The sequence below is a fragment of the Drosophila sulfurigaster genome, chromosome 2L, assembly GCF_023558435.1.
Source record: "Drosophila sulfurigaster albostrigata strain 15112-1811.04 chromosome 2L, ASM2355843v2, whole genome shotgun sequence".
NCBI lineage: Eukaryota > Metazoa > Arthropoda > Insecta > Diptera > Drosophilidae > Drosophila > Drosophila sulfurigaster.
The window spans coordinates 7,378,889-7,436,292 of NC_084881.1; the positions used below are offsets into that span (position 1 = coordinate 7,378,889).

Below are 57,404 nucleotides of genomic sequence, written 5' to 3' on the forward strand. Positions count from 1 at the left end.
ACGTAATAATTTATATGAACTTTACAGGGTCATTAATTTAAAGCTTATTCAGTTGTTCAAGATTTATTAAATTAACTCAAGTTGTGGCAGCCAATGGCAGGAGAAATGAAACGAATACAGTCCACGATACTTTCTCGACTCGGTGAGTTCAGGTCGATGGGTCACAAGTCAAACACGTATGTACGTAAAACTAACAGATTGTTGATTTTGTGCTTCACATTGATAACGATGAATTATTAAGAGATTATTTGCCAGGGGCAAGAGAGTCAATGTTAAATTTGTTGAGGTAGTTCCAATTAAATATTATCGGTCAAATTTCACACACAAACATACTTCAAAAATAATTTTATTCGTTAGGTAATTGAGAATACAAAATTGGGAAATATTTAAATATATAGTAAAATTGATTTTTTGAAAATTATTTCTTATTCTTTAGTTGTCCTACACTAACTGCGTCCTACACTCGACTATGAAATAATCGCCACCAATTTTCAATCAAAAACACGGTGATATTATTCTTTAAATATACCAAATAAATTCAAAATATATTAGATATATTAATATACTATTTCATTTAAAATATACCATATAAAATATAGAAGGTAATATGTAATAAATCTATCTTAAACGAAAACCACAAATAAACAACTTAAATATAATTGTGCATTTTTTTTTCATACACGATTTGCTTAAGTGAATAGTCAATGTTGGTTTTCTGCCCATTAAAGATTTTCGATAATATTTTAGCTAGAGTTTGCCTAGTCAATATAAATAAATATTCGATTATTTGCATTCATCTTCAAGAGTCTGGACTGGACTGAAGTTTATGCCAAAACCACTGGCAGTCATGTTGATTCAACGAATCACTGGTTAAACACAATTAAATTAACTGCATTGTAATTGTCTGAAGTCAAAACGAATAATAATAAATTTATTTTCTTGTGGCATGTGATGATGACGGTGGATGTAGGGACGGGAAGGGAGAATAGGGGATGCAGTCCAGAAACCGCAATCCAATTTATTGCTCTTGACCGCGACTAGGATTTGGCTTGTTGATGCTGCTGCTGCTGCTGCTGCTCCTGTGTTTCCTGTGCTGCAGGATGCCGTCTGCCTCAAAATTGCAATTTACGTGCTACGTAAATGTTACAACAATAACACAGGCAACAACAAGAAAACCAACAACAACAACAAGAGCAGTAAATGGGAAAGGTAAGTTCGTGCCAGGCAACATTTGATTGAAACGCTGCAATTTGGCGGGGTGCCGGATGGGGAAGGGGGATGATGGGGATGGGACGAAGCTGAGCTAGGAGAAAAGGATACTTCATAGCGTTGTGAAGGTTTTGTGCAAATGGTCGGGAATTTCAGGAATATTCATAGCATTGCCAACGCTTGACTGGCAACAACCACAAAAATGCATTGAATTGAAAATGTTTGAATTTATATTGCAAGTTTGACTTGATTGAAGCACTTGCTATCGTTTCCTTTTGACAGTGCACCAGCCACTCCAAAAACAACTCCCCTACCTTTCCCCAACAGGAGATGAATACAACAAATAAAGAAAAACCCGAAATCCTAGATGAGAATTTGACTGAATGAAATGGAATTCGGGGACGCCTTCTTCTAACAAGCTGCGTCAGATTGTGGATTTGGCTGACACTGAAAAAAACCTTGTACAAATCGCAAATCATTTGCGTTCGTCAGGATTTCTTAATAAATTAAGGCAACGGTAAGTTAAAAGCTTGTTGAAATGGTTTAGCAAAGGGGACAATTAAAATGGAATAATCATATAACTTTTGAAATGTACTAAAAACAATACATCTCAATATATATTAATTGGATATTTATAAATTATATTAATAATTTCTGTAACAACAAATGAAGGTCCTTGAATTTAATTGAATCAATAAAATAAGTTGGTTTTGGTAAATATGCAACTTGGGACTCACAATTTATTTTAAGCAAATTTTCTTCAGCTACCAAAGTAACAACTTAATATTAAGAGCAATGGCAAGGAATATAAAGAGCAAACTTTCTGATTTAAAATTTTTAATGCAAATTAATGATTATTGTAAAAACAATTATCGAATTTATTCAAATAAAATTAATATTTTTTTATTATATATCAATAAAATTAATTAATTTATTGGTTGCGGCAAAAAACTTTTTTTTGAGCGCTGATTGGATTTTCTGTGCAGTGCAAAAAAAAGTAGATTTTTAGTTTACTTTTGTTTATAGAAAAAGCAGACTTGAGGTTCGGACTCCTTCTTCTATTGATATTATCGGTATTTCATATGCAGAATATTTCTGATGAGCTTAATACCCTATTTAGACCAAGTGCATCTATTTTAAAGATGCGATTCACCATTCATATCAGAACCAGCCTTTAAAGCGAATGTCTCAAAATAAGTAAGAATACTATGTATTCTAAAGGACCAGCCATTTCTCTAACTTCTCAAAGTAGTAACCGGAAAATAAACTCTCTTATTGAGATGGCAGAGAAATTAGATTGGAGAGGTTAGAGTATTGATAAGCAGGAATTTTAGCTTAATTTTTTAAGTACAGTAATCAAAGAAACATATTGTGACAAATTCAATTTTATTTTCCTTAGTTCTAATTATGTTAAAGTTATGTTACAATATTTCTAGCCTTGACATTCTATTATGTGCCCAGGCCTTCCTTTTACAATTCACGTATTCTTTTGACTTTCTTAGGTTTTTTGTTAAGCGTACTACAATTACAATGGCTATGTGCACATAATTTGTCTGACCTTTATAATTGTATATATCAACGCTGATGTCAACGTCAGCGAAATCATTTGAGTGTGACGTCAATGGCAATGTTGAGTTTTATGGTCAGTGGGCCACGCCGCAAATCCTGTGAATAATAAAAGTCGCAATTTAAACATTAATTAGAGCCATTGAAGCGGACTCATGAAATACTTGCATATTGATGGAAGTCGATTCCAATAGCGAAGGACAACACGTCGAGCATATCAAATGCCAAACACGTACCTATAAAGCAAAGACGAGGCGGATGCGGTTGCGAATGCGGTTGCGGATACGCAGAAAACGACAATGAATACTAGAGAGATTTTTGCCTTGGCCAGAACATGGCTCAAACTAACCACAAGACCAAAATCCGTTGAAGAAGTTTACAGCTCAAGAGAGAGAGAGAGAGAGAGAGAGTGAGCGAACTAGAGTCGCACATTTAACGCCATTCTATACAATGCGTTGATTTTTACGACATTTCAGCTGCGATTTCCATGCACACAACTTTTTCTCCGTGGCTCCAACTGTGAACTCCATAAAACTACAAGATACGAGTGTTACCTGCTGCAAAAAGTTCGTTTTTTTTGTTTTGGCCGTTCAATTCCAATAAACTGGCTGGCACAATATTAGTTTTTATGGAAAAAGTAGAAAAAACGAACGATGAAAAGAAAGAAAGTTTGCTAACAAAAGCAAAGCAAATATAAAACTGAAAGAAAAGAACAAAATGCAAAATCATTTAGGTAAACAGTGAGTGACTTTTACAGAGTTTGCCGCGACGCCAACCAGAACGTATCCGCCAGATACAAGCCAACAATCTACCTATAGTACAGTGCAAAAGTGATAGAGAGGGAGAGAGAGGAGAGAGAGAGAGAGAGAGAGAGCGAGAGTATGCCAAACTTTGTGCTATGTGACTTTCAGAATTTTTAGTTTTGATTTCAAGTTTGCCATGGCCTGTTGTCAGCTCTGAGCTTGCAGCTTAGCTGAAAATATTGCAACTTGCGGCAAAGTCACGTGCAACTTTACAGACATTTTTGGTATTACGCGAAGGCAAACGCTGCCTCTGCCACGAGGTGCAAACTGCAGCAAATGTCCTTCAAATTTAAAGTCGAAACTAAACTGAACTGAAGAACTGCTTCTGTCTGCAATTAAATAAATTTCCATTTAACAAGATCAGTTTTTTTTACATTCGCATTCATACTAAAAGTTGAGCTCACATGAAATAATCTCCTTTTTTGTCTGTATAAATCTGCCACGTGCTCACAACAATGTCAGCAATGTGTTTGGATTTCTGTTCGTGACGGGCCTAAGAGCCGATTTCTGACTGCTTTTGTTACCACTAATTGCAATTATTTCGCTTAGGCAAAAGCGCTAAACAAGTGCTAAGCACTCGTGGGCTTCTTTGTTACTATTTGTCCACGTACGTATATAAATTCGAAGAAAACATTAAATGAATTTCCAGAACAAAACTATATATTCATATAAAATATCGCAGATTTTCATGAAAACGTATACGTAATATACTAAAAATATTGCATACATACATACATAGGTAACAGGATCCAATGAAGTATTTATAAAAAAATTGTTAGTGCAATGAGTATTCCCATTGGGGGAAACTTTATTAAATTGATTGCCTCTTCAGTTAGACATTTTTTGTGTGACGCTGCCCATGGAGCATTTTTTAAACTCTTTAATAAAACTCTTTTGGCAGACATCAAGTTGACCAGAGATTGAAACTATTTACGTTTGAGTTCTATGCTATAATAGTTTTATTAGGGAAATAAAATAAAGGATATATTAGAATGAAAAGAAAAACTGTCGTGCAACATTAAATAATTTGTTTGTTTGTTTTGTAATTGAGTGTTACACATAATTATTTTGATTGATTTAAATATTTAATTAAGGTAAACATAAATTAAATGAATAAGTAAAAATAAAATTTTTTATCGAATGTATGTTATAATGAAATTATTTCCAATACTGTTACATTTGTTATCATATCTCATATATAAAATGTTATTTTATAAATCATTGAAGATTTTACCATTTATTCATAAAATTTCATCATTAAAAAAAAAAAACCCTTTTAATGTATAAATTTTCCAACATTTTTTAATATTTATTTTAGTCTTCCTATGACGTGTCAAGCTATCAAAAATTTTTATTAAGATTTACGATTCACGATTAGACTAACGGAACAAAATTGTTAACAATCTGATAACTTATGCAATTCGTGTAGTAATACACGTAAGTAATTCGATTTTAATAATAAGTTAATGGTCGTTTTGTATCTGAATCTGCAGCAAAATATGAATTGATTTTATTGTTTATTCATATTTATTTATTTACAGAAAAAATAAAAGGAATTATTCATTTCTGGGAAACATTTTGGCAATGTGTGTCCAAATATTCAAAAATACTTTCTAACGTATTTCAGTATTTATTTTAGTTTTTAACATATGGAGATTGTTCAGATATCAGAAATTTCTTTTGAGATTTATGTTTCCATTGAGTTACAAAGAAAATCTGAAACTTTGAGTACATTCTAGCAGTAATATAAAATATATATTTCAACTATCACTAAGTAACTTTATTTTAATTATAATTTATAGATTTTGCATATGAATTGCAAAATGAAGATGATCTAAGCCAAATCACTGCACACAACATGCTATTCAAATGACACTCCATAAAACTACCGTTTTGTATCCGCATCCGGAGCAAAGAACATCCGTCAGTATCGCATCCGTATCCGCAACAGCGGCGACTAAACGATGGCAAACTGTTCAACACCTTTCGCAGTGAATGGAGCATAAGGAATCATATCAAGCGCTCCAGCGTACGGATATAATATATATAACAATTTTCACACAATTTTCCTAACACGTTATTTGCGCGTATTTCATATATCCTTACTGTCAAGACGCTTTATGTGTGAGAGTGTGTGTGAATATGTGTGTGAATTAGCGGCAAACGGATGTTGAATTGGTTTGCCTTTGGCTTGGCTTGCCAGTCAAGTGTGAAGCAAATGGGTGGTGGGGGTGGGCAAGGAGAGCATCTTGTGGCAGGTTTTCCTTGTCCCGATGTTGACTGCTTGTTTTTTATTTCCTTTTCACTGCTCCCTCGTACAGCATATGCGAGTATGTGTATGCTTGTGTGTGTGTGTGGACGAGTCCTGGCACGTTGGCACGCTTAAATCAAAGCAATTTGCCGCGTAGCATGGTGTTGTAAATTATCGCTGCAGGATTTTGTTTTATTAAACTCGAGTGTTTCATCTGGGCGCTATTTGGAGCTTGTGCGCGACCTGAGATTCTTTAGCCTTCAACATTCTTATACGTTTGCGTTGGGGTTTCGATTTTGAGGCGAAATTCCAGGCAAGCAGCCAAGAAAAAGCCTTTAAATTGTGAATTTGTGCTCTTCAATAAGAGTAGTATTTTTGTAGCTCTGCAATGTTATGGAAAAATTTGCCATTTAAGTAGTTTACACAATGCGATTAATTGTCAAGCTCGCCCTTGTATCAACTACTTAAGCGTTTCATTTTTCCAACAGATACAATGAAAACAACGAATTTGTGAATCAAACTGATTTGCATTTATTGCACTTGCTGCAAGTAGTAAATTAAAAGGTTGATTTCATATTCAAGACAACCTCTTAATAGTTACTACTTAAAGCATATACAAAACTTGCGACAATAAATAAATATAATTTAATTGCTGACTAGATCTCTGAATGACACAAATTGAACTGACGGCAGCTACTGCCCAACTATGTCAATTTATACACAAATTTTTGCAGGTCTATTTTGAAAATGTTATCTTTTCTTTGTCCGTCTATAATCTCTTCTCTGCTTTCACTTTCAGCAGAAAAAGATTCAAATAGGAAATTTCCACAACTATTTGTATATGATAGGAATGCAAAACATTTCCATGATTCAATGAAGTTAAACCAATTATTCTATGAATTCTTCCAATTAAATATTTATTTTTATTTTATCATTATTTATAGAACTGTTTGAAATTATAGTTAGTATTTTTTTATTAGAACACCTAAATTACCTTGATTTTATTTATTTCTGTAAGTTAATTCTATGATATATAATCTGAAAGAGTACGGATAAAGTCAAAAAACTTAATTTCATTGTTCTTCAATATACTTTCTTGATTGTGCCGTGGAAAGCTTTAACCATTAGTCATTTGAGAGTATTCCTTTTGTTGCTGTTGATTGGTAATATGACTTTTTCGATGATGCCATCGGTGAATCGGAGAAATTTACATACATAAATCAGTGGAGCGATAAGGTTAATAGGTAAGCAAAGCACAAGTGCGTCTGGTTTTTGCCTCTAGGCATAACTTCCCCCTCCTGTTCTCCCCTCCCCACCCCATAACTGTCATTCAGTCTCACACCAGGTCAGCTCCTTTCGTGGCAGTTTCTCTTACTTAACACATCGTTTGTGTTTGGTAAATCGGAGAGAAAAGGCACAGAGAGCAGGCGGGCAGACAGACAGACGATTTTGACGACACACGTAACAATGTTGCCAAAATAGCATGACAACCCCAACAACAACAACGACAACAACATAGCAAAAGTACAAAAATGGCATTAAAGCTGCCATGGCTGCCATTTTTCCACGTGTGCGCGCTTTGACAATGAAAAGTGTGCGTGCCATTTATGTGAATATCTGGCCATGTGAATGGGTGGCAATGTGGGTGTATTTCAGAGTGCGTGTGTGTTTGTGTGTTGGTGTCTTGGTGTTAGAGACAGCGACTGTGTTGCTTATGTGTATGATTTTTCACTTTGCCGAAACATTTTTATACATTTTGACAGCACATTTTTTTGTTCGATTTTGCATGGAATGTGATAAAAATGTTTTGTTAACTGAGAAGACAGCAAGAATCTTTATTGTGTGCGGCATGAACGGAATGTAACAACTTAACCAGCTGAAATATTTGGCAGCCTTTGGCTGATGAGACTTGAGAGCTGACTTATCCAATTGAAATGAGCATTCTATATTGATATATTCTTTAAAAATGTTGTTAGTTATCTGATGTTTTCTTAAGAGTGTAATATAATTTTCTTTTCTCAAATAGAGCTTTGTAATACCATTTTTTTTTTTTTATATATATTTCTGCTTAGATATACTTTATAAGAGAAATCTTAATACAACAATTAAATATCTTTTTCACTACCAAAAATGTTAAGACCTTTAGCTGTCAGTTAATTAAATTAATTAGATATTGGGATCATGTTCATTTAGGTTCATCTACCTTTTCAAAGAACTGACAATCGAACTCGCCAATCAATCAAATAATTCTTTGAACTTATTCTCTGAATTTGTCTATTTAAAGGTGTAATAAAAATACATTTCATTAAATAATATTCTGCTATTCTGATGTAACAAAAAAATGTTATAAACATACGTTTCAAAGTTTCTCATATATGCCGGCATCTTATATCAAGATATTTTTAATCTTCTTTTCAATCTGGATAAAAACATTCGTAAAGCAAAATTATAACCTTAAAAAAAATGTTTTTAATCTTAAACTGCAGTTTAGCATCAAAATCTTGATTTAAGATTCTTTCAACCAAAAAATCATATTTCAAGATTTGCAATCTACTTTTCAATCTGGATTTTTTCACTCCCTGCAGAAACGTTTCTCCTTCGATGCAATAATAAATACTCATAATTAACTGACTTCCTATCTAACCTGATTCGATAAATTGTAAAATAAGAATTGTCTCCCAAACTTTACGATAGCCTAAAAAAATGAACTGTCAACGGATCTGTAAAGTGGTCCCATTAACAATAAGCACAACTGGTGGCGGCATAATAATAAACTAAATAAATATTATAGCTTCATCAAGTGTCAAGAGTCGAACACAGTTCGGTAGTCTTGAAAAATTTGGAGCAAGTGTTGAAGCGCAAAGATTGATGATAAAAATGAAAGCGAAAATAAAAATGAAAATGAAAATGTTGGCCCATAATAACTTTGCTCATTTAGCTGCAGACTGTGTGCTGAAATATTTTGAGCAAGTGAGAACAGCTCCTTTGGTGTCTTTTGCTCCTTGCTGCTTGGTGCTTTCTGTTTGCTGCTTGACATCATCATAATGCGTAGCTAATGTTGACATTTTTCCAACGGTTCAATGGGCATCAGAATTTCAACGTGTTTGGGTTCTTATCTACGCCCTCGGCCACGCCCACCCGCTGGCAACACAACTGAGGAATGTGAGCAGTTGTTTGTGTTGTTGTTGTTGTTTGTGTTGTTGTCGTTTCTGTCCCATTGTTTGATTGACTCGACTTGGCCTTTGTTTCAATGACTCGAAACATCTTCATGATAACTTGTCAAAACAGTCGGAGCAAACAGAGACTGAGATAACGTCGAGATGGCATAAATAGGATGAGCAGCTGTGGAAATGGGAAATCGAAACGGGAGTCTGGGCTTTTCTTTCTCTCCTGCTCTCTCCCTCTCTCTTTTTGGGACGTGCTGTTTGATTTGTTGGGTCTTTTTCATTTGCTGGTTCACTGCACGGCAAAGTAGTTCAATATTTTCAACGTCATTTACTTGTCATTAAACGAATATTGTCGACAAAAATTTCATTGGCTGCCAGCCCATTTTCTGTTTCTTATCGCGCCGTCACATCATTAGGTAACGCCCCAAAGTCCGTCGACAAAATCCTCACAGACAATGGAAAACTGTCAAGTACTGTGTGCCTGTATTTCTTCTATCTACCTCTGTCTGTCTGTCTGTGGATTTGTTTGCCCGGCAATTATTATCCTTATCATTGACACAAATCACAATTTAATTAGTCCAATGCTTTGGGTGTCTTATTTGCGCTTCTCATTGATTTTATTGACATTGTCCCTGTCCCAATTATGTTTCAGTGGCTCTGCCGAAGACAGCTGAAAATGTTCATTTTAATGGTTGATGATGAGACGAGAGCTAGATTCCAATAATTAAGCTAAGAATTTTAAAGAGATGACATTTTCCATTTTAACAACAATGTGTTTTATTGATCGAATATTATATTATTGAAAATATTTCTTAAAGATGTATAAATTGTGACAAAAAATCACTTGCTTAAGGGTAGCTTACCTGATTTTATTCATATTTCATTTTATATTATTATATTTTCATTTTCATTTCACATTATTTTAAATAATGAATTGACTAATTTATGTGTCTTCGGTAATAAACTACTATATAGCTAAAGCACACAAAGAGCACAAAAAAGGTTAGAAAACTACAGTTGAGTGTGCTCGATTATGAGATACCCGCAATCCATTTTAAGTGAGAGCAAACAATGCAGTATTATTATTAATATATACCGAATTTATATACCTCAAAAATACTAAAATATACTCAAGGCTACATTTTATACATTATATATTGCTAAAAATACCAGAGTACTAGTTTTTCAGCTAAAGCATCTAAGACCAGATTGCAGTATGCGTTTTCTTGCCACACAAAAGTTCTTCTTAAGTATCTTCTACAATTTGTATCTTATCACATCTAATTTAATAGGAACCATAAACACAGAAGTTAGTCATTTTTTTTTCTTCATCTGCGTGCATATGTTATATAACGAATGCTCTCGACAAATAGCTCGCTGTTTATATGGACGGATAGACATTGCTATATAGTCTGATGTGTTGACACTGATCAATAATACATGTATATATATATATATAGGATCGGAGATGATTCCTTCTGTCTGCTGCATACATTTCCTGTAGCCAGAGAGTTATAATACCCTTCTACCTTATAAGTAGCGGGTATAACTATAAAGCATAATTGCAAAATTCATTTACTGACCAGCTTTTGAGAAACTTGAAGCACTGCAAGCTGGACCAATAAATCACACGGGCCCGGAGCGAAAACATAAATTACAATTAAAACTAAAGAAGGTATAATTATGTTATCTGTGTTTTAGAAACACAGGCAAACGGAGCGACGGATGGACGAGCTTGCAAAACATTTGCCACACAATGCTCCACCTATTCGGTTGTGTAGCCTTTGTGTTTCACCTTTTGTAACTATTAATTATGAGAGTGCGTCTGTGTGTGTGTGTGTGTGTGTGTGTATGTGTATTCGGTATTAATACGAGACTGTAGATAGTATATAAAGAAGAGTTGCGAGACTTGTAGCAATGTTTTGCTGTTGTTGCAGCCCCATAAATCTGCATAAAATACAAATGCCCCCAGCCCGGTGTCAAGGCCAAAAGTCCGAGTGTCACATAACGACTTAATTAACATCGAGCCCGGCAATGTGGCACCAATAATTTATACGGCATGCAAAATGTTCAATGCAATTACAATTGTATCTTTAAGATACATATTCGCACTCAGTGCTTGGCATCTAAGCCGCTTAACGTTGTGCCAAATACGATTAACTGACAGCGCTGACTTTTAGCTCTTAAAATGCAGTTGCAGTTGCTATACTCGCAAAATCGAAAGCAAGTCAAGCGTCCAGCTTCTCGAGTAGCATATGGTCAAAGGGTTACGTCCCTAACCAAATCCCCATCCTCATTCTCATTCCCAGTCCCTTTGCCTTCCTCAGTCTGTGTTTCCGTCTCCGTTTTGGTATCTGTTGTATGTGTCGCCGTATTTTATAGTTAAACTTTCGCCTAGTCACGCCCACTTTTGGGAGAAGTGAGTTTTGTTGTTGTTGTCGTTATCTCCTTTGACATTCCATGCCACAGTTCATTTTGTTTTCACTGCAATTTCTTCCTTGTTGTACACAATTAACAGCTATTGCTGCTATGCCACTTGTCTCAGCCCCTCCTCTCTTTCATCCTTCGTGTGTTTGCGTACTCACTTGCTTTTGTGGGCGTCAGCATGGGCGTAGGCGTGCCTCATTGTAATATGCGCTTTCGCTAGCAAACAGCAAACAGAATAGAGTAGGCAGCAGACAACACTCAACAGGCAACAGGACAGCCCCCGCTGCTGCCCTGAGCCTATTGAGTTTGAATCCTTTCGGTGCTCCTTGCTGAGAGTTGCATAATGAGTTACATGTTTGTTGTGGTTTCGATTGTTTTGAGACCCTCTGTTAGGGTTTGTTACAAGCCAGTCATCTGAATTTTTAATTATTTACCTTACTCGCATTCCCAATGGGACCCAAAATTATGCTAATAACCGATTACAGCAATATTATGAAGTAGCAATGCTCAAAAATAGTACTTGATAATTATATTTTTAATTTGAATTCATTTAAAATCGCACTTAAAAATTATTCTTTTAAACAAATATAACTGTGCTTGAGATATAATTAAAGTATTATACACAAAGCTATTAATAAATAATAATTAAAATATAATAATATATACAAAATGTTGTAATTAACTTCAATAACAAATAATATTTAATATCTTTTCAAATTGAATGGTTGATGCATTATTTTATTTGTTTCTTAAAAAGGACTTTAATTGATGTTATGTACAAAAGATTCCAATCGATTGTAAAGTTAAAAAATTTTTTATATATTCTTGTCATTTTTTAGAAAGACTCATTTTGTGCTGGATTTCAAGAAAATACATTTTAAAATCGATAATTATTAAACGCCAAAATTTCATTCGATAAGGTAAATTATTTCTTAAGAAGTATTTTAATATATTTTAATAATAGGAAAATAAATTAAGTGTGGAGCATTTTCATTTATTATCCGAAATTCTCTATTCTTATGTGTTATAAGAATAGAGTACTTCTCACGCATTGCGCAACACTGATAACTTGCACTATTACACAGCACTTTATTATTATTAATACAAACTGCACAGAACTATAAAATGGAAATATCGATAAGAGTGGGAAGAAATTATCTATCGATAAGAAAGGTCCAATTTGTGTGTGCTCAACGCTAGTGTCATATCATAAAGTGGAGCGCAAAATAATAATATCGTAAATATATAGAAACACTGATTTGAAATATGAACATTCAACTTTTGCTTCTCACTTTTTATATACATACATAGTCTTATTTACATGTGTAATTATTTATAATAATATTTTAATTTATTTTTAATTTTTTTTTTAGATTTTTTGCCTTTTTATGGTATTTAAAAATTTGGTATATGTGTAATGCATAATCAATCACATCACTTGGCCCTACTTTTAATCAAAAACAAAACGAGAATTGAAATTCAATCAAACATGTTTGATGTCCGAGAACTGTTTCCAGCCGAGACGAGCTGAGCTGAGTTGGGAGCTGGGAGCTATGAGCATGCCGGTGCTATTGCAAGTGACAACTGGCAACTGGCAACAAATGATTTAGAAAATGATTTATGGCACATTCATCTAATTACCACAATGCCCGCAGAGCAATGCAATGCAGAGTTGAACCGAACAGTATCGTCGTCCATTGTGAGACCAGAGAGGCAAAAAGCCGAAGCAAAGGCAAAGCCTGATGACAATTGTGTGAACGTTTTGTTGTGCGTATACTAGGACTCTATGCTGGCTGTGTGTGCGAGTGTGTGTGCGTCACTGTGTGTACAACACCATTGCTGACATTAATGACGCATGCCATCAGTCAGCAGCACCAAGAAGGGGGAATGAAAAGAGTGGCAAACTGGAAACTGGAAAATGGCAAGCCTGTTGCTAAGCCTTTTTCCGCGAATGCAGCGCATCAATCTCAACATCAACTGTCTGTTCAGTGGTGTAATGAGAGGGGAGCGAGGAGGGCGAGGAAGAGATCCCGGCCCTAGGACGCGTATTAATATCGCATCAATTATAATTTTCATCTGCCAGCAAACCAAGTTGACATCCAAATGCGTTTTAGTTATGTGATTTGTTGCAATTTTTGGTCCCATTTTTCCTAAACTGTTTGTTGTTCGTTCTTGTTCATGTCTCCATTTCACTGTGACAATTTAGCCCCATTGATATTTAATTTTGTTTGGAAAAACAATACTGTTTGTTTGACAACAACAAAAAAAGGAGAAATGCAAGTTACATGATTTATTATTGATTTATCATTACGGTTGTGTTGTGTTTGTTCGACATTTGTTTCGTACCAATGTAATTGACAGATTTGGCTAATGATTTGCTGCCACCTAAACACAATGATTGAATTGTTGCCCAAATTTAAGTGTGATTTGCCATCAATTCAAGAGAAACTATAAATCTTTTCTGATAATATTCTTTATCAAGTTTTGAAAAAGGTTTTCTAAATTGAACGATCTGTATATATTTTACATTTATTTCTCATATTAATTCAGGTTTAAAAACATGAATAGCAAATAACGTATCTGTCTCAGAAAATGCCTAATGAAAAATATAATATAATTAGTGATGAAGGCGAATTTAAAATATGAGCCATTTATTTTTATAATATAAATTATGGATTATAATTTCAGAGCCTAAAAGATAGGCAAACATACTATAATTGGGTGTATGTATGTAAGTATATTGTGACGATACTCGTATTTAAATATAGCAAACCATCTATGAATTTTTCTTTTATATGTATATAATTATTTTACTTCAACAGTTGCAATGCAATTTATTTGTCAACGTTTTCTCAGTTTCTTATGTATTCCAAAATTGGCTTAAACTAAAGTGTAAAAACTAAACAAAAAATGTTCTATATTATTTTTCAATCACATCATAATAAGCAATAAACAAAATACTGTGAATTATTGTTTAAATTAAACTTTAAATTGCGTTTTTCGTACTGATTATTATCTGAGCAAAATGTAAAGTCTCCTTCCCCGCTCTACGAGCTGCGGCTGACAACTGCTTAAGCATATCAGAGGCAGGAATAAATTCGAAATTTAATTCAAATCAAAACTTCTCATAGCGCTTAGAGGAAGAACACAGAGTTTCAAAGCTTTTCAATGCTGTTTTCCCAGCATCTGTCAGAAAAATAAACAAAACTGCAAATTTTATCGTGCTGAACGTTTATGCGCAAATTGCTTCCAGGTTTCCGTCGCCATCGTCGTCGTCGTCGTCATCGTCGTCGCCGTCGCGTTTACTGTCGGTGTGTCGCCTTATCGAATTTCAGGGAAGCGACCCCGTGAACGCTGTGTGTGTGTGAGGATGATGCCAGGACTCAGTTAAGGAGGACGAGAGACTTTAGGGCTCGGGACTCAAGCTGAAGACGACGTCGCGTCTCGTCGCCAGTTTGACAATGGGCACAGATTTCTCCATGGCGTGCTCCACAGCATAGTAAAGTTTCGTTGCTCAAGGCGTGAAATGAAATCGACAGTAATTTGTGTTTATCTCTGCCAATATGTGTGCGTTTGTCTGTGTGAATCTGTATCTGCATCCGTGTTGAAATAACAATTGTCACAACTTTTACTACGGCTTGCAATTCGAAAAGTTGTGCGACAAGAAATTACTTTAATTTGTGAACTTGACTTTATCAAACTATCAGATCTCCCCCCAAAACGGATGGCTTGTGTTAATGCAAACCAAACAAATATTTCATCTGCGTCTCTGATTCGTATTCAGTCAGTCAATATAAAGCCAACTTCATCATATTGCCATACGAGTGCGTCTATTTAGATGTGGAAGGCTACCAAATGGAAATGGAGCTACGAAAATCGCTTTGATGGCGCATAAGTAAGTGCCTATGAATAATTCATATCCTATTTATACAAAATCGAAATGATAATCGTGCACTTTAGCATTTAAATCAGAGGATGCTGACTAGAAAAGGAACGTCTTCAGACTAGCTGCTGAAGGGTAAAGAGAATGGCAAAATACTGTAAAAAAAACAAACAAATTTACATAAATGCGGAGAGAGTGAGGGAAATTTAAAATGGTTAAGCTATTGGAATGCAGACTTGTCATTTGGTTAAGACTTGTGTAATACTGCTATTAATAATATTGTTGACTTTTGGTTTAAGTTACTTTGGTTTCTGTTGGTATTATAAAATGGGATTAAATGTGTAATTAGTACTTGAAGAAAAAACTTTAAAATGCTATGAAAGGTTGGAAAGGGCGAGAAGTAGTGAAAAATGTAATATATCGATTAGGTTAATTCATAATTACTGTTCAGCGAGGCACGGTGATTGTTCCTTAGAAAGTAGCTAGTTCTAATGCTTAAGCTTTTAGCTTTAGTTACACATTCCAATGTATAAATCAGTTATAAATCAGTTGCCCAGTAGCTTAAGCTTAAAACATGTCTTTTGACTTTGTAAAGTTATTTATGTTTTACTGATTGTGTGATTATTTGTGTAGTTAAACATTTATCATATTATATAATTATTCTGAATTTAATGATTTTCATTTCAGATATTTAAAAATTAAACTAAAATATATATGAATTTTAAATTAAAATTATTTATAGTTTGATTTTTGTAGCAAATACTTTCTTTCGCCATCAGATTGATTTGGCAAATTTGCAAAGTGAAATTGATTATGCTTATCAAGCCATAGAAATAAACAGCCATCTATAATTATGGCACTGCAAGTAGCTGCAACCGCATTTCATTTCCTCACCATTACCGTTACCCATCCGGACTTGTTGCCGCTTGCCACTTGCCACTTTGCGTGGGCCAATTGACATTTATGGGTTGTGCGGGCATGCAAACTCGGCGATAACACGCCTCACTAAGCTCCAAGGAATACTCAAGTTGAAAATGCCCGCTGCAGATGCGAGCGAGTGAACGAGTGTTCAATATGTTTTCAAGAGCTCAAGTTCCACTACCTACGAGATGCACGAGTACGTATTTATTCATAACTGTAGTGGCGCTTAACCCTTTCGCCACGCCCCCTTTCCCACTGACTCTGCCTCTGTGTCTGTCTCTGTCTCTGCCTTCGCCCTGCAGCACTCACGCATTGGCAGGCTGTCAAGCATGCATTTTTGCATTAAATTGTCTTGTTGAAGGGGAAATCGCATACACTTAATGTCATAGTAAAACCGATTTGCAAGAGACGCTGGCATGGGCTGGATGAATATGGATGATATGGAGTTAGTGCTGAGGGAAGAGAAGGGAACAGAGACAGAGAGAGAGAGAGAGAGAGAGAGAGAAGCAATTCACTTCGCATTGTTGTCAGCAGCTGCTGAAATGCATTTCGCTTGACAGTTGATAAACGACATCAGTACTGAGCTCTACAAGCACTGAGTGCCGAGTCCTTAACTAGATAGTCGAGTTTGCTTTTGCCCCTACACACACACACACACACACACACACACATGCAAAACAAGGACTCCGAAATCCTAAAATACATTTGCTTCATTCTTTTATTCAGCTTGGCTTCAAGTGTCCAACTGAGTGATGATTGTCAGACAGTTGCTTCATTTTTTTCATTTCCCTATCTCTTATTGTTTTTTTTTCTTTTTGAGCTTATCGCTCACTTGTTGCCGAGGCTTTGCATAATTTATGATGTTTAGTGTAATTGCCCTATTTTATGTGGGCATCCGGGAAGGATTTAACGACCTTCCCATATTTGTAGGCGTTCTCGTCGTCGTCGTCGTCTGCTTATCATGTGCCACATTACGTGGACTACAACCACGAACTAGGACGGGGACTAGGACTTCAACCTAAACGAAAGGGCTGTGGCACTTAAGCCCTTTAAAATTTATGTCAAATGCATTTGTAAAATATGCCAAACGTACGAGTGGCAAAACCGATTTCTGCGCCATTTAAACTAACACAGTGCTTAGCACAGTGGGTTGAACACTGAATAAACTGAATTAAATTAGACTTTTAGATTTGTTATAAATATAAATAAATGCACCGACATTTACTTGGGCATCCAACATAATTGTCAAAACAAATAAGAAACCACATTTTACTGTAAGATTTTTAATAAAAGCAAAACAGTGCGGTATTGTTCATACCAAAAATATACCATATACATATAATATGTGCAATAATTGGTATATTAATATAGTACTAAATTAAGAACTACCATAGACTACGAATTATACCAGATTAGCAGCTAAGAGCCGTAGTAAGTTAGGGTTTTTCCCCATACAAAAGTATTTCCTAAATAAATTGGAATTTTTACCTCATATTGTATCTAGCTCTAGCTGTAAAATTATACTTGCTATTTAATTTTTTCGATTTACGAGAGCAACGTTTATGAAATGTATCAGCAATTATTTTCTTGTACCAAATACTAAATCTATTTGTTAAAATGTGAACTTCTGATTTTCAAATAGCTAGCATTTACCATTGTTCAAAGCAATCGAGGAACCGCCAATGTCGCTGCCAATGGGAAACGTTTTCTGCCAACATTCGAGTTAAAACAAAGCACGATAAAAAATAAAAGAAGAAAAAAAAAAACAATAAAAAAATCTTTGTGCATTTTCGTGCAGTTTGTTGGTTGTGGCAAATGTTCGTGCAAAGAAAATGTAATTTTTACTGCACGTTTGAGTTCGGAGCTGGCGCTGTTTCCTGACATATGGAAGTACCTTCAATTCTTATATATATATATACATATATGTGCCTCTGTGTGTGTGAGTGTGTCTGTGTGTATGCATATAAGACGCAAATGCAACGAAATGGCGACAAGCGACCACGTTCCTTGTCTTTCAGTGTGTGTTGTCTTTATCAGCAGAGTCCTCATCTTCCTCATCGTAGTTTGTGTTTTTGTATGTTTTCTTGGCTTTTATAGAAAAGACATTTTCACCATTTTCACATAAGTAGTCGCATACCCTGTTAACATTCAGAACTACAAATAGTATTGCTCACCTATAAAAGTATCGAAATACTTTAGCGTATTCCGTCAGTCATAATTGACATCAATCAACACACATGAATCAAGTAAAATATTAACTGAAATAAAATATACTTCGCCACTCGAATTACAAAACAAAAATAAACCATCTGCATTATGGCGGCTAATTTGAATTTAAGACTGTTGAATTATAAAAGTTATGACGATTACTTGAATTCATTTATCAAGACCGAGGACTATCGATACATTGGCAGTATTGCAATAATAAAAAAGCTCGTTAAACTTGGCTATCGATGTTCAGACAAAGTCTACGAAGAGAGCGAATTCAATAAGTTGAGAAACAAAGTGCATGATCACTTAAATCCGAAAATTACGAGTGTGCTTTATGGCAAATACTTTAAAGGCACCGATGATGCATTAAAAGCTCTCATGGAACGTGAGGAATACAATCTAGCAGGAATTTTATCGGTAAGATACTATATACATTAGTTTGGAAAAAGAAAAAAATTAAATAAATTCTTTTTTTAGACTATTATATTTGTGCAGATACGACAACGAAATGGTTTCGATGTAGCCGGATACATCGACTATGAGCAGAGACTGCGAGAAAGCAGTTTGCAAAAGCCAGACTGCACAAATTGGAAATCTGTTTTCGAGGGCAAAAAGCTATTAAAACCAAAGAAAAGTGACCTGAGTTACTATGATTGGCACAAAGGTCGCATATACTATAATAGTACGGATAACTTTCAGACAGTTAGCGGAGGAGTGGGATTAACATTTATGCACAAGGCGGATCACAAGCACATTCCTGTTACGGACAAACCAAGTAAATATTCCATGAATGTCAATCGCATTCTGATACCATCCGATTTATATGGAAATATGATTTTGTACGATCATTTTGTTAGATGAGTTCAAAATTTAAATAAAAAATTTGAAATAAAAAAATTAATACACAAAACTAATTTTTTGCCATATTTTCATATTTATTCCAATGCAGTTAATTAAAAAGTTCTTTCGTTAAAAAAAGTTGGATTTCCATTATAATTTTATATTAATTATATTAACAAATAACTAAATTATGTACATATGCGACACCATTTACAGTGACAAAGAAAAAACAATTTTCAAAATAAGAAAGGATCATTCTTTTAGATCTGGGTTGGCACTACGTTTAGAGCTAAAATTAATTGAAATTTTTCTGTTTTACGATAAAATAAACAAATTCGTCCATTTTGTGTAATTCGTTCGAATTCGTTAATTTCAAAATTCATCTATATGTTTTTTGTCACTTTAAACATTGTTTACCCATACTCAAAATTAGTTTTTTAATATTTATTATAAAAGCTCTTAATTATGTGTTCTTGTGTTCAAAGGTGGAAATAAAAACATGATATTTTTGCAGGTTTAAATATTACAAATAAATATATTATAATTTTTCAATTTCTTTTTGCTAGGTGTCTCTCCGTTGAGTGCCAAGTTTCTACACATTGCTTCGTTGGTTATTTTAGTCTTTTATCCAATGCAAATAATGCATGCTGCATGCAAAAATTTCTTTCCATACATATGTAGCTAGCTTGTTGGAGATAGGCAGGTGTGTATGTCATTTACACATGCGATAGTGTGCTCTAAATTTGGTCACGAATTGCCAAAAATATTTTTTGGCATTAAAGAAGTGCAAACGATGGTGCTCAGATGCTTTCATATGACAAGCCATTCATCCATCCTCTTTCTGTGTTTGTTCTCGTTCTGGTTATTGGCATAACTAAAGTGCTGTCTTAAATTTGATTTTTAAATGAAAAACGAAGGAAGGCAAAATAAAAATAAGGAATTCAGTTGTGCATATAAATCAATACGCACTTCTGTGCAAATACTCGTTCTCGTTCTCGTTCCCGTTCTCGTATATTTGTGCGTGCATGCTCAATATATATTGTGCAAATAAAATGGCACCAACAAGCACGCACCATATTGTATTTATGTAAATTTATTTCCGTTACATTTCCGCCGTTCAATTGAAAATCGTCGTGTGATTCTCCTTCTTTCTTTTACCCTTGTGTATATTTATTCTGTTGTTCACACTGGAGGCTGAAGGCTGGCCCCAAAAACGAGTCGGCACTGAAATCACAGCAGCCTGGCGAAATATACATTAGCACAAGGCAAAAAAAAAAAACGCAAGAAAATTCTCAAAAAAAAACTACAAAATATGCATCATTCATTTATAATATATTCGCATGATTCGGATCGATTCGAAGGCCACACTGTGAGTTTGTTCTCTCGGTCATGTAAATTGTAGCAAGTCAATCTCAGCGTTGTTCCCAAAGTAAAATGAAAATTATTATATCAATTTAAAGAAAAAAATGCAACAAAATGTTATCATTGCAAAGGTGTTATTGTGAAAAAGCAATAAATAAAATTTATCATTTTACTGAAGTAAGAACAAATATATTTTTGTAATTAAACATATTGATGTATATAAGTTATATATTTTTTGTTTTATTTCATTTATATTTAAATACCAAAATCTTTATTTAATTTGAACATTTTATTCAAAAGTGTTATGCAAATGACAGCGACTCTCAAATATAATTATTAAAAGACAAACATTTTAGAGTTTACTTCATTTTACTTTAAAAACAGACGATTTTGGACATTCAGCAAACTATTGATTCAGCTGCATTGAGATTACTTCATTCATTGCTCTATTTTCTGAAGCATAGTGATACAAGTTTTTCTTTTATTTTTACATTCAACAGCTTTCTTTGCATACGTCGCATGATAAGTTTTTCAGACTCGAACTAAATTCAATGCATTTACCTTATTGTGATATCTAAATTGTTTGACTTTTGGCTTTTGTTGTTGCTCAAAAAGGCAAACAATGGAATGGCTTATTGTTTTTCAAACAGATGCTGACAAAGCCAAACTTTTATCACACCCAGACTCGAATACATAAACACTCGAGTATATGTTGTGTATGTATGTAATATACATACTTATACATGCATTGTTGTCTATTCATCAGAGCAAAAGGCCGATAAGCAACAAACGTGGAGCTGATGAATAGGAAATTACAGAATTCTCAATGCACATTGTGCGCTTAATTAAACGTCAAGAAGCAATTTGAACTCGCTGTCAAAACCAATGTAACCAGTAGCGAGTAACGAGAGCTGTATAACGACCAGAAAAGTTCATCAGTTGAGCTGCAGCTCATTTTTGTATATGATTATTTTTGGGCTTGTTGCCGGACCTGAGCTGAGCTGAGATGAGCAGAGCAGAGCTTCTGCTCGACCATATCGAGTTGATATTCCCCTTGATGCCTATAAAACAATAACAATAGAAAATGCTCATCAATGCGGTTGGTTGCTCATCAAAATGTGCACATGGCGTTGACGATGGCGATGGCGATGGTGACGACGGCGGCTGTTGATGTTGCAACAGCCTCAACACATGGATTTAATTTCCTGCTCTCTACCGGCTTCTCTCCATGTCCCTGCATCCGTCTCCGTCTACTAACTATTTAAGGTTTAATGCGTATGTGTTTGTCTGTCTCTTGGTGCAGGCTGACAAACTCATTTACCATTTACCATTGAGCATTTATGCGAGAGACCGTCTCATCTTGTTACACTAGAAGAACTTTCGTGTTGATAAAGTTGCAACATAATGGCCTTGCTTGGCTTCGGCTGCAACGCGCTTTGGTTGCATGCGAATGTTGCGCCAAGTGTTGCCTAATAATCCAAAAATGGACCAACTTGGCGGCCGCAAAACTTTTGCCAAGCCGAGTGTGCAGTGTAGAAAACACCAGCAAAGAAGTTTGCCAGAGTGTAGCCAGGATAAGTTGAGACTGCTCGAATGCTGCTTTAATGTTTGTTGTTACTGTTGTTTGTTGTTGTTGCTGCTGTTGCTGTTGCTGCTGCTGCAGGCCAGAAACATTGGCACATTCATCATTTTTGAAGCTGGGCAGAAGGCAGCAGAGTGTGGCAGCAACAACAACAACAACAGCAGCTGTTGCAGGCAGCCGCGGCAAGTTCTTGTCACATGTCACGTCGCCTGCCTCAGCCAGGGGAAAGGAGTCGATGCCATTCTGAGGCTGAGGCTCGTGTTGGGTTGGTTTGGTTTGGCTTGGGTCTAGGAACTATCACTGTGGCCATGGCTGGTGTTGACGAGGGAACAGAAGGCCTCTAGCGTTTTCACCACTGGCATTTTTCGCATGCTGTTGAAAAGTTTTCCGTGTTGGCCAAAGAATTTTAGCATGCAGTGTATTAACGAACACTTTAAACTTTGCTGCCACTTTAAATCGCATGCGACAACTTCAACCACGATACTTGCTCAATAGCCAATTTAAAGTGGCCAACAAGAATGTCACACGATAAGTACTCGTTTATGGAGAATGGGTCAAAGTGTTCTCAAGAGTTGATGAGTTCTAAAATAATTATACATGCATGATCTGCTTTTAAGGAGTTTTTGGCTGTTCCTTAAAGTGGTAGGCTGCCAATTCTTAAAGGTGAAAATGCTACATTTTAAACTATTCTACTCTGAATCTTGCATACAAATTTAGTTAGATCATTAGACGGAATTTTCGGGCAGTCATGATTTGTATAGTTTGAAGTAAATCTTATAATTAATTTCTCACTTTATTAATTTAACGCTATATTATATACAGTCATTTGCTGCGCAGTTAAAAAAATAAATAATTATAATTATAACTATTTTAGTATGTTTATCTTTACTTCTACAAGTGTTTTTTTTTTATTTTTAAAGATTTAATTTAATAGAAAGCATATTTAATTGAGTTCAAGGCATATGCATTTAAAAGTATAAGTTTAAGGCATATGCATTTGAAAGTATATAATAATTTTTCCGATTTACTTGAGTTTTCATGAGTATTGGATTTTTCAATTTTGATAATTTCAACTTACTCACTAAAAACACGTTTATTGGGATCATTTCAACCAACAAATTACAACAATATGTAACATACATACATATGTACGTCAAATTAAACACATCGCTACGTCTTACACGAGCAACTTTTCAATTGAGATGAATATTCCTTCTTTCCCAAATTAACAAATATGTTAAATTTTCCCTATTTATTTTATTTTTAGTGGTGTGGCCATGAATTAGATTTTTATCGTGCCAAATTTGTGGAGCTTGCGAAGTATAATATATATGTAGTTTTTTCTCAAGTCAATTATTCTGTTCATCTGGAAACATCACGTAAGTGAAACTTAGAATTAATATATATGTATGTTATATACATAATTCTAATATTTTACCTAATTTCAAATTAGTGGCTGGTGATCGGCTCAACCATCAAATTATTTCACTACTCTACATCTATCATAATGATATATTTATTTGATATGAATTGAATAAAAATCATTTGTTTTGGTTAAAGTGTGAAAATATATTTAGGATATTTCGTTTTTTACAAAGGGCGGAAGGTGGAATAAATATAACACATGCATCAATCAGTTCAATGCTTCAATGCCTTGTGTGTGTGTGTGTTAGCCTGGGTGTGTGTGTGATTCTCTGTTTAACTCCATTCTTTGTTTTGCCGTGTGTTCGTTCCTGTGTCCTGTAGAAAGTGTCTTAACCGCGGAGTGGCCTGCCACCACGTCTCCTGATCGTGCTGCGGCGACGGCTGGGGCCACGACGCCTGCGGTTGTTGGGACCACGACGACGACGACGGTTGTTGCCATTGCGACGACGACGACGAGAGTTCCTGGTGCGGCTAGGACCACGACGACGGCGCACACGACGAGCACGGGCATCATCATTGCTTGGCTTCACAATGGTCTCCTTGAGGTTGTCCTGCTTGCTGACTGCGCCGCTGTGGTTCTGGTTAATCTGAAGGGTGTTGTTCTCGTCAGTCTCTTTGTCCTCCTCCTCTTCGAGTTCCTGTTCACGCTTTGCCTCAACTTCATTGCCGTTCTTGGTCTCGTCGGCTGCCTCAAACTCGACGGGGCGAATGGCGCCATTGCGACGCTGAGTGGCTGCTTCGGTGGCCACCAGGCAGCAGAGAGCCGCCAGGACAAAGATCAGTGCGCATTTGGATGACATTCTGAGGTCCGATAGTTGCTTGTAGAACACCGGAAGTGTTTGTGATGCTTTCGTTGTGGCACAAAGGGCGTTTTATAGTGAGGCATTCGCTTGACTTTGGCTGCAGCCAGCAACTGTTCAAATGTTTATCCACTGCAGTTGACACTGTGCCTCCTACCACTTTCCACCTCGTTCAACCTCTTTCGTTTTAATAGTTGCCCCCCATTCCCCCAGCCCCGTAGCAGCTGTGTTTGTTGTTCCTCACAGCCAAAGTTGTTGGTCATGCTATTAATTTGATCTTTTGTTTGCTGTTGCCTCTTAGCTGCCAGAGATACTTATTTTCTATTCGATGCATTGCCTTGTCCATGCTTTTCACTCTGTCTCCTTCCTCCTGGTTTCATTCGCTTCATTTCCTTTTATATTACTGGCGCCCTTTGGCTGGCGCAACTCCTTGCTTCAGATAATTGGTTTCACCATCCAGCTCTAGACCAGACCAACTCCATTGCAATCCAAACACGCTAACCCGTTTGCCAACGGGAAATATCATTTAAAAAGAATAACGTAAATAATCGAATTGTGCACAAAAGCGTTTCTAGTTGCGCTTTTCCTTCTTCTCTGTCTCCCTTCGACTCGCGTTGCAAGAATTCAGCACATGGGAGTGCGGAAAGAACACGTTCAAAGATAATTTATTTCTATAGCTTAAATATAGGAAAATATGAAAAACGGCATAAAAAGTTTCTCCACACAAAATCAATCTTATATTTCTGAATACCACCCATTTTCTGTTTTCTCATTTTCAATAATCGTTTTTCCAATTTTGTGCTATAAAATATTAATTCAGAAACTTCCAAAAATATGAAAAAAACCTCAAATGTATTTTCATGAATAATTACAATGTTTGTATATTCTTATTTAACTGAATTTTGAAAATAAATATTTATGCTACACTTTTTCCATGATATCAATAAGAAATATACAGGGTATAATAACTAAAAAGAATAATAATGTTTTTTTTTTTTGGAAGTTAATGAAAGGAATAACTAAACTTGAGTTTCAAAATATTTTTTTAAAGTTTCAATATTATTTTGCATATAAAAGTAAACCTCTAAGTACTGGGTATCTCATAACGAATCATTTGCAACTGCGATTTCTCGCTGTTTACCATTCTGACAGATACGAATCAGCGTCTATTAAAAATCTGCAGGGTAAACAGCTTGAAGCGATTTACTTGCGACTTTAAATGAATTACAAATTGGAGTTTGAAAATAAAGGAGATGAAAGGGCAAAGAGTTGAATATGCTAGCTTCTCTTCTTTTTTTTGTTGGTTAGTTGCCAGTTTTCAAGCGTATTTATTGCGCTTGAGCGAGATGCCAATAATTTGTGCTTTGGCAGCTGTTCATGCTTGGGCCGAGTGGGCACGAGGCTTCGCGGGCAATGCAGGAGAGCACGTGCAGCAAGTGGAAATCACGTGGCGGGCATTTGTTGAAATGATTTAGCACTGTTTATTATTTAGCCAAAAAGCAGCTGCTCTATTTTCCCTTTTTTAAGCCAGCTGCAAAGTTTTTATTCTTTTCGTCTATCGCTTTTCACATAACTCCCACTTTTTGGTAGTTTGTCAAATGAATGGGGCCAATCGATGTGAATTGCTAACTCAATATGCTGCCACCTATTCAATTTTTACAAAAGCGCTGAAAAATCTAATTAAAATCCAACGAATTTCAGTCAACAAAAGCTATTGCATGTTGTATGAGATGTGGTCAAGTAATTGTTGCTGCTGTTTTATCAAAAAAGTATGTTGTTTGAAGCCATAGTCAAGTTAGCTAATAACGTGTATTATAAGAATATATATATATGTAATGAATTACAGAAAAAACCGCAACGACTTATAAAAAGACTACCGAAAATTGTATTGCTCTCGGAACAAGTTGTTAATATGTTACAATGTTGTAATATGATTTTGTAAATATGAATTTAAAAAAATTATAACAAGCCACAAAACTGCAGTCGAGTTTCCTCGACTGGAAGATACGCAATACCCATTTAAAAAAAAAAAAAAAAATATTTCAAAATAATAACAAATTAATATTACATAAAAATACAAAAATATGCCGAATGATATATTTGGTATATTTATATAGTACTATACTCTATATTCGGTATATTTGAAGAATAATGCCGCGATGTTTTGCTTCTATCCATAATGGTTACCGGGTAGATTTCTAACTTGTTTTTTTTGGAGGCCTAAAAGCTAGAATATACCCTTTGGGTAGCGGGTATAAATAATCAAGTAGAGATCAATGTTGTGTCATAGAACTATAATATGAATTTAAATTATATTTTTAAGGTTTGCTTAAATAGTAATCTTCTTTAGCTAATTAATATAAATTTTGGCCTCACTTTAAACATTTTCGTGGCACAGATGCAAAATACACAAATAAGATTTTTATCTGTTATTAACTTATAGTTAATTAAATTAAGGCATATACAAATTTCATTTCATATACATAATATGTATATCAAATATATCTAGTGATCCTGGACTTTTGGCATTTCTCGAGTCGACGTAGACAGACTGAAAATCAACTCCATTAATAGTACATTCGATACGTGAGATCGAACTCAGACCGGAACATAAAATAATTTCAATAACATTACACTAAAAATATATATATACAAACGTAAAGATGTCTTTAGAAAATCTGGAAGAGATTGTGGGTCCCATGCTGAGCGCTGAGGATGAAATCAATACAGATGTGGATTCGGAAGACGAGATCAACAATGTGCCAGCCGCGAGCGGAGTACTCGTCCATGTAGTGGGCACTTCGGGCGATTTGAGCGAGTTCCGCTGCATTGTGTGCAAGATGGTGCCATTTTCAAAGATTTACCAGTGCAACAATGGACATCTCATCTGTGCTGGCTGCTATCAAATACGTGTGCTGGACAAAATGCTCGGTTCCCGGATGGGCACGTGTTCGCAGTGTGGAGTGCGAATTTATCGACAACGAGTAAATCGCAATACAGATGTCGAACGGCAACTAGCTGAAGTAAGTGTGGCCTGTGAGAAATGCAATATGCATTTGCCGCGCTGTCTGCTGCGTCTTCATAGCCTACAAGACTGTTGCAACCGGCTGACAACATGCAAATACAAACGCATCGGATGCAAGTGGAAAGGCACAGTGGGCGTGCTGGAGGAGGCACATAATGAGAATTGCGAGTTTCGCCACAAGAAAGCTGAAGAATTGCTCAATGAGCTGCGTAAGATGACAGAGAAACGCGATAAGAAGACTGCTCTGCGGGTCAATGTAATGAGGTTTCTGCAACTGCCGCAGATCACAGCTCGTATGGTGCACCTCAATCCGATAGATGAGATATTTTCGCCAAATATTTTTACGACCTGCCAAATATTTGATGCTTTCAATCGGCGTTGGTTTGTTGAATTCATGTGGCGGACGGCCAACCTTGCCGATGAGCCCAACGACGAGGAAACCGATCCATGTACTCTCTTGTTTCAATTGTGCTTGGACAGCACGGCTACCGAACGTACACCTCTGGGACTTTCTTACACACTGCTCAGCAGCCCCTATTCGGATGTCCGATTTCAGACGAATCTGTGCATGAGACACGATTTTAGCAGAGATAATCCCAATGGACCAGTGGCGATAATCTATGAAAACTCTTGGTATAACATCAACAAACTTCTCAACAAGCGGGGATTCTATGCCCGTCTACTGATGGCTCGTGTTTAATATATTCCAATCATTTATCAGATGTGTTTAAAAAAATAGGTAAAATTAAGGAAATTCATTTAGTTAAATAAAAAAAAAAAAAAATATAAAAATTTATTTGTATTTGTTTAATTTCTAAGCAAGATGATAATTTAAAGTTTCTTTTATTCCATTTTCAGTAGAGTAGCTATAAACAAAATATCATAAACCTTAAATGAGTATATAACATACACAGAAACAAAAGAAAGCTACAGTCAAGTCGACCCATTCAATAAAAGCAAAGCATTGCTATTACCTAAATATTCTAAAATATACCAACGGCCATATTTGGTATATCGATATATATATAATATATTGCCAACCATAACTAAGATGCGACAGCAGAACCCATTTTTATACCCGCTACCCATAGGCCGACAATCTGGGACATTATACCGTCTATGGTATATTTTGAATGGTATACCATTTGGTATATTTTTAGTATTTTGCAGTATATTCGGTATATTTTGAAAATGATACCGCAATATTTTGCCTTTATTAAAATGGGTAGCGGGTATCTCACAGTCGAGCACACTCGACTGTAGCTTTCTTACTGTTAGAATTGTAAAATTCTTTCTTAAAAATATGTACCAGTTTTATTTAATCGACTTTTACATAATGGCCTAAGGCTGAGAATATATTGGTGAAATCAGGGCATTACTTTAATTGAACTTGACGCGAGAATATCTTGACAAATCTGACACGGAAATATGTGGATGCTGCGAAATAGAAGTGTCTGTTTCGGTTGGGAAATCCCAACCAAACACAACTGAATGCCTGCGTTCTTAATTATTTGAACTGAGTATCCAAAATAATTTAAATTATTAAAACGAAAGCAGCAATTCAAGTTCTTTGATCACACATGAAAAATAAATATTATTAGCTTATATAGGCTTTCTGACAATATGATCATATAATACAATAGTTCCAAGCGACGGAGAAAAAATCATTCGGCGCTTAGAAGTAGGATTACCCGATTTGTATTCTGGATCAATAATCTTGTGATCGCCCTTGTGCAGAAACAATAGTGAGTTTCCAATGGCCAACGTCTGATAATTGTCACTATTATTATGAGTGACTTGCTTCTTTTGCATATTGTAGTAGCTCAAGTCACTCGACTTGGGACGTAATTTTTGGTTTCCCCTGAAAAATTTCCTTCCAATTAGAGGCGCCAAGAACATTCAAATCAAATTGACGCAAGCTCATTTCGTAATCCATGTAACTGGATACATCAAAGCCACTCGGCATTCGTATAACTACGAAGATTATAGTCTGAAATAGATAGGGAATATTTAAATAAATACACAGGCTGCATTAATTTTGGGTTATAAAATATCCTGACACGTCAAGCTGGTTCTTTTGAACTAAGTATATTGGTTTTATATGTTTAAATTGTAATATACTAATTTAATAAAAAAAAAATGTATATGTTCAAGCTCTCTCTTTAAATGGAATTCTGAGTTAATTAAACATATTTTCAGTCTCGCAGATTTTTGTAATAGGATGGCATCTAAAATTGAAAGTAAATATGTGCAATAAGTGCACAAATCTATGCATGAAATTTCACTAAATTTATGCAGATGCAAGAAGAGACACGGATGATGAAATTATTCTATCACCATTAATTATGAGCTAAAATATATATAGTACTGCTTACTGAAAGTTTTTTCAATAAATTCGGCGTTTCACGTTCCGCCAAAGCCCGCAGCCCCGGATCATCACTTTTTTACCAAATGTCCGCTAGTAATACTCATTTTAATCTTTGGGTTCATTAACTCTAATGTCTTCATTCTGCACAATTTGAACTCATCCTCATTGTAAATTCTGTTTGTATTTCGATATCCAAGTTTTGCCAATTCATTTATGGCTGACAGGCAACCGAGATACCTGTGATCCTTGACGGTCTGGAATGATTGCAGATACTCCTCATAGGTTTCAAAATTAAGTAAAGTGAAGTCCGGCCTCAGTGTAGTCATTTTTTTCTTCTTTTATATGTATGTTTATTTTATTTTATTTTTTTTTTTGTTTTTGTTGGTTTGTGTGATGTGTTTGTGTGTAAGTGTAATAGTGTTATTTTTTGTTGCCTACATGGTAGCCTACTATGTTGGCTAAATTTCATTGATTTCTTTGTATATTCGTCCAATTAACAATGCAGAAAGTTGCTCTAATAATAATAATATAATTTTTTATTAAAGGGAAACAATTTTTTTCTCACGGTCTGCAGACTTCATATGTTATGACTTTTGAAATCACGTCTCTTTGTTCCATTATTACGTCTATTATTTGAATATTTCTTTTTATTTTTTTACTTGACAGAATATTATCGCACAAATCTTCGAATTTTATTAATCCCTTTTAAATATATGTTTTATGATTTCCATAAAGTTCTAATTCATTTTGACAGGCTGATATATTAGCGAGAATTGTAATTGCTGACCAATGAAGACCGAATCTTATATTTGCTACTGTGGACAAAAAATATATACAAATATATATTTTAACATATATTTATATTTCAGCGGAATGATCTGATCAATATTTATTTGATATTACATCATAATTTAGTAATACAAAAGAGATAGCTTATTCCGGAGACATTGTATCAGATTAAAGTTGAATGAGTTTCTCTCTAACTATGGGTTAAATTTAAGACAGAGGTGAACAGAATATTTAAAAAAAATAAATAAATAAATAAAACGAAAACCAAAAATAGAAACAAAAATTTGTAGTATATTTAAAAAAAACTCAAAAAGTCTTCGTCACAATCGTATTAAATGTGGAATGGGCTGCTTTAATGGATATGAAAAATTAAAAACTTTTTAAGTTATAGCCCCAGTCTCAATGAATCAATAAAAATGTATGTATTTTAAGAGGTGATAAAATAGATAACAAATTACATTAATGAATTTCGAAATAAAGTATAAAATAGTAATAATACCATTATACTACACCTCTGAGTAATGCACAAAATATAATATTTTTGATGCTGTTTGCATCTCCCGTTTTCATGTAGTGGTAAAAAAGAACACTTTTCATATAAGGAGATGGCAAATAATTTTGGACATGAGTGTCAATTACTATAGTTAAAAAAGTATATTTTTTGGAAAAACCTTTATTGTTGTAGAACTATGAAGCTTTCCTTACAATGTGATCATACAAGACCACATTATCGTACAAAGGCGATTCAATTAATGTACGCTTAACGTTATCCTTATGGACAGACTCCAGGATTGTGACGGGAATAATCTTATGATCTCCGTAGTGCTTAAACATCAAAGTAGTGCCATACTGCATGGTCTCAAAGTTGTCACTATTATTGAAACTCACTGTTCCCGTGTGCCAGTCATAGAAACTCAAATTGGTGCGATTGGGACGCAGCAGAATTCGACCTTCAAAAATAGCCTTCCAATTGGTTGCCCCAAAAGCATGGATTGCACAGTTGCGAAGACTATCGGCATAGTCAATGTAACCCGAAATATCAAAGCCATTCTTCTGTCGTATCTGTAGAAAAATAATCGTCTATGCGCAAAGAATGGAATTCATTATATTTGTTATTTAAAATATCTCATTACATACCGATAACTTTTTCTGCACATTCCATTGCTCACGCTCTGCTAGAGCAACTAATAACGGATCATCTCCCACAAGGTATTGGCTAAACAATTTGCTTGTGACCGCCTTCGGATTAATCAAATCATAAAGATGTTTCTTAATTTTATAGAACTCCTCCTCTTCGTACACTGTTGCATTGGTACTGTAACCGAGTTTCACAAGGGACCTAATGACGTTCATACTTGAAAGGTAACGATAATCTTCGACTTTTGTGAACGACTTGAGATAATCAGAGTACGTTCTAAAATTCATCAAGTTGAAGTCGCTTCGAGTTCCCATTGTTATTAAAAGTGTTTTAATCAGTAGATAATTGATTTTCTAAAAAAAAGTTCAGTTTTTTTGTGTATGAGTTTGTTTGTGTGCCTCTGAATTGAATGAATCGAGCGATTTGCCCTTATATTTCAAAGCATACAAAGCCTACTGGAAATTGAAGTAAAAACACTATTTTATTGAATATGTTATATATTTCAGACCCGGTTACACGTCATTATGCAGTTCCAGTTGAGAGGAAATAACGAGGAATGGAAGATATCCAAGTCGAAAATGAGCCGCACGCACTTGGCTTTTGCCTGGTAGCGTAAATTACGCGCATAAAATGAACATTAGATTCATATTTTAATGTGCTAGAGCGACATGCAGACACACTCACACACACACACACACACTCGCACCCACACACACACACTTGTGCTCATAAATAAGAGAAGGCTAAGTGCACACACACACACACACACACTGGGAGTTCTAGTCCTGGAAATGGCAGCGACAGCTACAAAAAAGGTTATGCCAAATAACCTGCAGCTATTACAAACACAAACAGGCACCTACACACTTCTACATCCATACGCACATACAGTAAGTACGTGTATGTGTGTGTCTACTTATTTCCATTACAAATGAGCTTATTATGCGCCCGACTCACAAAGTCATTGCGACTTAAAAGGATTTGCATGTGATTAGCAGCACGAAATGTAAACAAAATTCTTGTGCCAAAAGACAAAAGCCAACAAGGAAAACGAGTGTCTTCCTATAAAGTGACACACATATTTGTTACCCTACTTTACAGAAATACAAAAAAACCATTTTAGTGTATGTTAAACAAAAGTTCATTTGTTTAAAACTCAAAATTTCTCAAATGAAAACTTTACAGGATTTCATTTTAAACTAAAATAAAATTAAAAACTAAAATAAAATAATATGTATAAATCTCAGAAACAAATAATGATAGAAAATGCTGGCGAATTCCTATAAATTATATAAGCTTTCTAAAAAATAACATATGTTTACATATTTTTCTTTTTAAAATATTTGTTTTTTAAATGAAATAAAAATACTGATTTCAAAAAGAAAGTATGTAGCGTGAAAGTGCTAGTTTTTCTTGTATAGTATATTATAAAAATTAAATTTACAAAAAAATATTTCACATATTTTTATAAATTCTGTTATTAAGGTATTTATTTGTGAAAGAAAATAATTGAGAATACATTTATGTGTATTAAATATGAAGTATTTCTATTCTATTATTAAAATACTTATTTGGGAAAGTTAATATTATTCTTAATTTCAGTAAAAATGAATGAAGAAAAATTTAATTTTCTTGTATAGTATCATGTTGTTCATCATGTGGAAATAAATATTTTACATTTTTTTTTTAAATCTTGTATTAATATATTGCTTTTTTTTTTCTATATTTATATTTTAAACGAAATGTGGCCTAAGAACACTCATTTCATGAAGGAATAATATTATTATTTGAAGAAAGAAAGGTAAAATGTATGCAAACTTGATGTGTAATATTTACGAAGTGTTACAAACCTTATCAGTTAGCTATGTTGACCCATTAAATATACTTGCAAGCGAAAGACGATTTGTAAGCACTTGAAAAGTCTAGGTGCTCGACAAGAAAAAGTTACAAATATAGTATGTGTGTACGTGCGACTCTGCCAGTGTGTGTGTGTGTGTGTGTGTGTGTGTGTGTGTGTGTGCAGGCACATTTGTTTGTATTGCGTATTTGGCAAATTGCCTTTTGGCAACGGGGCGCATTAAAACAATGAACACATCATAATCATAATTTTTGTTGCCTAATTTCAGGGGCAAAACGTATTTGCCGTATAAATATGCAGTGTGAGACAGCGAAAGAGTATGATTGCGTATATGTGTGCGTTTTTGTGTGTGTGTGTGTGTCTGCGTCTGACTGCTTGGAATACAATGCATAATTTAGCCTGGCTTTCGACCCAAACTGGCAATATGGAATCGAAATCCTTAAAACTCAACTGACAGACGTCTGGAAATTGACTTTGAGTGGCGCTTTGCGCTTCGATGGCTCTGCATAATGGAGATTCTTTTTTGCTTAAGCCGTGAAAATCTGCACAAAAGTAGCACCAAGCAAATAGAAAAGCCACTTTGCATTTTAGCCAAGCTGCTGACGTCTAATTAAAGCTGACTTCAAAAAAAGAAAAGCGCTAGCGATGGACGCTAAAAGAAGTTAACAAAAAAAAATATCAGTATCGATTAGCCTTGCATGTCGGAAAATAAAGTATTATTTAAACGTAGCTAGAATTTAAACTCTTACTTGATCATGCGGTCTTTGACTAAGCTGTTGGCAAAATACATATTTATGTGTGTCTACTTATAATGACGTCAACTGCTCGGTCATGGTGTAACAGCAATGACTTGCTCTAAGCCAAAACACACACACACACACCCACTCGCATCAAGTGAGCATTCGCTCAAACTCTTCACAGACATTCATAAAAAAAGAGCAAACAAGCAACAAAAAAAAAAGGAATAGAAAAAAAAATAAACGCAGACAGTTCATGAATGCAGCCCATTGAATTGGCATTTGGCACAAAAGACTAGACTCCAAGTTTAGCTAAAAGTCAAATAAGTAAATATATGAAAAAAACTGTTGTGCTTTTGAATAAATAAATCGTAGCACAAATAAAGGTGAATGGCAAGAATGAAGAAGCGAAGCATATGAAAAAAAATACTCAACTCTCTCGTTCAATGGACTGACAATGGAGTAACGATGACGTCAAAGTTCAGATTTGAGTTGGCTTAGCACTTGGCCAAGTTTGCGTTATTAACGTAAGTAAGCTTTAAATCGAATGGCAGCAATTTAAAGCACAAGACGCACTTCAAAGGGTCTCAGTTTATCAACGTAGTCGGCATCAAAATCAGCATCAACATCAGAGTCACCGTCAGCGTCACTTAAATTAAGCATGTATGCCACGTGGCTTAGGGCCGACGGCTATTAGGCAACACGGGAACACGAGAGAGTAAACTGTGCATAAAACTCAATCAAGTCGAGACAAGCAAAAACAACAACAACACGAACAAGCAAACATACACATCAATGGCCTTTAGATACCTCAACGCTGGAGCCAGTCGGTGGCACTGAGTGTCCTGGCATTGTCCCTGCAGGCATGTCAGCTCTAATGCCAACACTGACACGCTCTTCTTATTCCCGAGCTGCTTTGCTCTGCTTATAAAATAGGAATCAGCGTACAACACAAAAACAAAATCCATGCCCCGATCCCACTGTTTTGGCAACACAACAAAACACAACACACACAGCGGGTTAACAACAAAATGTTACTCCATATGTAGAACGAAGTGTGTTGCAACAGCAACAGCATCTTTTTGCCCTTTTGCTGCTCGGGGCCTTTGCGACGACTGCAAAACAAAAAAAGACCAAAAAGCCAAAAACAAAAACATGAGAAGAGAAGAGAAAAAAAAGTCAAATAACTTAAGTAAATGTGCGAAGGCCTTAAGAGCTGAACTTAAGTGTCTGAGGAGCAAAGCATTTCTCGCTCCCCCTCTGCGCTCCCCTCTCGTCCTTCCCCACTCGAGGCCGCGTTGAGAGCGCCTTAAATAAACATGTGCAACTTTCTTATGTTAATTTCATTTAGTTTGGCTGTCTGATCCAAGGACTTAAATGTTCTTAAATCTCTGTAGTTCTTCTTTTCGTGTTTGTGTATCTTGTAAACCTGAGTGAGAATATATTTAACTAGACAGACTTCAAAACCATATTCAAAAAGATTGTGCAAATTTAAAAATATTAACTTTAACTTTGACCTGCAATTTAAAGTTTCAAAAACAGCACAATACGCCCTACGACATTATGCTTATATTATTAAAAATCACAAAATAAAAGCTACTTGTTTTTACGACTTCTCTACAATTCACAAAAGTTTTACCATTGTGATGTTCTATTTACAATATAATGGAAAAAAAATTAGTGAATGGTGTATACTAAAAATGTAATAAACTTATTTACTATTATTTGCCTACCATAAAAAACTATTATAAGATTTACAGTAATAAATAACCATTTCAACACATTTTAGGGAAAAATTATTCAGGCTAAACTTCATACTCATATCAAAAGGCAATTTTTATCGCAGTTCACGTTTGAGTAAACGTTTTGGCGAAATCTTAACGCTTTAAGCTCCTTAGTACTTTGATAGGTGAAAGTCTCCTAGCGAGTCTACTTCGATGGCAAATTAGCCTGTCACTAAAGCGCCTCGTATGTCTGCCAATCTTCTTCTTTACAGAATGCATGTCAACTGAGTTAAGATTATATAACAAATGACTGGTTGTTGACAATTTCTATAAATATTCTAATCAAAGTTCCATTGTTGAAAGAAATTACTTTAATATACACAAAAAAAAATATTTAACTACACTTAGTTAGTTGCCTCTTTCGGTTGTAATCCGTTTCAAAATTGTGCCAATAGCTCATATGATTCGCAAGCATTTATTTGTAACCCTCTTTAAATGAAATGCCACAATCGAATGATTTATTTGCCATACATTGAACTCGATGGCAGCCATCCACATGTGTTTTCCATTGCCAATTTCCCATTTTAAATGCGAGCTAATTTATTTGCCAGTATCGAGAAACGAGCAACGACGACGAACTCAGAACAATCGAAGGCAGCACCTTAAAAATTTGTAATAAATGTCACACATGCCGTGGCAGACCAAAATTATTGCCACACATTTGTCACACGCATTTTGCAGTTGCTAAAACAAAAGCAGAAATAAAATTAAAAACTTTAAAACAAATAAATAAAGAGCGCTGCAAGGAAATAAATATAAAATGTAGGTGCTTTTAATTAAAACATCAAAGTCAAAAAGAAAAATGAGAAATTGCCACCGTGACATTAATATTTATGTTCTTCTGGAAATATTTTCCACTACAATGCGAACAATTTTACTACAAAAATCACATGCTTCAATTGAGACATGGAAAATATTCAAAAATGTGCAGACTTTTTTTTTTTCGATATTTACTAAAGTTATAAAGACGTTAGTCAAGTTTTTGTAGAACAATAATAGAATGAAAATAATAAACAAATATTTTAATTAAAATGAGTCTTTTTCGATAGAGTGTATTTCGATATTATTATTGAAGAAATTTTGTATTTTTCTTGCACTTTTCACAGGATTCACGAAATGAGAAAATACGAATAAATTGTTTTTGTCACGTTTCCATTTTGTAACGTGGCGGAATTGAAATATGTTTTGCAGTTTCTCGTCGATTGTTGCAGCAGCTGTTGCATTTTTAACGCTGATTATATAGTTTTCATTTTTTTACGCCCACTTGGACCGTTGTCATAAAAGCCAATATGGCCAAACGCCTTGACCCTTTCTGGATGTGGCACATGTGGCAAGCGAGGCATATGCCACACACATATATAGAAATTGTATACAACTTAATCGCAGCATTTTCATAAAATTTTATTGAATTTAAAACCGAAGCCCAACCAGTCAGGCAGCCAGTCAGCCACTTGGGCAAATATCATTTATTTTATTGTTCAATTCCGGAGACCGTAACGGACGACTGGCGATTTCAGTTACATTCCCATTGCGTCTCCTTGTTACAGCGACTCTTAAGATATTGAGTGTGCGTGTGTGTGTGTGTGTGTGTGTGTGTTTGTGTGTTGCGTGTTCATGTGTATGTGTGCTCTGATTTCCTGGCTGTCTGTTGGCAAGTGGCAGCTGTGCCATAAAAACTAAAGCAAACCGTCCACGAATACAACAAGTATAGAGTACGCTGTGTTATGCTCTGCTGTTGTCCGGCTCTGTTTGTGGCATGCGGCCATACGTAATGAATGTTTATTGCACCGGACATGGACATGTTTTGCTCAGTGCCCGTCTTTTGTTGGTCTGCCCAACAAGACTGCGTAATTGCTTTTGGTTTTTGTGTAGACATTTGCCATCTTAACGATTCTTCAAGGCGTACAACAACAATGCTAACAAGCCACGCTACGACAAACACCTAAACAATCTGTTCAGATCATTTAAATGCTTTTATCAAAGCACAATAAATACTAGACGCAAGTAGTCGGTCACTAGAGGCATTTTCAAACACTTTAATTTCAACAGTTCAACGTACTACACACATTTAAAATTTATTTAATATTTTACATTCTTTGCATTTGATTTACTTCAAATAAAATAAGTATTGTTATGGAAATAAATTGAAATGAATATTATTACTTGTATACTAGTAAATAATTTACTAATTAATTTACTTAATTTGATTATTAAACAAGATCATTCGATTAGCTCGTTTGATTTTGTTTGCTACATTGTTCATCGTTTGATTTCGTTAATATTCATTTAATAATACGCTGCTTTGGCTGAAGCACTGTTCCTAGATGAGCAAAATTGTGAACGTGCGGAAAAAAATATATTTCCCAACTTCCACAAATTGTTGAGTGTCAGTGTTTGGAAACCTTTATAACCCTAAATTTGGCAGGAAAGAAACACAAATTTATTGATTGAAGACTCAAACATTTGCCTATTAAATTAATGCAATAATTAAAAGATAAACAGATGAAATCACATGCCTATTTCATTTATTGTAAATTGGTTGCAATATTTTCTTTATTTTAAATTGCATATATAGTCTTGCGATTCCATAATATTAATTAATGCTTTTTCTTTTGGTGGATACAGCGCTTAAGTATCGAGCAAAATTGAACAACATTGCCAAATATCATTATTGTTCTTTCGTTCATGAACGACTTACGATTTTATTGTTATCGAGAAAATGTTCTTCATATATCGAAATAAATTTAAATGTTTAATAAATATTTTTGTAAAGAAAGAGAGCAGCCTACAAATAAACAAATAATCAAAATCAAAAACGAAATCAATTTGAACAACGGAACCAAGGTGAACTTATTTTGCTCATTTCACAAAGTCTCATTATTGTTCTTTCGTTGGCAAACAACTCAAAATGTTTAAAGAAATGTTCTTCTGAACATATCAAAATAGATTTAAATCTATTTAAATTTTTGTAAAGAGAACAGCCTTCAAAAGAACGAACTAACGAACAAAATTAAACAACTTAACCAAGAGAATGATCGACTTGAACTTATTCAGTTGCTCACTTCATAAAGTCTCAATATTGTTCTTTTGTTCGCGAACGACTAAATATATTGAACATATCAAAATTGATTTAAATGTATAAATAAAGACAGTTATCTCATATTCAATATAAATTCAAGTTATATTTAATTTAATAACGCTTACATCTAAATTGTAAAGGTAATATTGTCAAGGAACATAATGCGTTCAAGATGCGCATAAAACATATGTAATATTTTAATAATCATAAAAGCAAACAGCAAAAACCAAAAATGACAGCCCACACGGCAGCCACGATGAGAATTTCGAAAATCTAGTTTGATGTGCAAAGATGAAGGCAAACGTTTACCCACTCAAACACGCACACACACACATACTTATATACTAATATTAAAATGGCTTAAACTTGAAAACTCAGTGGCAGGCATCGACATCGTGGCTGAAGTTCTCTTGCCTCTCGCACAAGTCATTGTTATGCATGACGCCAACTGGCAAAGCCAAATCCAAAGTTGCTCGGTTGGATGGCAGCTCCCAGATACTTCTGTCATTTCCATAAACAGCAACAACGCCCAGGATCAGAGGGAGAGAAGGACGAGGAGACTCAGCAACAAGAAAAATATTAAAGATTCTCAAAACCATAATCTTATTGACGTGATAGGATTACACTTTGCTAAGTGAATTAATAAAGTATGCGTCGTTGTTGTTGTTGTAGTTGGTGGCAAAAAGTGTGTGGCCAACTACTTAGGGAGACCACTCAATATGAGATGCACACAATATTATGGTCGAAAATGAGGTGACAGCGGCATGAGAGACGGGGAAGCCAACTGAACGTGGCCTGATTCTTGACAAGCTATGGGGATGAGCTGCCTCCTCGCAATGTTCGCAATGCTTTGAGCAAAAAACTTTTGTAGCGCTCACAACTTTTGTGCAGCAACTTGCCCCGCATCCCGGGCGAAGAACATTATTAACATAATTTATCACGACAGCGACAAAAGTCCGCTAAGCAGCTCAATAAGGTAACACTTTTGTCGCTCCCACTCGAAAAGTTTGCCGCAGCAAAAAAAAAAAAACCCGAAAAGTTTCCAAACCAGCCAAGAGCAAAACATATTCATTACATAATCATTACTGAAGTATCAGAAATTTCTGGAAGCGAGTTTGCCTTCAAGCTGTCAATGGGTTTCATTAAGTTTTGCTGCCAGAAATAATTATGTCATGCCGCCAATGATTAATCATTGTTCGATTTGCCTGACTGCAAAATAAATTGGCATTTCGACACATTTTGAATAGACCGCAAAAACTTTTAGGCTATAACTATAGATCAATATATTCAGCACTCGATTGCTCCCCAGACACCATTTGTGAATTTATTTGCAATTATTGTTTTTAATGTGCGTGAAAACTTAAAAAAATATATTTATGTTACTATGGGGATACAAAAAGCATAAAATTGTTAGATGCTTAATAATTAATTGTTTGATTTAAGATTTGTTTCATTCCAAATATTTGAAGAGTTAAAAAAGTAACAAGTTATGCATTGAATACTTTAGAAGGATTTAAATCAAGGTTCCAGCTTCAACATCCCATTCTCATTGACCTTGAAAAAAAAAGGGACATACAATCGTTGTCAAAACTTCGCAACTTCCAATGCGACAGTCATAATTCGAAAAGTTTTTAGAACTGGCCAGAAGAAGTCCAGAAATCTAGGAGTTCCCCAAGTTCTGGCTATTAAAAAGTTACGCTTTTCATTTCACAATTGGCAAAGTCGAGGCGGCCGGCCCAAGTTGTAAGTTGGAAGTTGGAAGAAATTACAAAACTAGTCGTTGAGAATTTTACAGTTGGCCACCGAATGCCAAAAACCAAGAGCGACATTGGCCCAAACAACATGGCGTTAAAAGTGTTGCGCCAATTTTAGTGATTGTTGGCAACAGAAGTTGGCCAAGAAGTTAGCTGCCAATAAATGTGAATGCAAATTGCCAGCCAATTAGTTGCAAGTGCGAATCGCAATGTTGCTTATTAATTGGCCAAAGCAGCAAAGCTTAAAGCCCTCTGACTTTTGGTTAACGAAAAATATGAAAAAAATGTGTGTAGAAGATGATTTACCACATTTTTTCTGATTCTTAATTAATGCAAATTAGATATGCAGCAGTATTTTAGCATTTTGTTAGCAGCTAGCTTGGCCAGCAGCGAAGCGCTTCAAATGAGTTTTTCATCAGGTCTAACAACTTAATTAGCTCATAAAAATGACGCCCCGAAGCTGTTAACCCGGCCAACGACATCCCAACCTCCCCAGTGTGTCCTGCTTCCCCCCTTCCCCCCTTCCCCCTTTCCACTTTTGCCACCCGCCCACTGCGTGTTGTGGCCACTTAAACGCAGCACAGATTGGCTCCGATTCCGGCCGGAAATGCGGGGGACGCCAGGTCGTAGGTCACAACGTAGGCGCAAAGCTAATTAGTATTAAGTGCTCTTGCGGCACTTGAAACCGACCCCGTAATTCCCTTTCTATGTTGCTTTTTCTCTTGCTCTTGTTGTTGCTGCCGCTCTCATTGTGGCGTCTCTGTTGTTATTCCTGTTGTTGTTGTTATTGTCGTTGTTGGCTTCGCGTCGCCTCGGGTGTGGCAAAATATTTTTGTGTGTGCGGTCACTTGTGAAATTCCAGCAAAACGGTCTTTTCCAAATACAAAAAATAAATAAATAAAAGGAGAACACAATAACACAACGGCTTGGGAATACTCTTTTTCGCATTCATAAATTATTAATTTTCGTACGTCTAGAGATACGGTGAAAATTGTTGTATGAGGTTTTCCATTTGGTTGGTCCTCGATTTTGCCATTTTCACATTACTTTAAATATTTGTAAGTATTTAAGAAATTTCTAAAATTTGAATACATGTTTTGTGTTATTATCCTAAATTTATAATTATTTTGAAATTTTAAAATTGATATAAAATAAAAAAAGATAGAACAAAACTGAATATACTGAGTACAAGCAAACCAATTAGATCTTTAACTCAATTTATATATTTAAAGTTATAATCTTTTAAATTGAAACGAATATTTTAATTTATAAATGAGAATTTAGGAAAAGTTACTATACACATCTACAAAATTGCAAAGTGCGCTTACTACAATCGGGTCTTGGCTGCTTTGTCTGACAAACTGGTATATTTTGTCATCTACGGTATATTTTGAAAGTATCTCTAAGCATATTTACCAAATATGGCCTTTGGTATAATTTAGTATTTTTATTATATATATGCTTATATTCAAAAATGAAAGTGGAAAGAGCACACTCGCCTATAGCTTTTTTACTTGATTTTATATAATTTAGTGAATTATAAGTATTAATACCATTTATGAGATATAAATTTTTTTTTAATTTTTTATACATATTTTATGAATAATGTTTGCATATCTTATTTTTTTTTTAATAAACATAAATAGCAATGTAACTGCAACTTTCCTGGTGACAAAGTACAACTACCCTAGTCGAATTAAAGGGAAGTGAAATTCGTGCATAAAGTCCATTGCCGTGGCGCACTTATAAATACTACAAGCGATTTAATGCCGGTTGAGTGCGCAATGATCCAACACCGAATCGAGCTGGCGTTTTTGCCTAATTTGTGTGTTGTTGGCTGTTTCTTCATCTCATTTTGGGGTAGCTTCAATTGGCTTGGCTGCCAGGTGGATGCTGTGCTTGGCGACCGAGAAGGTCAAGTAAATATGTTTGATGTTTTCTTTATCGCTTTTCAAATCGCTTTGTGTCGCTGACACATTTTCAAGTCAAAGTCAAATTTAAGCTAAGGTCCCATTCCTAAATTGCAATAAGATAAGCAAAATACTTGATGTAACAATCATCGTGTGACCTTCTTAATCCAGCCATAAGTATCTTTGGCTTAGTCGCAATTTAACAAGCACTTACATCAATCCGCAAACAAGTCAATTATCTTATTAGAAGCCATTTCACTGGCTTCCCCACTTTCACTGTGCTTCCGCATTTTCTCTCCCATTCTTGCCGTACGTTGCCTGGCACGTAGCGTTTTACTTTAGTTCAACTCATTTCCGCTGCTCACATGACTTTATGCAATAACAGGCAAATAAAATTATCTTATCAGCCAGTGAGGAGCATTCTGCTGCGTGTGTCTTGTGCGTTCCTCTGTTCGGCTAATTTTATTGCATAAAACTTGTGCTTATTGCGCTGCCAACTGCCCAACTCTCCGTACTCCATAGTCCTTGGTCCAGGCTTGTGTCCAAGCTAAAAATTGCACGTTTCGGTCATACGATGCGAACGTGACCGCTTCGTCCGTGTTCTGATGGGAGCTGACACGACGCCCCTCTCTCTTCTCTTCTCTTCTCTTCTTCGCCTGTTGCAGATGATGGCATCCTTTGGACTATGTGTATATATATATGTCGTACATATCCACGTTCTCGTGTAATGTGCACGACTTAGAGCAAACAAACAACAACGCAAAATGACAGTTATTCATGGTAATTTTCTTTTATATTTTTCTAGTTGTAGCCACATTTAGTTAGGTCCGCACATCAAGATATTCCTCATACCCTAAAATTTAAATTTGATTAAAAATGCAGCTTTTAATTTACAATTTCTGATTTCCATCCATCCAAAGAACACAGACTCGTCCACTCAGCTAAATAGAAGATTCTAATATGCAATGTTATTAATTTTAATTTAGTAACATTTTAAACAATATACCACAGTACATACCAATACTATGTATATACATCACAGTATTAATTTTATATTTTACAATAAATGATTGTTTTTAATGCAGCTAATAGATAATGTGGAAGAACGAATATACTTCAATAATTTAGTAGTTCCATTATTGAGGATACATATACATAACTATTTAGCATATATAATAATTATATAATTTTTAACAATACACCATAATAATACTACACCCATATTACAGTATTCATTTTATATTCCATCTTAAATGCATTTACATAATTTTAATATGATTATTTCTTGTTCTTATTTGATTTAAATTTTCTTTTTAAAGTTTCAATGCTTACCTAATTTCGCATTTAGCTAAATGCTTTTATTCCAAGCTCTCACTCCTCGTCAACTAATTTGAGGAAAAAGTCGTACCTAAAGATACGATATAATCGTAGATTGAGTGAGGGAAATATTCCGAGAACGACGACGACGCTGACAACTTGAGGCAAATGTGTCACGTTCGCTTTTTGCAATGAAATGACAACACGTCGAGTACAACAAATATAAATGCAAATACACATTTTGCGGTGAACATTTGTAGCTCGTTACACTCTCACTGTGTATGTGCGTGTATGTGTGTGTGTGTGTGTTTTTTTTTTTTTATTCGGAGGAACTAGATCTAATACTAAATATAATAAATATAACATAACATTAGGCACTAGAATAAATACACATCGTTACTGCGGTGAAGCTCATTGCGGGTGTTCCCTTTCGAGAGTTCGTAGTGCGGTGGTCACTTTTCTGCATAGCTGCATACCGCTGACCAGTATTCCTCCTTCTCCAGCATACGGTTGACAATAGAGTCCGTGTCTACATCCTATCGCTTCTTCGAGCTGTCTCTCACTGCAAAGCGCCGACAGCACACTAGGATGTGTTCCGCCGTTTCTTCAGCTTCGGGATAGCAATATAGGCACATGGGTCGCTGTCGTGTCCAAATCTACATAGGTAGCTGCGGAAGCAGCCGTGCCCACTCAGGATCTGCGTCAGATGATAGTTGACGAAGCCGAAATTTCTGCTGACCCATTTGCCTATGTTTGGGATCAGAGCATGGGTCCAGCGGCCCTACTAGATGTGTCCCACTTATCTTGCCATTTCCTTAGGCACTCTGTCTTAAAATTGGTCGACATGTAGTGAACATCCTCCATCTGGTTAGCCCTCTTGTGATTGTAGCTGTGAGTCCTCTCTAACGCCAGAGTATCCAGTGGCATCATGCCAGCTATCACTAAAGCGGCGTCGTCCGATATGGTCCTGAAGTGCAGACTGCAGCGCGCAGAGTCGATAGGTCGTCTGCATCTTCCGCCTATACGCCTTCACCTCCATTGCTTGCACCCATACTGGAGCGCCATAGAGCATTGTTGCTCTAACCACATTTTGTAGCAATAGTCTCCGACCTTGCTTAGGGCCGCGCGTATTTAGCATTATTCGACTCAATGCCTGCCCTACGACAGCAGCTCTCTTACCAGCATAGTCCAGGTGTTCGCGGAAGCTGAGCCGCGTGTCGATTAGGACGCCTAAGTATGTGTGTGTGTGTGTGTGTGTGTGTGTCAGTGTAGTTGTAGTTGACTGTGGCTTGTATCCTTCGTCTGCTCTCTGCGTTGATGCCTAGCAAACCGGAAGTGTTGATTTTCATTATATTGGCGTTAGTTCAATTGGAAAAATATTGTTCTAGGCCTTCAAGTGTGTGTGTGTGTGTGATTGTGTATATATTATGTTGTGTTTGACTTATTAAATTAGCCTGGTTCATTGGCTGTGTTTTCGATTGTCTGCTACAGTTTGTTGTATCCAAACGAAGTCAAACGAAAATTGCTGATAATATTCTAATGCGCATCGCCGGCTGAAATTGACAGATCTGGAAATGTGGCTTCAAAGTTCGAACATTAATTTATATTGATTTCTTTCTTAGAAAGCCATAAATAACAACCAAGTGCTAAAGTAATTACTTTCGTTGAGGGAGTAAATCACGCACTTAGCTTCAATATTGATTTAGGTTTGTTATTCAAATATTTTTTTTTTGTTTTATTACATTTTCTTTTAGTTTTTACATCACAAACTATTCACCTTGCAATGAAGTTTCTTTTAATCCTATGCTCTAAACTGTTAGTAAGATTTTTAATTCCAAGCTGATTCTTAATATTTTCTTATTTCCCATGCAGCTGATTATTGTGTAAGGAATTTGCAAGTGCACATTGTATTCTGTTGGTTCAGAGGCGACATTCAAATCAAACATTCAAAGTAAACCCATAAACCTATTGTGTAGTCCAGTCGCAGCTGTTCCAGTAGATAAGCAACAAGAAGTATCTTGCTCTCACAATCACACTTCGAATGCATAGAAAAATGCAATTGCAATTCAACGAAGCTCAGAAGTTTGACAGAAAGAAGTATGAGCGCAAAATGTGAGATAGTTATGTGTACAGTTGTCACAAAAAAAGCAAGCGGACAATGGCAAATGCCAACTGAGGGAAAACATGAAAATTTATATCCAAACGGATGGTAAAACGAAATGAAATTTAAAACCAAATTCATACTTACATATAGAAATTGTCATTGTCAGTTTTGTCACTGTGTTTGCATATATAGTTGATATTGTGTAAATATTTGGACATAACAATATGTGTTGTTGCTAGAGGATGCTTCTGTGTCCGTGTCTATGTGTCTGTGTGTGTGCTCTTGAGTGTTTGTGCAAAATTTACAATTCATACGATATACTCAATTCAAAAGCATTTGGTCCCCGGCAAATGGAACTGTTGAGTGAAAAGGTGTCCTTCTTTCTGGTCTGGTTATTTGTTTGTTTTTCGGCTTTCCTATTCGCAGTTAATTTGTTAAAATTTCACTTTCTAAATAAAATTTTGTAAATTGTTGTTTGTCCAACAATAACAACAACAACAACAAGAGCAAGAAGAACACCCACAAGCTGTACGATGACAAGAGTCCATTTTAAGCCGCCATCTGTTTTGAGCCACAAGTTTTGCAGATTTACATAACTTCCGCTGCTCTTGAGGCCATAAATATGCACAAGAACTTTCAGCATTTATTTATGAAAATATCTCGGCGAAATTGTGTGCAACTGGTAGATTTGATTTCCTTTGGCCTGTGAAGAAAGCGCAAAACAAAATGATATTATCCTTGTGCAAACTTTTATAATAGAAAGAGAGAAGCTGCAACAATTTTAAGCTTGCATCTAATTTTCGCTAAATTCAAGCTTAAGAATAACGATTGTTAGATGGAAATTATTACCTGGGCTATTTATTAATGTAAATGATTATGTGCTTACACAAAAATTATTTGATCAGAAGAAAATATAAAAAATGTTCAAGGAAAAAGAGAACACAGTATAAATTTTAGATTTTTTTTAATCTGCTCGTAAAATACAAGTTGGTTAGTTTATTTAAAAAAATTTAGACTCTTGTAATTCCATTTAAATTTTCGGTTTGAAAACGCAACAAAAGCATAATAATAATAATCTTCTTACCTTCAGAAAAGATATGCATACTTAATTTTGCCCATATACTTAATTTTTCGGATTTTTATGTAGATTTCTGATAATCTTACATTATCGATTTGATATAGAATTAAAATATATTTGTAGAACTTTATTTCATTGACTGTGAGACTTTAAACGATCGGATCTTAATAATTATTTGTATTATTGGGAATACTTTGAATAATTAAATTCACAATAATTGAACAAAGCTATCTAGTCAGATAGACAATGAAAGTGAAGTCTTTTTATACCTTCCACCTATAGGGTAAGAGCCTTTTGAAGTCGGGAATCTTACAGTCGATCACACTGAACTGTATCTTTCTTAGTTTGTTGTTTAATAATAGTTAATTAGTAAATCCAAGAATGGAAATTAAATATTCTATGCTCTTATCTACTTCTTCTTCAATAAAAATATATATGTTAGTTATTAAATCCAATTTATAAATTGTACAAAGCAGAACCACAAAGGCAGTAATAAATTTTTTTTGGATTTGCAAACTGATTCAATTTAGATAAACAATATTTGATGGGTTGCTGCTCCACAACTGGCAATTGACCCAACATGTATTTGTTTTTGTTTGGGTGTTGTCAGGTGGACGACAGCGATACTTTTAAACAATTTTGATACCGCAATTCGATCACATCCTAGCGCAAATATCGAAAGCCAAGCCAAACTTAGAAAAAAAACAACGTTAGAAAATTTGATCATCCAAAGAAATGATTTTGAGCGATTCGAACACGAATGAAATAACCCCCAAAAATGTTGATTCACATATAGTCGCTATCCGGCAACGGTGATGGCTCCGAATGCGTCTCATCGACGCCATCAACAAATATCATAATGATGCCCAGCGTGGGCCGCAGATTCTCGGGCATGTGAGCATTGTCGCCGCCCAGGACAACGACGCATGGTTTACCAGTGATTAAGACTGGCAGGAGGCGTGTCACAAACTGCGCCAATCGATGCAGATTCATGCGACGCATCTCCAGCGTCGCGAGCCCCTCCGGCCAGCTGTCCTCGTAGCAGCAATCCATCAGCACATTGATCAAATGCAGCGGACACCCGCTGGCCCGCAATCCCTCCCTCACCATCATGTGCATTGGGCTGTCCGGGGTGGAGATGAGACTGCCCCAGGTGCGAACCGAGGCCAGAGGCAGACTGCGGCCCCAGCGCATCAGCGAGTAGCGATCCAGCTGGTCGCCAACATTACGTATAATAGGATTGGTGGAACGCAGTGCCGCTATATAATATTGTACCAACTCCAGCTCACGTCGATGCTCGTTGAGCCGTCGCTCCTGATGCGCCTGTAGGTCGCGCAGTTCGCTGATCTCGCTGATCTGATCCTTGAGCTGTTCGCGCAACTCGAAGACGCAGTTGTGCTTGGCCAGCTCGTCCTTGGGCACCTTCATGCCGCAGCCCTTGGTGCACATGACCACCACCTTGGGATTGTTCTTGCAGTTGGCCACATGATCGCGAAACTCATCGAGCGAGAGGATCGCCGTGCAGCCGTTCTCGGCAAAGCTGCACTTGATCTTCAGGCGGCTGAGCATGTTGCGCATCAGACGCGACACGGACACCAGATGAACGGGCATCAGATCGGAGCGATCGACGGGACAGATTTGCTTCTCCTGCATCCACTTTTCGATGCAATAGCGACAGAAGGCATGTTCACAGCTTGAGGATTGCATCGGTTCCTCCAGCACATCGGCACAAATGGGACAGAGCAGCTCCTCATCGACGTGTCCGATGATCAATGCTAGATCGTAGCCCATGATGGTTTCACTTATCAATAATTGTCGCTTTTAGTTAAAGGTGAGATAGATTCTTTAGGGAATGCGGGATGATGTGTGGACAACACTTGCTTACCCTTATCTCTTGTCTTTAAAGGATGAAAGCCAAAACAAATGAAGAACAATTCGTTTTTTTTTCAAAAATTTCGTTTCGAAATGTGAAAGTTGCGTTGCAGCCGGCAGTTGACTAGATCTGATACAAATTTCTCCAAAACTGACATTAAATTCTCTCTCTCTTGTTTTAAAAATGACTCGTTAGCTTTCTTTCAACTGACATCTGAAACAAGTTGTTTTGAAAAGCAACAAGTATTTTGATTCATTTTCGTCTGTTAGAGTAACTCGCTTTCAGTTTAATCGATTGATTTCGAATCAAGTGACACTTATTGGAACAATACAATTCTGATTTTCAGATACAGCAAGATAAAACTCTCTCAATGACCAAAAATACATAAGTCGAGTTAAAGACTTAAAATTAGGATCCAAAATTTATGATATTAGCGATTTTTGTGAGAATTAATAGAACTTTATTCGACACAATAATTCTGACAAAACAACGTAGAATAGAATCAATAGAACTCTAATTAGAATTAACCAATGTGCATGGATAAAATTATTACCACACGTCTCTTATCTATCACACATTTCGAACTTACTCGCTTAAGGGCCACAGAATTGAAAGCAGTGCTATAGCTTCTGTATTCATCTATTATTGGAAAATTCACTTATTTTTGAAAATAGTTCTTAGAATCACTTATGCAATTTGTAGACTCATTTCACGCCATGAATGAATTCATACCATTTGCATTAAAAGATTGTGCAAATTATGCAGATGCACAAGCTTGAATTGAGGTTACATTGCATGGAAGATATTTAAGCGAAACTTGTAATGAAAATGCGAAAAGTTTCCGTTTCAGTTTCTGTTTCTGTTCGCGGCAGTTGGCGACACCATTTGCTACTTAAAGTTTTACAAATTGCATTTGTAGTTGGTATAATTTTTTATGGTCCTTTCAAAGTTTCGCACTAAGCTGTGACACACAAATTGAATTGAGGCTCTCTCAAATTGAATGAATAGCTTCAATATAGGCAATATTAAAAAAGTTCTGCAAATGCGATTACCATTTGAAAATCGTTATTTCACAGAAAAACGAATTAAATTAAAAACTAAATGCACAATAGAATTTTAATGGGAATTTCTTGAATTCAATTAGAGAAAAGAGGAAAGAGTTAATGATTACAACTCTAAAATACGCTTGCGATATTTGAAACTTTTAAAAACATTCTTATGTTTAAAGTATATTCAGTACTTTTTTATACTAACAACTTTAGCAACCTTTTCAAACCTTTCAAGACACTTTTGCGATATAAGTTTCACAATCTGTTAATTGAGTTAAGTAAAGTGTAACATATTTATCTTCAAGGAATTCAGTAAATTAATTAACTTATAAACCATGAAACAAAGTCACTTCAAACTGATAATTTATTTATTTGCATTCAGCAAACAGCCTCGAACAGTGTCTGCCTTAAGTCAACAAACAAGCTTGTGAACAACCTCAGCAACAGCAACAGCAACAACAAATGAGTATAGAGCAAATTAGTGTCAAATTAAATGAAACTCTTTGTCAACTAATTGAATGCAATGGCAACCCATCCCCAAAGTGCAGAAGATTCTCGAGTACTTAGATGCAACTTGAGTTAGTTGATTAAACAAAGGCCAAAGGTTGCTGGTAAACTATGCAACTAATATTGCTGATAACACAGATGCTTACACCTGCTGGTGTATTGAGTCCTGAGTCCTGCCCAGTGTCCTGCCCATATGTGCTGTGCTGTCGGCAACAAAAGCATAAGGCTAATGCAGCAAAAGCCAAAACTTAATTAATATTTACATGAACACTTGTTAGATGTGCTTGTTCTCCGACCATCGAGGCTAAAAGGGCTCTGACTTGTGGCCAATAGTTGCAGCTGCTGTTGATGTTGTTGATGTTGTTGTTGTTGTTGTTATCCTTGTTTGCATATGGCTGAGGCACAAACATGCTACGTATCCTGCAAGTATGCGGCATGCTTGCCTAGAAATCAATTCGCATTGTTAACCCATGATTGGATATTATTGATTCAATTTGCTGCCACTGTGCCGAGACATGTTTTATGCATATACCTGCATCTATCTCTGTATTGGTGTGTCTGTGTGTGTGTGTGTGTGTGTGGGAGGGGGAGTGCCGATAATGTCTGACTGTATATATAATGGGGAACATGCACGCTTGAGCAACAACACCAACAGTTAACCCGCCACCTGTTCAACATCCCACAAACCCATCCATAGGGCTTTCACTCCCTCTCCCTCGCTCTCGCTCTCTCTCTCTCTTTCTCTCTCTCTCTCGTTCTCTCTTTCTCTCTCCCTCTAGTTCAGTTTCGCTCTCAGCTCTGCTTAATTTATGCATGTGTTGCACTTCCTTATACGCACAGTGGAGTCTTTAGAAATTATCTAAGTCAAAAAGACAAACGGTCAAAATTGCTCTTAATAAAAATGACCTTTAAAAGAGTTACTATATATAGACGACCAAATGGGTGCCATTCGCTACTAGTCCGCTTGAAAAAGAGATCATATTAATTGAGCTTTTCATTAAAGGAAGTTTCCCTATGTACAAAATCTAAAGAACCGATATCTAGTTATGACAAACTATATTTATATATTGGAATAATAAAAACCTTTACATATAATAATCATTAATACACAACAAATTTTATAATAATACATATTTTTCAAAGGCTTCACGGAAAACATTTCCACTCGAACTTCACTTTTTAACCGTGTTTTCAAAAACACTGACTCACTTTTATGCAAAAAATGTCATTGATTCATAGTGTTCAATTTTTTATTAAACTGTGCTTAAATAGATATTATAAATTATATATTCTGTGAAGTAAATTATTAAGATTAATTAATAAGTCAACTTCCATGTATCATTTTAGATAATGAAATTATAGAAAGTGTTTCTTACAAAACTATCTTCAGTTAAATACATTAAAATATAGAATTATTTATTTTTGGATACATTATAGATTTGGGTAAAGTTGTATATGAACTTTATTTTTAATTTAAACAATTATTTCACAAAATATTTTCACACCGAATTATACAGAGTTACAAAGTGAAATTTTATCTTATATCTGTAACTGACATAGTATAGAAATATGTTCCCATATAAATTTATCTGAATTTGTATTTTTATATATATAAATATAATAATATAATTCACTTTATTTTTTATATTAATTAGATTGTTATTATTTTGTACGAAAAAACCCAATTTTGAACTCAATGTTGGAACTAAAGATACAAAATGTATGTATAGAAGACATTATAAATTTGGGTAATGTAATATATGAAATTAATTGCCTATCGTTAAACTTTAAAAGAGAATAGCTTGGGGAAAACATTGTAAGCCCCATTATGCGATGAGAACCATAAATTGTACGTGAAACGAAATCTTCGATATTATTTGTTATTGTGGTTGCTGTTATTGGTTGTTGTTGCATGCTGCAGCAACTAGACTTGTTGTTGTTATCGTTGACAATGACAATGATAACAATGGCAGCACATGCTGCCGCTAATAGTGCTTGCAATGTCTGCGTTTGCTGCATGCCACAAACAACAACAACAACTGCCACTTGAGCATATTGTTTTTGCAGTCTGTAAAGTGTTTGACGTTTCCTGTTGCGCTGTCGGCATCGCTGGCGCATGGAATTGATTTTCTGATCGGACACAATTATGACTGCGTCCCCAAGGAATCGCCACTAATCACCAATGCATAAATCACGTAGCAGCTAAACCAAAACACACAAAGCGTGCCATGAAAAATACAAACTACGCTAAGAATGAGTCCAGGCACCAAGCGTGGAAAGTGGCGGAAAATGTGTCTGAAAATTGGAAGCGATAAAATTGAAAATTCACTGAAGCTGGACCCACGATGTTTTGCCTGACATATTCGTGTGAACACGGAAGCAAAGGTTTTGCTGGGCAAAACCGAAAACAGGAAATGTCTGGCATAACTCCACTCAGACAAAGCCGCAAAGAGTTGGCCACGTCTGAACTTAGACTCAGCGTTGCATTTAAATTCTGGGTTTTGCCCTATTAACTATTAGTTCTACCTGAATCGATTTAAAGTTAGACTAAGCTTGTGTAAGAAGTTTATGGTGGAAAGAGACATTTACAGAATAAATTGTGATTTTTATTTTTAAGTTTATATTAACCGGTGGAAAGAAATGTTCATTAAGAAATAATTATTTCAATTATTTCAAATCTTAGCTTAGCTTATTTTGTGTAAAATTTCATTGGTGTAGAGAGACAATTCAACAATAAAAACTATCTTTTAATTTCCACATGGCTAAAGATGTTAATTGTGTAAAGAGACATTTATCATTTAGGCACAAGATATAATTATTTTTTAAGTGCGTACCTTATTTAACTATGTAACTGCGTATAACTTATGTATGTATACATAAATTTATTTAATTCTGAATCTTTCATGTTAAAGCTAAGAGATATTTTGCATACGTCCACTGATTGTTTGATTTGATTAATATATAAGTAATATTGAAATGTTATTTGTATAATTTTGAATTTTCTCTACTAATGTTATTGCTAAGATAATCATAACTTATAAATATTTTGTAGTTACCATTTAGTTTTAATTTACAGAAATGCTTTAAAAATAATTTTAATTCATACAATGTCTTCATCGAAAGTTTCTTCACAATAATTTATATATTCATAGTTTTCGCAACAATATTTATTTTAATTATCTCATTTAATTGCCAAATATATATTTCACTTATATTGCCAACTTTTCTCTTCCTGTTTCTAACAATAAAATAAAAAAAAGTCTCCCTTCGCATTCGCCCTACAATGCTGAGCAAAATAAACCGTTTATTTCATCGTAACCAATTGACATATTTTATTTGGGTTTAACGGGTTCCTCCGATTTATGTACCTGGCCGACAAACTCCCATATACATATAATAGCAAGTGTGTCTGTGTGTGTTGCGTGTACGTGTATGTGTCTATGGGGAAAGTAATAAAAACTTAATGGCAAATATTAAGTACACATTAATCTGATTTATTTGAGTGTGGGTTTGTGTCCAGCACACAAAAACGCCACAGAGATTTATTTTTATTTGAGTTGGAGTTTGAAGAGTTTTGTTTGGGTTGAATGAAATATGCAATTCGACATCGCTTCAATTGAAAATGTCAGAGTTTTATTTGTATGCGCTTGAGATTAAGAAGAAAATATCAAAATATTGCACAAATATAAACTTTATTTAGGTTTGTGTTTTCTCGCATTCAAAAATGTTATTGCCATTTTATCACTAGTTCACTAAATGTTTCTTCCTAACAAACAAAAACAAAATAGCTAAAACTAGAAACTAAATATGTGAAATATATAACTGAGTTCAAAGTATTCTTACATGTCCGTATATCTGTCTGTACATAAACACGTATGTCTCTGAGGCTACAGTAATTTTATATTATATATTTATGTATCCTAATTGCTTCGATTAATTATAGGAAAACTCTTTCACTTGAATGTTTTCAATAATAACGCATGATAGAATATTTATTTCTTTAATTTATATGTTAATTTTATTTATATATTTATGCAGCACCACACTTTGAGAAACAAGAAAGAGGAGAAAACGCTTCTTCTTACCGGGGAGGGACAGTAATAGTGTGACCATAGGAGTTGAATTAATAATTATAATACCTTAAATACTAAATATGGTATAATGCAAATTTTGCCTGGGAATGGTGATTTAACAAAACTAATAATCTGGTATATTTTGTACTCTACAGTATATTTTGAATGTAATGGTATATCTTTATACCAATTCTAGTATAATCGGTATATTTCGAAGTTTCACAAACATTTCTTAAATACAATTTCAGTATTTAAACTTTAGTCAAAAACAGCTTCTGAATGGTTTCAAAAAAAAGAGCTCATTTATATGCGAGCATTGCGGACATTCGGCCAGCCTTTTGCTAATACTCCTTGTATTTTGGTTTCAACTCCAGTCAGTCCAAGCGAGTTTAGAAGTCTGCTGAACGGACAACAACAAAAGGCAAAAGGCAAAATGCAACAAAAGCCCAGCCCAAAATTGGCAAAATATTGGGTCTAGACGCCTGTCAAGAGGATGAGAATAAAGCTAACGTGAAGAGAGTTGGCTAAAAGACTTTAAAGCTGTGACAATTGTTCGTTTGCTTTTGGGCCATTTAAAAGAGTGAAATGTTGGTTAGAATTTCATTGCTTTGTAGTCTGGCAATTTTTCTTGCATATTTGTTGATCTCTTGAATTTTAGCAGTTATTTGTGCTTTTAATGCAATCAGCGACTTTATCTCGTTGTTCCCGTTGTTGTTGCCATTTGCAGCTAATGCGCTTTAGGCACACACACACTTGTACACACCCTCACGCACACTCAGAGACTGGGAAATGGTCATGACCAGAGCCACATCCCTGGAAATCAATTGACACTTGCCACTTGGGTGCTGTTATGTTGAAGACAAAGCAGCAGCAGCTGCAGTAGCATCGCCAATAGAAAGGATTGCATTACCTCCCCCTTTTCGTCTCAGCCCCAACCCTAAGCTGCTCTTGCCTTGCACTACTTATCACTTTTTTATGCGCTTGCAATTTACGCCAATTGGAGAAGAAAAAAAATGCAACAAAAAGAAAATGGAAAAGAGCAAATGGAATAGGAAAAGCAAGTGCAACTTTCATTTAATGCCCGCACTTTTGGGTGTCGTTTCTTACACGACAGCAGCAGCAGCAGAAGCATCATCAGCGACACCGTTCAAATACAGCTAAATGCCGTTCCATAGGGTGTCCTTAAAGACTGTTGAAAAGGGAATAAGGATACAGAGGGGGAAGGTACCAGCAGGGATCACAATGCTGCCAAAGCGGATTTGTTCTATGTCACATCCCTAAAAAGCTTTGCAGACTTTTCTTTCATTTCTTGGGATGTTGTGCAGCTTGAGAATTGGCTGATAATAACTGCAAACAGTTTTCACAAAACTTCTTTAAGTTTGGATTCAATTTTAAGTCGAGCTAAGTATGCATTTAATCTTTTTGAATATACGGAGTTGCTAGTTTATCTAAATATATCACCAATTGTTTTAAATAAATAAATAAATATTTTAATTAAATAAAAATTGGGGGAAAATGAACAAATTTCTTGTACGTTCAAAATATATTATAAATAGTGAATTTCTGTATCTTAAAGATACTGAAACCTATTTGTAAAATACAATTTTGGATTTAAAATAAGTTGCATAAAATAAACTAGCTTAAAGTACTTCAAACAAAATAGAAATTTCCATTGAAATATTTTAAATATTTAGGTACTTTTAAGCAGTAACTGGAAAATAATTTAAATTCAAATAAAGTTTTAAGCATTTTAAATAAATCATTTACAATTTTAAACACCTCTACAATAAATGCCAATTTCATAGATTCCACATTATTTGCAAATACAATTATTTATTGCTTACCATTTAAATTAGCATTTTGCTGTCAGCATTATGTAGTATTGTTATTTATATAATAATTTCGAGCATGAAATGGCTAAAGAGTTGTTCTCTTTATGGCAGTTTATAAATGGCCAGACTTTGTGCTAAGCTTCTAAATACGTTTTAATGCTCTTTGAAATGGATTCGACAAGCGGACAGACTCACACAAATACACTCAAAGAATGTCCCCAAAAATTATTGCGATGATGACTGAGGGGGGTGGAGGTGTTCGCCTCGTCCCAAGCTGACCTCGACACCCCAAAGTTGTGACGTTGCCGTTTGTCAAATGTTGTTGCTTTGCCCATCATCATCGCCGTCATCAACGTTGCTCTGTTGTTGGTCCCTTTTTCCTATGCCTTTTTCATTTCAATTTTTTGTTGTTGTTGTCGTTGTTGTGTTGTTGAAAAATGATGCCTGGCCGAGGAAAACTGTTGCGGCTCTTTCTGATAAAAATGTTGGTCAAGCTCTTGCAACAAAACGTTTGCTTTAAATACAAGTATTTTTCATAGGTTTTTTTTGGGTAAACTTATTTGCCTGAAACAAAGGCGTATGATGATATTTTAGTACTGGAAGCTTCTGTTTAGTTTTAAGTTTTGCTCGCTGTGTTTATCGCAATGTTGCCAGCCCACGCTGCGTATGCGTCATAATTTTA

General features: G+C 35.3%; 5 protein-coding genes and 2 long non-coding RNA genes across 7 annotated transcripts; 3 read left to right on the forward strand and 4 right to left on the reverse strand.

The window, feature by feature from the left end:
• Positions 1-14,345: 14,345 nt before the first annotated feature.
• On the forward strand, positions 14,346-15,518 carry LOC133845283 (uncharacterized). Its single transcript, XR_009894722.1, has 2 exons — positions 14,346-15,318; positions 15,384-15,518. It is a non-coding gene; the product is annotated as an uncharacterized LOC133845283 (long non-coding RNA).
• Positions 15,519-18,429: 2,911 nt separating this feature from the next.
• Positions 18,430-19,352, forward strand: LOC133850641 (cilia- and flagella-associated protein 299-like). Its single transcript, XM_062286778.1, has 2 exons — positions 18,430-18,855; positions 18,916-19,352. Exons 1-2 carry the CDS (start codon positions 18,544-18,546, stop codon positions 19,297-19,299), a joined length of 696 nt encoding a protein of 231 aa, XP_062142762.1. The 5' UTR covers positions 18,430-18,543; the 3' UTR covers positions 19,300-19,352.
• Positions 19,353-23,790: 4,438 nt separating this feature from the next.
• Positions 23,791-24,462, reverse strand: LOC133850700 (protein nemuri). Its single transcript, XM_062286861.1, has one exon. The coding sequence runs from the start codon at positions 24,445-24,447 to the stop codon at positions 23,977-23,979; it is 471 nt and encodes a 156-aa protein (XP_062142845.1). The 5' UTR covers positions 24,448-24,462; the 3' UTR covers positions 23,791-23,976.
• Positions 24,463-27,110: 2,648 nt separating this feature from the next.
• On the forward strand, positions 27,111-28,172 carry LOC133847671 (zinc finger TRAF-type-containing protein 1-like). The gene has a single exon (XM_062282855.1). It carries the CDS (start codon positions 27,111-27,113, stop codon positions 28,170-28,172), a length of 1,062 nt encoding a protein of 353 aa, XP_062138839.1.
• Positions 28,173-29,060: 888 nt separating this feature from the next.
• On the reverse strand, positions 29,061-30,360 carry LOC133850528 (uncharacterized). The gene is made up of 2 exons (XR_009895647.1): positions 29,848-30,360; positions 29,061-29,462 (listed from the first exon to the last, which is right to left on the reverse strand). It is a non-coding gene; the product is annotated as an uncharacterized LOC133850528 (long non-coding RNA).
• Positions 30,361-31,179: 819 nt separating this feature from the next.
• Positions 31,180-32,187, reverse strand: LOC133850445 (cilia- and flagella-associated protein 299-like). The gene is made up of 2 exons (XM_062286551.1): positions 31,767-32,187; positions 31,180-31,709 (listed from the first exon to the last, which is right to left on the reverse strand). Exons 1-2 carry the CDS (start codon positions 32,079-32,081, stop codon positions 31,317-31,319), a joined length of 708 nt encoding a protein of 235 aa, XP_062142535.1. The 5' UTR covers positions 32,082-32,187; the 3' UTR covers positions 31,180-31,316.
• Positions 32,188-47,826: 15,639 nt separating this feature from the next.
• LOC133848510 (E3 ubiquitin-protein ligase NRDP1) lies at positions 47,827-49,430 on the reverse strand. Its single transcript, XM_062284126.1, has 2 exons — positions 49,274-49,430; positions 47,827-49,206 (listed from the first exon to the last, which is right to left on the reverse strand). Exon 2 carries the CDS (start codon positions 49,177-49,179, stop codon positions 48,175-48,177), a length of 1,005 nt encoding a protein of 334 aa, XP_062140110.1. The 5' UTR covers positions 49,180-49,206; positions 49,274-49,430; the 3' UTR covers positions 47,827-48,174.
• Positions 49,431-57,404: the final 7,974 nt, after the last annotated feature.

Bases quoted from the DNA above. Each gene is read 5' to 3' on its own strand.
- LOC133850641 (XM_062286778.1), top strand. From the start codon at position 18,544: ATGGCGGCTAATTTGAATTTAAGACTGTTGAATTATAAAAGTTATGAC. The intron at 18,856-18,915 runs GTAAGATACTAT...TTCTTTTTTTAG, and splicing joins ATCTAGCAGGAATTTTATCG to ACTATTATATTTGTGCAGAT.
- LOC133850700 (XM_062286861.1), bottom strand. From the start codon at position 24,447: ATGTCATCCAAATGCGCACTGATCTTTGTCCTGGCGGCTCTCTGCTGC.
- LOC133847671 (XM_062282855.1), top strand. From the start codon at position 27,111: ATGTCTTTAGAAAATCTGGAAGAGATTGTGGGTCCCATGCTGAGCGCT.
- LOC133850445 (XM_062286551.1), bottom strand. From the start codon at position 32,081: ATGGGAACTCGAAGCGACTTCAACTTGATGAATTTTAGAACGTACTCT. The intron at 31,710-31,766 runs GTATGTAATGAG...CTTTGCGCATAG, and splicing joins ATGTGCAGAAAAAGTTATCG to ACGATTATTTTTCTACAGAT.
- LOC133848510 (XM_062284126.1), bottom strand. From the start codon at position 49,179: ATGGGCTACGATCTAGCATTGATCATCGGACACGTCGATGAGGAGCTG.